The sequence below is a fragment of the Curcuma longa genome, chromosome 2 (assembly GCF_044706935.1).
Source record: "Curcuma longa cultivar G26 ecotype Majalengka, Jawa Barat chromosome 2, ITB_CL_G26_1.1, whole genome shotgun sequence".
NCBI lineage: Eukaryota > Viridiplantae > Streptophyta > Magnoliopsida > Zingiberales > Zingiberaceae > Curcuma > Curcuma longa.
The window spans coordinates 8,981,244-9,036,266 of NC_133862.1; the positions used below are offsets into that span (position 1 = coordinate 8,981,244).

Below are 55,023 nucleotides of genomic sequence, written 5' to 3' on the forward strand. Positions count from 1 at the left end.
GCCCCGGTTGATTTTGATGTGATCAACTAAGTTAGGTTAAGTCCTATTGTCTGATCCTTCTGTCTAAGAGTGCAGGAGCTTAGGAGCAGAGGAAATCGAGCGGAAGACACAGTGGTCAAGAAAGATAGCACGGTGGAGTGAACTGACGGGCTCAATGCATCCGAGGGACGCGGAAGCTGCGGAAGAGTAAACCGGTAGAGCGAGAAGGACGTGCGCAGTGTCCGAGGAACGAACACCCGGGAGGAAGGACGCTCGATGGGAGAAAGCCAGAGTCGGATTCAGGTGAGCCTGACTCTAGTTGGCTAGAAATCACTCAAACTATGTTTCTAAAAAAAGTCAACTTTGTTGACTTTGACCAAGTCAAAATTTGACTTGGTCTTGGATTTGGACGACTCAAGCTTTGATTTTAAATCAAAGCTTTAAAGATGATTTTAATCATCGGTCAAATTAAGGATAGAGATTATCCTTAATCAAGGATTATTCAAACATTGATAAAGATTTATTTTTTAAATGGATAATATTTATCTTTTTATCAAAGATCAAGATCAAATCCTATCTACAATCAATGGTCAAGATTAGTTTGTGTAGATTTAAATAGACTTAGAAGCTAAAGAAAAAGACAACATTTTAATTGTAATATTTTTCTTAGCTTTTGTCTTGTACTACTATAAGGAGTTTTTGATAGTAAGCTTCAACCGCCTTGACTTACAACCACCCCCTCTTACTAAGTACATCTGTTTGTATTCAGGGTAAGTATTTGCCTCTTACTAAGTTTATTTCATTTAATTTATGTCAGATTTATTTAATTATTGAAATTAATGTTTATCCTTGTAAAGTTGTACAAGAGATCTAATTTTATTTATAGGAGCAATTCATCCCCCTCTTGTTGGTCCATATCGATCCAACAAGTAGTATCAGAGCTAGAACGCTGCAGAAGGACTAACCATCAACTGCAGTAAATTTTAAGAAAATTGTTGGACCAGTAATCTATCCGTCGAAGTTTGAAGGGTAGGTAGTTCACAACATGAAAAAGGAAGATGAAAATATCTTTTTTTTACTTATTAGGAACTGTTAAAATAGTTTTTCAACTCCGAAAGATAACGAAGGCAATCTAACTAATTGATATTGTAGGTAGCAATGAATGTTCTGACATTCCAGACAAGAGTATCGCCCACCACTTTTTATTTTTTGCGGTGGGTTAATTGCTAGCTAAAACTCTCATTTAAAGCTAGCCTTTTCGATCATCATGACACAACGTGAGAAATAAATAAGGAGGCAACTGAATATAATTCAGATAATTATGATGGGAGGTAAAAATTAGGTGAAAACGGCTTGAATAATTCATGGTACGTAGGTTCAGGGGTTTAATTCGGAATTGAAGTTCCTATATACCTAGATCATATATAGACCATCTGTACTAATCCTAACTTATTTGTATAGGTTTCAAAGTTTTCAGTATATTTAATTTTAAAATAAAAGTATTGGTGGTCTTTTATGCTATGTATTTAATTAAGATTGAATCTCAGAAAAAGATGACAGCTAGTAGCTCAAGATGGAAATATTATATCCTATATGATCCGATTTGAGATTGAGGGATGGGTCTAACTCCTACAGGATTGCCTTTTGTTGATTTTGGTTGAGTCAGCTGCAACTAGATTTGGCTTCTTTAAACAGATCTTCTTCCACCAAGTCGGTTATTTGTCTTCTGTGGGATGATGTCAAATGGATGACCCTAAGGGTGCGTTTGGTTGGAGATCATCCATGATCACTTTGGTTATGTGATTACCAAGTAATCACATAACCAAGATTATAAGGAATAAAACATAACTTAATGTTGTTAGGTTTAATTCTAGGGACTGAGACAAAACCTTGTTTGTTTGAAGGTTTTAATACATTATTTACTTTAACATTTACTATATTACCCCTAGTTCAATTATAATCATTTTAAAAATTAAATTAAATTATTAATTATAATATTAATAATATAATATATATTATAAATTTTAAAATTTTAAATTAATCTTAAGAAAGACTCTAATAAATCGGGGTAAGTATTTGAGCAAAACCAAATCGACCGAATTGAATAAATCAAAAACTAATTAGAAATTAAAAATGTCAATTAGAAATTTACATTTCAAACTAGGAATACATAAAAATAAATATTGCAGAGAATAGCAGAGATGGATTATCATTTGAAGCTTTGTCACTAAACTGATTTCCGGTCCTTCGAATAGCAGAGAATTAACAGAGGTACACTCACGAATTACAAAGGGACAATCACAGAACCTAAGACTCTTGAATGACAAATCTGCTGAACTCTACCATCACAGAAGTATTCATACATAAACACTTGTACAACCATTCATTTCCTTTATTATCTAGTTTACTGCTTCAGAAGGAGGAATTGGGCTGCCTCTTCGAACAAACTTTCCATTCTTGTATGTGTAAAGCATAGGTATGCCAGTTGACAGTTCAAGGTCAATGACCTGAAGACAATAAAATAGTTTTAATTAGATGCTAAAATCAATTCAATGCACAAAGCTTCAAATGATAACCCATCTTCATATGAACCATTCTTTACATAGCTAACAAGAAAGAATGTTAATTAGGAATTCAAGTAAAAACTTCAAATTATTTGGGGGAAAATCATTTTTTCCAATTACCTAAATCAATTCTTTAAAACTGCAAGGAGAAAAAAAAAATGCCAAACAACATATTCATTTAAATTGTCCTTACTTGATCTCTAAAGATCCTCCATGTCTGATCAGGATTAGTGAAGCTTCCACTGTGAAACAATCAAAAGATGATTTTCCATTAGATGAAGGTACCCTGTCATAACGAGAAAGGAATCAGCAAACAAGAATTAGATTTATCATATATATTTTCAATCACTTATCATCTTTGTTAGGAGATATACATTTAGCAGAAAGATAAAACTTAAAGAAGGGTAAAAGGGCTTACAACATTATTTGATTTTTTTCAGAATTGCCCGAATTGCTGTTTGATGGTACTTCAATTGGGACGAATATTTGCAAGCCAAAGCTAATCCCCAGCAAAGGGACTTAAAACATTATTTTCCATTCTGAAATCGAATAATTGCAAGCCAAAGCTAATCCCCAGCAAAGGGGCATCTTTTCACGAAAGGAAGCCTCCATACATAAATAACTCTTTCTCAAATACCTTCTCCAAACACTACCCTACGCTATTTTCCTACAAAAGGAAAACAGAGAAACGAGGCGAAGGAACGAATTACTCGTCAACTCACCTGAAAATGGAATCGATGCCAAAAGACTCAGAGGATTAGAATAGAAGATTGAAATCCAAATAGAACAGAGTGGGAAGAAGCATCGAATCTGTTAACTCACCACGAGGAAGAGGATGAGGAGGAGGTCAGGGGCGGTGCAGCGGAGTAAGCTGTTAGAGGAGGAGCGGAAGGGGAAGGCTTCGAATCTTGGAAAGCGGAGAGGAGGGTTGCGATCGTTCGCAGTGGACGAAGGCTTTGAATCGCCGCCACCGCTAGGGGTTCGCTCACGGAGGGTTCGCAGAGGAGAAGGTTTTGCGATCATGCCTCGCGGGGTAATTTTGTAAAAAAATATCTCTTAACCCTGGAATCAAGAAAAACCTCAGTTTTCCTTGATTTTCTGATTTCAGGTTGGATGACCTCTTTTGCTGACATATATGCTGATGTGTCGGGCATGAAACATTATTTGGGAATCGCCGATTACCTAAATCAAATAAGGTTTTGATTAATAACTTGGGATGGATAACCAAGATAATCATGGATGACCTCCAACTACGGATGGCAACGGGTTCGGGGATTGGCGGGGAAGTCTTCTCCATCCCTGTCCCCGAAACCCAAACTCATATACCATCCCCGTCCCCATCCCCGTCGGGTATCATAATTTAAATATCATCTCCGTCCCCGTCGGGTTTCGGGTATCCAGCGGGTTTCGGAGATCCTCACAGATTTCGGAGGTGATTTTCCCCGCGGATATTTCCATGGGTATCCCCATATACCCATACTCATCCCCATCCCCGTCATGACATATTTAAAAAGTATTTTTTAAAATTTATTACTTTTTTATTAATTAAAAAAATATTATTTGTTTTAAAAATAATGAAACTATAGTATTCAAACAAGTAATTATCAATATGACTTATTTTTTCATTTGATATAAGGATATAATCAAATTAATGAATCTCAATGAATGAAATTATCAAAGTCGGGTTCGGGGATGGGGACGGGGAATTTTTGGAATACCATCCCCGACCCATCCCCGCTTTCCGAGATTCGGGGATTCCCCATCCGGATCCCCATCCCCGCTTTCTCGGATTCGGAGATTCCCCGGTCAAAATGGGATCGGGGAACGAATTCCCCATCGGGTCCGGGTCTAATTGCCATCCCTACATCCAACCAAACGCACCCTAAGGAGTCAGCTTCCTTCTAACAAAAAGATTAAAAAAAAAAGAAGGTCAAAGTATACCTTGGCTTGGCCTAATGGTGGAGCCAGGATTATAAAACTGTCCGGACTAAAATTTTTTAACAAAAAAAACATCTGAACTATAACAGAATTCATTGCATATTTTTCTACTTTTACAATTCTCTCCCTCCCTCACCTCCACACACCTTTGGATAGCCCCTGGGCTAAAGCTCGAGTAAAGATATATGTGGCTTAGCTTCGCCATTGACTTGGCTCCTCCGATGCTCAAGTTAGAATAGGAAAATAGAGCAGACAACAAGACGGAGAATAGTAGAAGTCGAGCAGTTTTTAAGTTGAATTGTGCATATCTTCTATTACCAGTGTTATTACCTTATAAAGAAAAAGAAGAAGAAAAGAGGATTCTTTCGGACGACTGAGATTTACTGGGAGGCTGCATAATCGGCCAACATCTGTAATTCTGCAAACTTCTTTCATTTGCAACCAACATTTACATTCTTGCATTTGAAATCGACACTCATTACTATTGACAAGATACTTGTTGGAATTCTTGACTTAATGTCTTTATACAATTGATGCGACTATAACTCATTCCAATTTAACTTTGATAATTTGTCATACGAATTTGACTCGGTAACGTTATTATAAGTACTGTCGAGTTCCTTATAAACATTATCGAGTTCCCTGTAATCCATACCGATCTCTTCCAAAGTCAACTCTATTGATCTCTTCATAATCTAGGTCGAGCTTCTTCTAAAGTCATCATGACCCAACACATCTTAATCAAACACAATTAAGACTCTAAACAATTCAAATGTATATTGACCATGTTAATGACATGCCACATGGAGTCTATATCGACCAAGTAAAGATTTTACTATAGGAAGTCTATATTGATCGGGTCAAGAAAGTGCCGCGTTAAGATCTCATTTTATCTTCTGCAACTCTACTGCATCGTATAACCAACTCAGCTATGCCCCAGGAGCTAAGACCTCCTTTTATCTCACCATCATTGTGTATGCTTGGTCAAGCTAGGGAATGTCAAATTGGTTGTAAATATTTGCAAATATGGAAGAGAATCCATATTGAGAATATTGCAAATCCAACTTAATATTAGAACACACACTTCAAATTAATTAATGTTTGCATGGATACATTATACATATCAGAAATTTAAATAACTGACTTAATATTAAACATGACAATTTCAAATCATAACTAAAAATAACATATATAGGTGATCTAATATGATCAAAGTCTTAGATATCATAGATGAGCTTTTGGAATTTCAACATGTGATCAGGCTGCAAGGAGATGGTCACCGACAGGCCACCATCCCCGGCGGCGCTTGGCAGAACGTACGACTGACCTTCGCCGGCGATGCGGGCTGGACCCGTGAAAATTGGTCGGCCCCACCCGAAGTCTGCAGCGTGGATTGGCAGACGCGCCCAGCTGTTGAGGCAGAGGGATGGGCACCTGAAAGTGTGAGGGCCTCTCACCAGAGCCTTCACATTTGGCTGCATTTCCAGGTAGTCCAATGCCGACTGCAAGTAGGCGGCGTCCATCCTCACCAAAGCCTTCTGGATCATCTTGGCCGCCGGGGAAGGACTGCCCTCCAGATCGTCACCTCCCCTGCTGCAGCGATGAGCGTGGTCGTGAAAACCGCGTTCCCGAAGTAGCCTTGCGGAAGTGGTGGCTGCACTCGGTGTCGGCCGTCAGTCGGAATGTAGATCTTGGTCATCTGGTCGGGCGGGAGGTCGCGCGCTATGCACGCGCAGCGCCACACGTGGGCAGCGAGGAGGACGTACGTGCTGTAGCTGCCACCCGGGGGAGCTTTGGCTTTGAGGAGGTTAAGCTGCTCCTGGGTGAACTTGAAGATGCCGACAGCAGCGGCAGGGCTTGGGACTTGGGCAGCAGAGGTAGGACTGTTCATGGAAGGAGGGGGATGGTACTCGATGTGAGTAAAAGTAGGGTTGGGTGGGTTGCGAGGGCGGAGGAGGGTCCGGTCGATGACTGGCTGGACGGAGATGCCAAGGCCGCGGGCAACCTCGGACCAGGAGTTTATCAAGTGAACGCCAGAGACGCCGTCGACGGCGTGGTGCTGCGTGGCGACGCCCAAGGCTGCACCACCGCACTTGAAGTGCGTTACCTGTGTGAATGCATGCATCCATTAGATCAAATTTAGCATTCATATTGTTTTAAAATTTTTTAATAAACAAATTAAGATTAAAAAACATTCATATTTTTAATCCACAGTTTACCAACGCACCTTCATTCATTCATAAAAATAATAAGATGAACATAATTAACACTACCTCAGACTATGTTTAATTTAGTCTTATTTAATTTCTTGCACTTAAGGTACGTTTGAGTTGTACTTATAAGAGCTCCGGAGCATAATTGAGTTGGTTATGATGAAGTAAAATTGTAGAAGAGAGCAAAGGTTTAAAGCCGAGAATATACTTTCTTTCATCGTGGCCAACTGTAGGTTTTTTATTTACCTTCTCATATATGATCGTGGGACTGTTGGGTTGGCAGATTCGACCTTTTTATAGAAGAATTGTACTTATAAGAGTCGATCTACCTTCTCACAGATAGGGATGGCAACGGGTTCGGGGATTGGTGGGGAAGCCTTCTCCATCCCCGTCCCCGAAACCCAAACTCATATACCATCCCCGTCCCCATCCCCGTTGGGTATCATAATTTAAATACCATCTCTGTCCCCGTCGGGTTTCGGGTATCCAGCGGGTTTCGGAGATCCCCACAGATTTCGGAGGTGGTTTTCCCTGCGGGTATTTCCATGGGTATCCCCATACCCATACCCATCCCCATCCCCGTCATGACATATTTAAAAAGTATTTTTTAAAATTTATTACTTTTTTATTAATTAAAAAAAGAAAATATTATTTATTTTAGAAATAATGAAACTATAGTATTCAAACAAATAATTATCAATATGGCTTATTTTTTCATTTGATATAAGGATATAATCAAATTAATGAATCTCAATGAATGAAATTATCAAAGTCGAGTTCGGGGATGGGGACGGAGAATTTTTGGAATACCATTCCTACCCATCCTGGCTTTCCGAGATTCGGGGATTCCCCATCCCCATCCCCGCTTTCTCGGATTCGGGGATTTCCCGGTCAAAATGGGATCGGGGAACGGATTCCCCATCGGGTCCGGGTCTAATTGCCATCCTTACTCACAGATGATCATAGAGTTGACCGTGTGAGATTGCTGAATGACGACAAATTCCATTTTTTGTTGAATAATTGTATTTATAAGAGTCAAATCAAATATTAAAAATCTATATATATGTGATTTCTTTTGTTGTCTAATACTAATTAATTAGTTGCTTGATCTAGAATAAAATTTGGATACTATTATAGATATAGAGCTAGTTATGGTCACTAATAAGAAGATAAGTATTTAAGTTAACATATTTTTTATTTTTATTGCATATTAGGAAATTTCATATCTTTACAATATACATTTAAATTTCACAAAAAATAAGATTTAGAATCATATCTATATATAAAAAAGGGGGGAAAAAATATTGACACACTATGTTTACATTTTTTCTACCATAAATTTATCCAAAAGTAAGATCTATTATTTTAGTTATTTTAATTTGGATACGTCTTTCTTAAACTTGCCTGAAACAATTCATCAAATGGGGTAAGTACGCATGCACCTGGAGGAGCAAGAGCGGGAAGTCGGAGATGCCGTCGGCGTAGTCTGCGTTTGGCTTGGGGACGAGGTGCTCCAGCTTCCCGGTGGGTGCGAAGTCGCCGAAGTCGTCCACCGTCGCCTCCGCATCAGCCTCCACAAACAGCGCCCCCTCGCCGTTGCAGTCGATCACGACCCGACCGTCCTCGTCGCGCGCCAGCCGCCCGGCCATGGGATAGAAGGGCACCAGCACCCGGGCCAGCGCGTCGCGCAGCACCGCCGCGTCAAAGAAGTTGGCCGACCCATCCGGCCGGTAGAAGAAGACGCTCATCGTGTGGTGATGCGGCATCACCAGATCCAGGCTGGAGAGCCACAGCCGTCGCTGCGGCGTCGCTTCCGCCGGCTGCACCATCATCGACTGACGCACGTTGATCACAACCATGGCTCCCTAAATGCAGACTAATCTCCCTTAATATATGTTCTAACAAGCCAAAATTCTCGATTCCAATCAAAGAATAAAGGCAACAATCTCCAAACTGAAGAATAAAAGGCGAATAATTAAAGAGCGGTACCCCTCCAAAGCCGGAACTGGTTATGCTACTAGAGCTCGGCGGCGAAGCGACCTGGGCTTCAGTGAGCGTTAAATAGCCAAAACATATACATGTTGGAGCTTTTAAGATGCGCTGTAAGTCGTAGGTGGAAGGGGCCCATGCACCTTCCATCGATCACCACCCAAGCAGGGTGAGGAATTCACCTACGGCCGATCGAGCACGAGCTAAAATAAAGATATATTTAAAAAAAGAAATAAAATGAGGTGTATTTTTATTTTATTTTTTTACTTTTTCCCGACAATAAATACGTCCAGTAATTGATATGGCAGGTAGTAATTAATCAATTAATGAATCAGCACGCCCTAGCTACTTACATGTCCTCTGCAGTCCCTGGGACAATGGTGCAACGATAGGACATCCGGATTGTAATTCAGGGACCCGTGGTTCGATTCCCAGCTACAGCGTATTTGCAGGAATTTTCCTCCAAATGGGGAACGCAATCAAAGGATGCTGGGCATCTGGATTAACCGCCGTATGCGCTTTTCGATTTACCCTGGTGGTCAGTGGGAAACTTCCGTGGGACCGAGCCGACCATCCTAGAGATGTGGCTACTGGGGTTATCATTTTTTTTTACATGTCCTCTGCGGCTCGATCTTCAATTATGATTTATTTATAGAAATTTACTTTCAAATGAAAAGCGTAATCAAAGAATGCTGGATGTTTGGATTAGTCGCTATATATACTTTCTGATTTATCCTAATGATCGATAGAAAATTTTCATTGAATCAAACCGATCATTCTAAAAAATAATCAAATAAAACTAATTGAGATTTATACTTACACCCATTGTTTCACAAATGATTTACCTTCCCTCGTACGTGGGACCCGCGCAGGAGCAGAGAACTAATGACACGTCCCTATCTTTTACCAGCAAAGTGTACCACCCGCAGGTCTGTTGCTATACCTCTCACTTAAAAACCTGGGACCCGCGCAGGAGCAGAGAACTAATGGCACGTCCCTATCTTGTACCAGCAAAGTGTACCACCCGCAGGTCTATTGCTATACCTCTCACTTAAAAACCTTCCTGGCCATCACGACGCAATAAATCAAAGGGAAAAAATAAAAGAAGTTTAGCTTCTCTCGAATTTTACCATGAAGGAAATTCTTTAAAATTCTCTTTGATTGTCAAATTAACCTGAATCAAGTCAAATTGTAGAACACAGATTTGATAGCAGGAAAACAAAGCTACTTTATAACCTGAAGTTGTTCTACCAAGATGAATCATTGATTGTTAGGACAACAAATATACAGAAATTTAAGAAGAACAATTAGAACTGAAAGGTTATTTAGCAATGTGCAAGTTGAAATGAACGTAACCCTCTACAGTAAATAATGAGACGGATGGGAAATGGGGATGAATATCACGAAACTAAGGGAATAACAAAGGCTGCTCCTAGAGCTGCATGGTTAGCCTTGCCACCTCCAACCAAAATGAACCCCCCTTACAGATTAATGACCAGCATGTGCCGTTTTCAACATGATTGATTATACATAAAACTACCTAACTCTAGCAGTTTGGAATGTGAATATCGAGTTGATCATAGGATCTAACATGATCTAATTAGCTGACTCAGAGAAAGTAATCGGGTGTTCTGCAAGTCATGTACATCTGACTCTCCTCTCCTGGGTGCCGGCTCTAACTGCAAAAGAAAAATCACATTAATTATGAGAGATGTTTATTATCCGTTTACAAAATCATACTTGACCACTAAAGCTGTCTGAAGAAAACTCTTGACCAAGGAAGTAGAACTCAAAAATTACAGACTGGAGAGGAGGAATGGTAAATGACCAAGAAAAAAGAGATGTACGAGTAGCCTAGAGATCACATGATTAAAATGGTTAGGTACAACTTTGAAGGAGCTACAAGAAGTCGGCCATCTTCCTCTTAATTTTTGCTTGGACTTAGAAAAAGTCTTCAACGAAATCCCTCTAGCTAGAAGACCTTGATGATGTAGAACAATCATAGTTTTCACTTATGTTCCTTGCCAATGTAACTCTTGTAATTTTTCAACGAAAGGTTATTTTTTGCCAATATAACTCATGTAGTTTTTGCTAATAGAACAAAGATTTTACTTGAGTTGTTATTTTGTGATCTAATTGTATTTCTAGTGAGAGAAATGAGGGATCTCAAGCGATCTCGCATTGTAAGATAACATATAAACTTAGATATGAAATGATACACCAGTTCCTTCTGATATTAAACACTCTGAAGGGAATCATACATAGAGCTAGGGGGGTCACAACTATGATTGGTGTGATAAAGTCGGGCAAAGCCGAGCGGAGCCAAGATCTTTAAATACAAGGGAGAGCGTATATTTTTGAAAGACTTAGTGTAGGTTTGAGTGTGAAGACCCAAGTGTTGTTAGCTCGAGTGTGAGGACTTTGAATATTGTTGTTCGAGTGTGAGGATTTTGAAAGTTGTTGTTTGAGTGTGAGGACTAGTTGTCCGAGTATGAGGATTCGAGGGTTGTTGTCCCAGTGTGAGGACTTGAGGGTTATTGTTCAAGGTGTAAGGAATTGAGAGTTGTTGTTCGAGGTGTGAGGACTCGAGAGTTGTTCGAGTGTACTGAGGACTCGAGGGTTGTTGTCCGAGTGTGAGGACTCGAGGGATATTGTCCGAATGTGAAGACTTTGAGGATTGTTATTCGAGTGTGAGGACTTGAGGATTGTTGTTCGAGTGTGAAGACTCGAGGTTTGTTGTTCAAGTGTGAGGACTCGAGAGTTGTTATGCGAGTGTAAGGACTCGGGTTGCTATAGTATCAAAAACTTCTCATAATAATTGCAAGAAACAATATCTAATTTGACATAAACTAAAAACGACCTTGAAATCAGAATGTTCCTCTGGCATAGTATCAAACCTTGAGATGAGTAGGTCGTGTCAATAAAAGAGTCGAGAAGGCTGTATCATCTGGAGTCGGGGTGGCCATGTCGATGAAAGAGTTGAGAAGGTTGTATCCTCTCAAGTTGGGGCAAGTGAGATGATGAAGGATTTGAGGAGGATGTGTCCTCTCACTACTAGAATTTTGTTAATAGACAACGCCCCAAAGACAACGGTTTTTAGCAAAAGCGTTGTGGTATTTCAATTTACAACGTTTTTAGTCAAAAGCGTTGTCTTTTGAAATCAAAAGACAACGTTTGTACAGAAAGCGTTGTCTATTAGCGTTTATTTTGGGTCAACCACAACACTTTACAAAAGCGTTGTCGAAAACGTTGTCTTTTAGCGGGTTTTTTGCCAAAGACAACGCTTTTAAAAGTATTGTCGTTTAGTGTTGTCGTTGATGGTTTATATCCAGGGTTTTTTATCGGGCGAGTCCGCGATTTCCTTCGTACGCCTCCCTCTTCTCTCCCGCACCATTTTCGTCCCTCTCCCGCTCTCGCACCTCTAGCTCGTCTTCTCCCCCGCGCCGCATTTTCGTGCCTTTTTATATTTTATTAAAGTGTAATTATGTTTTAAAATGATTTTAATAAGTTGATGTTTTCAATTATTATTAATATTTTCCCTTAGATTTCCATTAAAATTCATGCGAGGGGAGACCTAGGGCAGGCAGGGCGACTCAGAGACCTTTTGCTTCGATCGAGAAAAGGGAATCGACGAGAGACGCTCTCCGACTGCTTCTTCCCTTCCCCTGGGCTACGCCGACATCGCCGTACCCTTCTCGTCAGCTCCCGATCGCGCCTTCTTCTTGGATCTCTATCTTCTCCGTTCGTTGTAAGTGGTAGTTAATTTTTTGTTCTTGCACAAAAACTTGAGAAATTTTGCCCCTTTCTTTGCGGCCCCGCAGAACGGCGATAGAGGACGCAGCGGCCAGTAGGAGGGCTGGGCCGGACGAGGGGGCGTCGCCTTAACCGCTGAGCACTGGTTAGGGTTCGTGGTTTCACAATTCGTTTGTGTTTTTGTTCGTTTTCCTCTTTTTTTCCCCACATTGCCGTGTCTTCAATCGAAGAGCGCAGCACTCTTTGATTCCACTTTGCCTTTCCTGTTTTACATCCTGTAGGTATCCTGGTAGGTTGCGTTCTAGATAGCACGCCTTGTATACTCTTGCAATCTTGATTTTGATTAGTTTAGCTGAAGTTGAGGGCTTTTTCGCAGCCAGCATTGAACCTATGGTCCGTGCGCAATCTCAAAAGAAAAATGATGCTGGCAGCTCCAGGAGCAAGGGTGGCGCCAAGAAAATGAAAGATCTGCACGATTTGGGCATCTCTTGCTCAATGCAAAATGCAAACCCTAGTAGTAAAATTTCCAGTGGAAAAGGGAAGGACAGGAAAGAGATTATTGCTTCTAGCTCTGGACCCAAGGGCTCCTCTCCGTTGAGGAGGTCCACCAGGGAATCTCCCATGAAAAAAAGTAGTCGCATAAAATTCTAACTCGAGGAAATCAGAACGCCTGGAAAATCCAAGCGTGTCAACCCCTTTAAAGAAAGGGAGGATAGAAAGGCAAGTCAAGAAAGTGGATCAAAGTCCGCTAAGAAAGTCAGAGAGGATTGACAAATCATCTGGCACAAGTCCCTCAGGCTGTAAGAATTATAGCAAAAGCTCAGATTCCTCTGGTAAGAAGAAAGGTAATGCATTGAAGAATGAAGGCGAGAGCAAGTCTAAAAATCTCAATGTGAGAATTCCTCCGACGGATAAAAAGAGAAAGCAAATGACTGCTAGGAGCTATAGAGCTTTAATATCATCACCTGCTAAGAAAGTTAAAGAGTCAGGTATATATTTCTTTCATGTTAATCCTAAGATGCTGTCCCACATGTGTCTCCAATTTTTGGTGGTACTACAGATGATGCTCATGAAATTGACTTAGAAGCGAGAGAAAAAATATGCACTGCTCAGAGGAGCCTTCATCTCATATTGAAACCAGAGTCTCATATTGAAACCAGAGTTATCAAAACTCTGCAAGATATTGAAACTTCCAGTAAGTAGTTTGAAACTTTTGAAAAGATGAGATGATTTTCAGCAATTGTAGTAGCTTTTAGTTTGAAGACTTTGTATGTTTTCTAAAATATGCTTCATTGAAATTCTTCAGTTCAGCTAACTTGCAGGCTATTTATTTGTATTTTTCAAGCAACATTACAAGTGCTATTTAGTTGTATTTTCCATTTATCTACATCTTGCTGGCAATACTTTTTCAGGTATTCCAATATGTGTGGAAAAAGCAAGTAGAGATACTGTATACCAGTTCATAGGGATCTTACTAGACAATATTGGTAATTATGTATTTATGTACCTATTGCATGATCTACTTTATCATGCATGACCTAAGATCTGATGGCTGACTAACTGGTAAGGCCATCAGCATACTGTTTGTTTTCAATTGAACTGTAGTCCAAAGAATGTATCTGCAGGAATAGGTCAAGCTGCAAAGCAAATAATCTTGACTTAATATTACTAAGATCTCCCTAATATTATGGTCGAGCCATCTTACGATGCCCTAAATTACGGCGAGCCCTAACGGCCCTTTACTTTGACTTGTTAATTCCCTACTGCCTCCTCTATTCAGTAGCCTGAGGCGAGAGGAGAGAGGTCTGGGGATGGAGTGGATCGAGAGCAGAGTAGCAAAAGCAGTAGCGGAGGTTAGAAGCATGAACCTTTATCCGTGTGAGCGCTAAAGGAGAGTAGATGGAATGAGTTTTCCTATGGCACGAATGTTACAAGACCTCCATAAACAAGCTCTTTTCTCACATCAGCGAAGTCGAAGGAGAGCTTCCCGCAAAAGGAAGTAGCCGAGTGGAAGCGAAGTCGAAAGAACCACCCCGAAGATCGTGACGAAGACCTTCCTGAATCTTCTAGGCTCTTTCACTGATCATTTGATGATCCTCCCCATCTCGTCTCACTCTTTCGGACGGCCTGGTGCCAGCCATCATTCCCTTCCCTTGGGCCAAGATAGAGCAGCAAGAAAGAAGAGTCAAATACCAAGGTTAGGAGACCATGCATCGGAGATGGAGAGTCTCTCTACCGATGTGCGAAGAGCAAATGCGGTTCCCTACTTCTAAATATAAGCGAAGTCGGAGACAGCGGGGTACTCTTCTAAGAAGTCTGTCTCCCCATTAGTAATCAAGAAGTCAAGGTTCAAGCTCTGGTGATAGAGAAGACCTCCTAGTAGAAGGAAACGACTGGCTAAGCAGTGCCCGGGAGAAAGAGATAAGCCTCGATTGAAGCGAAGAAAGCTCACGTGGAGGATCCTCCCAAGAAGAAGCCATGCCGTAGCGGGGCACAAACCATTGCACCTTAGAGTAGTGAAGCGGGCTAGTAAGAGGGAAGAGTCCGTGGTAGCTGGCAGAGGAAGACCTCCCTTGAGTTCTAGATCTGGTCCGGCGTCGTCTGCACTTCTTCGCTCCTCATCACTATCAGTCCCTACCAATTATTCTTTCATTAAGAGTCAAGCATCTACTATGTCGGATCTGATTTGGATAGGATCGGATCATTCACGGAGCTCCGACTGTCCGCTCTGCCATCGAGTGTCTGTCTACGTGGTGCTTCCTGTTGCTACTCTGAGCTTGGACTGTGCAGCTGGGCCCATCGACTTCCCTCGAGCAGCGGGCATTCCGGTCCTTCGGGAGGGCTGAGGGCACTGGATTGGGAATAGGCCTCCGCCTTGCCTTCATACCTGTGCTTGTCATGAGTTCAACTATTCGGCTACTTTGTTTGGATAGGAGTCTCTGTCCCGCATGGCACTCATCATCTCATGAGCTCCCGTGACTCCGAAGAAAGGGCTTAGCGAAAAGAAGAAGGTATGAATTGACCAGCCTGGATAAATCCTTCCGAGTCTTACTAGGCTCCTTGCCCTTTGAACAGATCTAAATCAAGTCCCTATCCAAGTTCTTTATGTCAGCCGATCTGATCTCTAGAGTGAGTGGCTGAAGACTCAATGGTCAAAGACAAGGTTCTTTATTAAGACCCAGTGACGCGGAATGCCTAGCACGAACTCATCTACTAGTTGATAGCTCAGTCTTTCACCGATGATATTTGATAGCATTGTGTTCGATCTACCTGGGAAGCAGTCCAAAGAGAGTGAAGGCGAGAGAGGCCCCGCCCATACGCTTTTGGAGCCTATTGTTCCTTATTTGGATGGACATCTTCCCTACATTTGTTCGAATGAGATGTTCGATCCGATGTCGAGAGCGACTTCAAGGAGCGCTTGGCCGACTCTGTTCTGTCTTTCTTGCTTGATATTCTTATTGTCACCGAAAAAGAGTTCTTGATTGATGAATAGTGACGCAGCCCGGCCGAGCCGAAGATAATCTTTCGATCGATTGCTTCATTGGTGAATGAGTAGGACACGTGTGCGACCGAGACCGAATTGAGCATCTTATTGTGCCATTGTTGTCAAAGGTCTCCGGGAAGACTGGGGGCTAGGAGTGAAAGGCTCTTGGGATGCATTCCTCTCGTCGACTGAGCTTTCCCTCCCTACCCATACCTGCCTGAGCGGCGTCACGGGATCTCCAATATTCTAAGGTCGGCTCGCTGGTAGAACCTAATTCAGGGAGTGGATGATATGAATAACAGAAGAGAGCCATAGGATTGCTGTTGATTTCTTTGGATTGCTTCGATAGGTACTGCATTCAATTGCTTCAATTGCGGACTGCTCGTGAGGATTGCAAAGATTTAACTCGCTGTCGATCTCGCTGCGCACCTCGCATCCACATTATATAATAGGCTCAAAGGTGGGCTCTAACATTCCATAGTCGGCGAACCTCTATAGCGACTGATCCTCACCACCGGCTCGTCTTTCCTCGACTGTCTTCTGTCTTTTTAATTAATATAAGTCCCGTCCCGAATGAATGCACCGACCTCCGCCGCACCTCCAATGATTGGCATAGCTTCACTCATGGCTATCATCTCCTTCTCACTGACTGCTTATTTACTGCTACTGCGCGCTCAACTTTGCCCATCCTATTAGAATTAGAATCAGACTCTCCTCAGATTTATTGTAGTATGGCGGCCCTTACTATATATTGGGCCTGAGATCCAATTAGTCGCCGCTCTTCCGGTCGGGTAGAGGCAGCCCACGGAGCGGTAGAGTAGATCAGGCAGGTGAGGAGAGGCAGAGAGGACGACCTATCCCATCCCACTACGCGGTGCTTTGATTTGATATGGTGCTCGGGCAGAGTCAAGCGACAGCGCGATCTCTGCAATCCAGCGAACCTACAAGTCTTCAGGTCAAGGGCAGGGCCCGGGGAGCATAGCTTCGAGAGGACGGTTCCGAAGCCCGAGCTCTCTTCCATTCGCATTGGAAACTTACGCCTTCGTCACCGACTGCGGCTGCCCAAAGCTGATAAGATTAGTGACAACAGCAACATGATTTGAACAAAAGATTTTCACGAAGAGACAAATGAGAACTTATGAAGCGAGTGCATCCAATATAGGCTGGCTGGTCGGCCAAAAAGATAGTCAATCCTTTCTTCTCTCTTATAATATAAGTCAGTTCTGACCGGCTGAGCTACGCGAAATCAAAGCAACTGAACTCTTGCTTCTGGGACTGTCTTCGCTAGGTCTGATCACCCGATGCCCATGCTTTGGATTCGGTTGCCATTGACTCAGATTCCCCGCCTCCGTCACCGACTGCGGCTGCCCTTCCTCGCGTTCCACTTGCTACGTGGGTGAGCTCCACTTCTTTCATCTTCTCCCTTACTATAATTTCTTTATATTTATTTTAGGCAACTGGAATTCAAGCCTTCCCTGGGAGCTAGCTTTTTTCTCTTCTCTTAGTTGATGCTCGCTTTCGTCTGCCCTCTGTCCATTTCCACTAACCCCTCTGCCTCCTAGTCCTCTGCAGATTCGTCTGCTTGCCCATGAAATAATAGAAATGGCCCGATCCCCTAAAATAAATATAAATTCCGAACAAATTTAATTCAAAAGTAATATAATCAAACCAACAAAGATCATTTTAACGGAGCCTTGTCTCTTCTATATATGAGTTTAGTGTTGACCTTCCCCGACTCGTCTTGGAAGGTAGGGATGCGATCAGGTAAGCAAGAAGTGAAAGAAGAGTGGGTACGCGGGCAAATTAACTTAGAAGGGCACTTGAGTTGTTGTCTCTTATATTATACCTCTTTATCAAAAAACTTCTAGTAAAGGTAAGGAAGAACAAAAGTTGTTAAAACAACCTTCCCTTTTACCTGCAGCTTTGGGGTCTTAGGTCTATTGCTTGACGGGAGTAGTAGAGATTAGGGGAAAGCTCTTTCTTTTCTGATCGAAAGATCTTTTTTTGACTCGCTATCGGTTACAACCGGCGGCATTCAAAAGGAAGGTTAAACCATAAGTAATTAGAGCGATGCCCCTTGCTTTGCGTTATATAAGTCACAGTCTTGTAATAGGGCTTTTGAATATCCTAAAATCAAGTAAATTCCGCCCCTAATATAATAATAAGTCGAACGCCTTACTATAATATAACGCGACGTTGAGACGGGGGAATATACGCCCAATGAGAAAGAGTGTAAGATGCCTTCTCTCCGAGCAAGTTCGTTTGCATCCTTTAGGCGAGTAGAGTAGGCCCGTCTTAGAAACAGGGATTTTTAAGAAAGCGGTTGCTTTCGAGGAAAAGCAAGTCTTCTCCGGGTTTACCAGAGAGGAAGATCTAGAGTGCGTTTCTACATTTAAAAATAGACAAGAACTCTTGAATAAGCGCTCCTGTAATAGTGTCAGTCTTTCTACCTTCCCTTACATAGTGCTGCTCCCATGGAAACCTGTAGCAGTGTCTGGAGTGCCTCGGTTCCCAGCTCGCAAAGAGTGCCTGAGATTGCAACCATGTCACCATTTCAGAATCGATGGATTTGGAGCAGCATCTAGAAATAACTGCAGTAACTCACAAGAGTCTCATCACTGGATTTGGAGTCCAGACTGCTCTGTATCCCTTGTAAATTTCATCCTTGGATGACTCGTCTTCCCTGACCGGAGATTTCTGGTCATGGCTCTCAAAGAATTCATGCACACAAGCTGAGAAGCTACAGGTTAGCAGAGTTTCACTAATCATTGTCAGTAATTAGCTAGGAATGTTGCTACCTTCGATAGATCTTGCTAAGACTTCAAGCTTGTGGACTGTGGAATTGTGCAGGTCTTCGCCTGACCAGTTTGGTAAATGAAGAGGCTCATGAAGAGGCAAACGCCGCAGCCGATGGCGATCGTCAACAGACGGTCCCTCGTCAAGTCCAGCACATTCTCCACCCGGAAACTCGATATCGTTATTAGATTGAACGTCAGTAGGAAAATCACTACGCCATACTCGTAGTTCTTCTTTATGTATGGAACAAATCTCAAGTATGTAGCCAGGAATCCTGGTGAGAAAGACTAAGGTGAAGCAGATGTTAGATCATATACAGAAATGTAAAAAGTAATCATTTCTGCTCGAGTGGAGATTTTTTTTTTTTTTTTGTTTACCTACTAGAAATAGACAATCTTAATTAATATAGCATGAAACTCTTTGCCCACTTCTGTGCCACAACTTCGATGAAAGAAAGCGAGGGATGCAGCACACAGTGTGCCAAATCCTCTGTTTAGCCCTTTGCACAAAGTTGCACCTGAAAAATGCAAAAAGAAAGAGAAGAATTAAAGAGAATATATAAATACAGTTCTTGGCCTGATGAAGTCAGTCACCTGCAGTGAACTCGAGCACAACGACCACAGTGATGACAGCCCACATTGCATCTTGTCCGATTCCTTCAAACAATGGCTTCAGGAGGTACAAGCAGGAGACGAATGTCAGTGCTACCCCAACTTTTACAGCATGAATGACTCGTCTCGGATCTTCTCTTCCAACTCGCAAAGCAGTTAGCCATAGTTTAACAGGAAGCCTTGTCGTCTTCCCCAATAGATCCTCTGCGAGTGCCCTGCACCTGTACTTCTTGCCTTTATCTTCCATGGCCATGTTCAGGGAAGAACCACAGAGAAGCTACAGTGCAGAGAAGGCTTATGGAATGCCTTCGGCTTGGCCCAGTGGGTCACTTTAATCATAGAGATCACAGAGGGAGAAAAAAAACTTTGCCTTCCATTCACATGCATCTTGCTTAGGACACAGCTGTACATGAATGAGAGGTATTGTAATCAAAGCATAATCATTAACAGCTAGCAATTAACAACAAGAATTTGGCTAAAATTAGATTTAGAGATTAATGAAAGTTTTAAGAATCGTCTCGTAAGGACATTTTAAGAATACACAGAAGTTTGATTGAGTTTGATGGGTTCATGAGCCCTCTGCGTGTGCAGCTCTCCAACAGCAGATTTTGACTGAAGATGTTGACCTTTGATTATAGTATTATTATAGCTTCACAAGTGCAAAGCGGAGTTGACTCTGGGCTCGATCAGTACCGCGACGAACTTCTCGTGTTGATGTAGTTTCTTTAATTTATTATGCGATTCTGGAGTTTGCAGTTGCTGCTTGGCAGTTTAAGGTCTACAGGTAGAGTGCCACTGATATTAAGGTCAAATACTTACATTCAACCAGCTGTATATGTATTGAAAGAGCACTTCTATCCTTACAAATGGTCGTGGATCGATCGTACGGAGCCACTAAGGTGGTAGATTCCATCTTTTTTAGAAGAAAGAGCACTTCTAGGCTCCTGAGACATAGCTGAATTGGTTACGATGCATCAGATTTACAGAAGAGAGCAAGAGTTCGAATCCGGCGAAGCCAGGCAATACCCTCCTGCGTCGTGTCCAACTGCAGTTTCTCAATTTACCTCCTCACAGATGGTCGTGGGGCCGACCGTGTGGAGCCTGTGAAGGTGGCGGATTCCACCTTAATGCAGAAAAAGAAAGAGCAGTTCTAGGGCATACTAAGTTGGTTATGATAGAGCAGAGTTATAGGATAAAGATTTGAATCTCGATAAAGTTGAGATAATAATCTTCTCCGTCGTAGTCAACTGCAACTTCTCGATTTACCTTCTTACAGATGATCGTGAAACCGATGGGGTGGCGGATTCTACTTTTTACAACAGAAAGGGCACTTCTAAGCTGTGGGGCCAATGGGATGACAGATTCCACTTTTTGCAAAAGAAATGATACACTTCTAAGCCCTGGTGCATTAGTAGACAATTCATCAAGTCGTAAACTTTGATGAATTAACGGATAAATTAATAGACAGTTGACCTATGAACACTAGATTAATAAATCACCCGTTCTCTATGGAACCGGATCAGTCACTCTATAGGTCCCGGAAAAGAATTTAGTACACAATCTTATCTTGTATTATAAAAATTATTTTTATGATTGGAACCCTTGATCTTTAGGTTATACAACAATAATTTTACCATTGTGCTAAGGTTCCCTTTTAGCTTTATGATGGATTGAAGTAAAAAAATCAAAATGAGAAGAAAAAAAACAGTAGATGATTTATTTGCTAGAGTCTAGATTAAATGATTGAATTAGAAAATAATTTTACAAACTTAGTTTGTTCTCCTGGTTTGGAAAAAAATTGTTGGACAATTCAATTGGTTTAGTTTTTAATGTCCTCAATTTGAATCCTTCTATTCCAAAAAGTTGTGATCCAAATATTTTCCGATGGTGTCAAAATATTTCATAAAATAGTATGATAAATGATATCATAGATTAAAATTATGGCAAATTAATTTAGATAAATACTCATACATTTGGAGGGTGTTTGGGGAAATTTTGACATTGTTAAAACTGTTTTATGAAATAATTATAGGAAGAAGAAAATTTAGCAATTTCATTATGATTGATCATCATATAATGTTTGCTGTCTTAATATTATAAAATATTAATTTAGACATAATTAAGAGCTCTAATCTGGATACTTTCCCATGAAAAAAAGAAGACAATCCTTTATCTCCAGATACTTAATTTCTTAAAAAAATAGTTTATAAATCCTATTCGAGATACTCTATAAACTTAAATATCATCAAAAAAAAATTTTGAGAGATCATAAATCAAACTTAACTAAAGAATGTTAACTACTGGAGCATGAACTCTGCAGTCCTAGGTCCAGTTGCATGAACTGTCCTAACTTTAAATTACATTATCAGCTTCTAGATGAAGATTCTGGCAGAAATGACCGTAATGAAACAGAACAATCTAAAAAAATCGTAGAACATATTTTGAATAAATGAATAGAATAAATGAATAAAACAATTTTTTTTTGTTTCCTTTTGGTTAAGTGTTGAAGAGGCAAGTCCAACAGATCAACACCCCAGTAACCTCTTATATCGCCATGAGTTTCCAGGTTTGGACTTCATCTTTTTCTGATGTATTCCGGTGTGAATTTTCTCATCCTTTTCTTGCTGATCACTTGTTGATTCATCCTCCTCTTCTACAATTTCACACTGAAAGGGGAAGAAAAACAGCATCCTTGTCATCGAGCTGAATTTATTTTAATTATTATAAAGATACACTGAATTCTAATCAAAACCATATTACTATTAATATATAAATCAATTAAATTATTTTTATTACATTAATTAATATTCTCTTTAACTTTCTTTATCCCTTATGCACTCCACAGTAACATATTACACTTTTATAGTTATCTAATCTAGTAATGGTCATTAATCTGGTTCATAATTGTTCTTAAATATTAATGTTTTTCTATCTGAATCTTTTTTATACATGTACATGTCATCTCTATTTATTCTTGAATATTAAAATTTTTATCAGAAAAAATATCTATATATTCTCTCTATTATGAGCTTAAGCATACATATATATAGGAGTTAGCAACAAACTTGTTTCAACTTCTAAAATTTAGCTCTAGTATGATATTTATCAAATTAAGAGAAACCAGAAAAAAATGAGCTACTATTCTATTAAAAAGAAAAGAACCAATTAAGCTACCATAAATACAATAAGAACACGAGAGTGGTATCTTTTATAAGATTGCATGTTGACACAGATATCTGATAAGCTTACCTTGGAATTATTCTTATTTCTGAAGGGTTTCCCAAGTACTATTTGCTGGTTGTCCTTTTGTTGTGCAGGAACTATTTCTTGTTTATTGTTAGTGGAAAAAGGTTCTTTACTGCTGGAAATGGAATTGAGCCTTCTGGATGGGTTCCCAACAGAGCTTGCAGTAGATGAGCTTGAGTTGCTACTTGCTTCAATTGCTAATTTTAACTGAGGAAATCAATTGGAAGATGTTGAAGAAGGTAATTACTGAGAAAATCATACAGAAACTAACATCACACCTACCTGAGAACTGAAATATAGTGCAACTCATAATTCGGCAATCATATTTCATAATACACATTTGTAAATGAAAAGGAGAAAATTTTGGTCATTTATTTTAAATTTATTTGAATGAATTATAAGATCAAAGAGGAAATGAAAACATAAGAAATAATTAAAGAAAAGCCTGAATATAGAGATTCACATTTGAGTGTATTTCATTATGCATGTGCTTCTGTGACGGCTCACTACTAGTGGATTTATAATATAGTTGCATTTGCGTGACTGTTACTTGACTGACATATTATCAAAGAAACAGTGATATTTATTTGGCCATTCATAAACATATGAATCTAGAATAAAGAAATTAAATACCACAGAACCAAACATCCACTCAGTATTGTTGTCTAAGGATAACGAAACAATTGAAAAAAGGACAAAACAATACCACAACTTACTCAAGTGACAAGTTCATATGAATGCAGAATAATAAATATATAAGCAGTTTACTTTTTAAATTCACATTCAATAACACTAATCGGATATTATTTTTTGGGGGGTTAAATGGTTGGAAGTAATTAATTCTAAGAAAGTACTGTTTAAACAAGCCAAGGCCCATTCACTCAAGATCAAGTAAAGGAAGCATTCACCACATGCGGCTTGTCCATAGGACTCCTAAAGCCACAAAGCACAGTATCATGTTTGCAATTTTTTATGATTCTATTAAATGAGTGCACCTAAGTCTACTTAACTCGTATACTAACATCTACTAAACAAATACATCTTGGAATATATATACTATATACCATCAACTAAAGTAATGCATTTTGGAATATAGAACCAATGCACCCTCAATCTAAGTAAATGTCGTTTAATATATAAGTCTGCAAAGTTAATATACACAATGTTTCAAAAACATGTGTAATTAAGCCGTATGTGATTGACTGACTGCATAGCACATTTATAATCTAAGAAGTTACTACTATTATTAAAATAGTTAAAAATATATTTAGATTGATATCTAAAAATATTTGTCATATTTAAAATAAGTATTTAAGTTAACATTTACAAGTTATAAGCTACTAACTAAAGTAACTTTAGTTGAGTTTAAATTGGTTTGAATGAACAAATAAAGCTTTTAATTGCATAGGCAAATTTACCATATGTAACCATCTGCGTTCACTATACGACTCACTTTAAAATTTACCTAGCAGGGCCACATATGATGCTTAAGCTGGGGTCTTTTAAACACACAGGTGCAAATACATCTACTAAATCATTACACCTACATCTACTTAAGTTTGTGTAGTTTAAAATATAGATGGTAAGATACCTGTCTAGAATCATACTTGCAGAATGTATATGAGCATACTAAATTAGTATACCTACATTTATAAACTAGTGCACTTTATAATAATGTATCTACAGTCAAGTAAAATACTCATTTTTAGACCATTTTTGCTTTAGTATTCTCTCTGGATAAAATGTCAAGTGCTGAAAGATACTTTTCACCAGACTGTGAGTCAAAGGAGTTTTCATCGAAGTTTGGCGTCATTCTTGTTGTGTTTAAGAGAACTCAACATCATAAATAGGAATAACAATTGTATCACCCTAGAATAATTACTGAGATCTGCAAAAGGAATCTTATTATGCTGATCGAAAGCAGGATATAATAAATCCGGAGCATTTGATCAAAGTTAAAAGATATAAATGATTTTACGAATTAATGCAAAATCCTACCTGTGCCAGTCGTTGCTCGAGCTGAGAGACACGATCCAAAACCTCTCCTTTCTCACGGGTTGCTTCGACGGGCAGATCGGGCAGAAAACATTGCCTCTCCGTGCCGCCGCTCGACGTCGTCTTCGACAGCTTTTGCCGCCCCTCCATTAGTTTCACCTGACGTGTTTACATCGCCGAGGCCGATTTCAATGACTAGGCAGAGATTAAGAGGCGGGGAGATGATGAAGACGAGATGCAAGTTCGATCGATTAAGCAAGAGTACCAAGGATTCATCCAGCCTCTCCAATCTGGAACGCAGGTCCGTGAAGGATTGCCGCCGCCCGTCGCCGTGCGAATATTCTCCCATCGTCGTCGGACCAGCAGCGAGCGATCGGGATTCGGGCGGGTGTTGGGGTTTTGGAGCCGTTTGTTTGGTGCCGATGGATGAGATGACGTGGTTGTGTTGTCGTGAGCTCCGTCGATGGCGGCAGCTGATTCGCTCCTTGATCGTGGGCTGAAACCGACCGGGCTCACGGCCCATCAGTGGCCTCTGGGCCCACCCTCGTCTTGTCATTGTGATTTGGGTTCTATCATTAAGTAAATAGATAAACTGAATTATATACATATATATATGATTATTTTTTAAAAAATTAAAATGATATTTAAAATAATTAAATTATGAGAAGATAAATAATTGATAATATTTCATGTTCATAAGTGTGTTTCATATGAAAAGAGCAGTCCGATTGATAACAGGGCGTATGGGCTGCTTTATGTAGTATAGACTTCCTTTAACTGCACCTCTAAGTAGTTCTGTTTTCATAGCTCGATCCTTAACAACACAGAACATCAGGTGAAATTCAAAATAAACATCATTATCAGTTGTAAAATGAGCAACACTGTCATATTTGAGAATTATTATTATTATTTTTTATTGATGTGAACTAAATTAAATTAATTTGGTTTGGATTATGACACTACAAGAAAAATAATTTTAGAAGGCACTATGAGGCATTTTAGTTAAAATGCATCAATACTTAATTTTTGAGGCACTTAAAATTTGAGTGGCATTTTTATAATAAAATCAAGAGAATTATAATTTTTTTATTTTTCTTTTCTTTTACCTTTTCCCCCTCTTCTACTTCACAGAACCCTTTATTCGACCTTACCGTAATCAACCCAGAACGGCTCTTCGTTCGAAATCGAAGTCTTTTCCTCCTGCTGCGTCACGATCCATCGCCGAAATCGCGGAAGCCCTAAACTCAGAGGTCGCCCTTCCGATCGAACTCGCGGAAGAATGAACTTTTGCTGGATCACAGTCGGGACGGACCCAGCAAACCCTTGCATCGTCGGTGACCAGATCGGGGACGGCGCTTCACTCCGGTAACTTCACCACGGTCCGTCTGATCCCGGCCGCCGGGAAGGGAAGGTACTTCGTTGTCAGAAATTTGCATTCCCGAAAGGGTACCAGGATACCTGCCTCGATCGACCATGTCGTCAGCTCTGCCCTCTGCACCACGCTATGCCGCGATGGAGTGAGAGTGCGCACTGTTGAGCATCTCCTGTCTGCGCTGGAGGCCTGCGGGGTCGATAACTGTTGGATTGAGATCGATGGCGGTGAGGAGGTATTGAGTTCCACCATTTCGCATAGTCTGCTATCTATGATAATCCTAGGAGATCATCACTACTTGCTAAGTCAAAGGGCTAGTTAGCGGATTCATTAACTAAGTCTTGGTAGGCTTCTATACAATTCCAATACGTTTTACTATGACATCCCCTCACACCTTCAATATGTTTTAAAATGACAATAAATTATGAATATCACTAATAGATTTTATAGTTACCCTAGATGACTTGATTAATGTTGAAGGCGTGAGGGATAGAGGGATACTAGAGTAAATTTTAGGTAACATAATTGAAAGTAGTTTAAGATATCTGAATATTATTAAAGATATAGTATTGCAAAGGGTTCAATGGAAGGATAATCCATAAAGTCTATCCCAAATAGGTGGGACATGACTTCATTATGAGGATGGCATATCATATGAGGACTACGTTTTACTATGATCAATCAATCATAGGAATTTAAATAAAAACAAATGTGTATGATCTATCAGACTATCTTATGTATGCTATCTGGTTAAATATATCAAGAAAATGTTTATTAAATGGTTACTTTTTGTTTCTTGACATTGCATTCCTACATTGTACCATGGGATTGTTTGTAAAGAAACAATTGCACTTTGCTGTTTATTCTTGAGATGTATTTTTGCTGCTCCCTTTATCTTTTTCCTATTTATGTAGTCTAATGCCAAGATAGTTTCGGGAGGCATAGTTGAACTTATTTCAACTAACTCAAAATTTCTTAAGGAGATTGTCATTGACTGGTTTACTAATAAGCAGGTTCCTTTGTTAGATGGATCAGCTAAGCAATGGGTGGAGGCAATAAAAGAAGCTGGGTTGTATGTTGCCAATGATCACAATGGCTGCAGTTTGGAAAAACTGGTACCAAAACTCCACGAACCACTTTATCTTTGGCACAGGAATTCTTTCTTGATTGCCTTTCCTTCTCCAAAAATCTACATCACATATGGAATAGATTTTTCCAAGGTATTGTTTGCATTTACCTCTCTGGTTTATTTTCATCTTCATCTTTCTCGAGGTTCTCTTGCATCACTACATTATTGTGATCTTTATCGCTAGATTTGAAAACCCCCCACCCATCTGAAGTTCATTTCGCACATTTAGTGCTTATATGATATAAGCTAGCTGAGATACAAACCTAGTTGAATGGTTCAGGCAAGATAAAGTTTTTGCCAGCTGTTCAAGAATTTGCGGATCGACAAAATGGGGCATGGGAAATATGATTATGTTCTATGAACTGACTCATGTTTGCATGATTAACAGATACCAGCAATTGCCACCCAATGGTTTTCTTCTTTCGTTGATGAATCTATATACTGTGAAGAAATAGCTTCTGCAAGGACATTTTGCGTCTATGAAGAGGTTTGCCTAATTCTCAATTTGCCAATATTCATTTTCTTTTGCACTTGTTTTCTATGAACAAAATAAACATAGTTTAAATATCCATGATTTTTTTTACTAGAATTTTTTTTTCACACTGTTCAACAATGGATAGGTAATACTTTTGTCATCTAACTAAGACTGAATTCAGGAAAGTTTTAAATGTCAGCGACTAAAACTAGATGCACCTCATCAGGAGTCGGTTGATGTTCCTTCCAGGAAAGTTCTGAAAACCAAAATATAAGAAATATAATAAGAAGTTAATAAAACAATAATTGAAAAGATTCTGAACAACTACTTACAGAGAAATATAATTGAAAAGTTCTGAACAACTACTTACAGAGAAGGCGGTGGCATGGTAAGAGTATGAGATTGTGTTTGGTGAGTCCAATGTCACTGGAGCATATGGAGTCAATGGTCTTGTCACTATATAATTTCCTTCCTCTGCCTTCCTTTAATTGAAAAGATTTGCCATCACTAAATAACTTTAATCACTCATGCTTTTATTTTGTGTAGTCATAGCCACTAATATATTAGTATTAGTTACTAATTTCTTCATTTTGATATGTGCACATTTCTTCAAAATCAATAATAATGAAAGATGGGCTGCAGGTTGAGGGAATGCACCGAGCTGGGCTAATTAAGGGTGGATCAGTTGATAATGCTATTGTTTGCAGGTGAAGTCTCCCCTTATGTTCTGGCGTATCTTCAAAAGCTTAAACTGAAGAATGTATGATATTTCCTTTTAGATCATTAATCATTTTCGAGAGATAATTATTTTAGTTGATAATGCTATTGTTTGCATGTGATGCTTAACTCTGATTTTCCTTATTTTAGTTACTATTAAATGATTGCATTAGTTGCAACTTGCAATGGGAAAAAAAAATTGAAAGAATGATGTAATCTTCGTTTTTCCCCAAACAGCTGCAATGAATTGCTTGAGGAGGAAAAATTCTTACAAAAGTAGAACAATGCAGCTTGAGGTTTTCCAATCGCTCATTCACAATCAGGTAGAGAAATGCTTAGTCTTCCGATTTCCAAGTTCTAGCTATGAAAATTCAAGAATTTTAATCATAATTTATGTTCTATCTTGTTCTTGTAGGAGCAAAGCTCAAGAACAAGAGACAACAAACACTCATCTGAAGAGCAGCTGTTCATGGAAACTGAGACTGACTTGCTGATTCTACTTGTTCATAGATATCATAACTACACCAATTGGTCGATATTTGAGCAAATGCTCTCCAACTTGTTCTAAACTAAATACCCTGTAAAGTATGTTAATGTGTGTATAACTTTTGAAATTACATAATTCTTAATCGAGTTGATATAGTTACGTTTGTCATGTCTCAACATCTGACACTTTTTCATGCCTCAAAATGAAATTTAAAAGACATAATAAAACGCCTCAACATATAGCAGATGAGACACTTTTTCATGCCTCAAAAGAAAATTTAAAAGGCATAATAAAACGCCTCAACATATGATAGACGAGGCACTGTTTTGTGCCTCAAAAGAAAATTTAAGAGGCATAATAAAACGCCTCAACATATGATAGATGAGACACTGTTTTGTGCCTCAAAATGTAATTTAAGAGGCATAATAAAACGCCTCAACATATGATATATGAGACACTATTTGTGCCTCAACATGTAATTTAAGAGGCACAATAAATTGCCTCAATATATGACAGGTGAGGCACTATTTTTGTGCCTCAAAATGAAATTTATGAGACAAAATAAAACGTCTCAACATATAGCAGATGAGGCACTTTTGGATGCCTTAAAATGAACTTTAAAAGGCACAATAAAATGCCTCAACATATAGCAGATGAGGCGCTAGTATTTGTTGTGACACCCGCTTGTACGACATTTTATCCTAATGCCTCATCAAAGTGTCACAATATAAATCTATTGAGGCACTTTTTGAGCGCCCCAACATACAATTTTTGTTGTAGTGTGATGGAAGCGAGTTGTGATAAATTGGAATAGATTAGAAATTTCGTCTCGAGAAGACGAAACAAACAAAACTAGTTTGCCACCGTTGCTCTGCCCCGCCTCTGTCCGAAGCCGCTGCCGTCGCGTGGAGACACTGCGCAACGCCCGACCGCCCAATCACCGGCGATTGCTGTCGGCCAGATCGCCGCCGGCAAGATCCGACGTCGCCCCGCTTCTCGTGTGAAGAAGGCGCCTCATCGCCGGCCAGACGCCGAACCTCTGCTGCCAACAAATATCACGTAAATATGGTTTATTAATTAGTTAATTAGATTATAGTTAGTTAGTTAATTAATTAAGGTTGATATGATTAAACAAATAGTATTCGATTTAATTAAAAGAATTAATCTAGTTTAATTAGAGTATTAATCTGTTTAATTACATATTAATCAGTTTAATAATTAGTTAATTAGTTAATAGTTAGTAATTAGTTATGCTTTAATGGATAACATGATTAAAAGTGATCGATTAAGGTTAGTTAATTTATGCGGTGATAAGTATAGATAGATTTATTAATTAAGGTTATTAATTGATTTAATTAGTGGAGTTAAGTAATTAATTTACGGAGTTAATTATTAGTTAATTTGATATTGATTAAGAGGTAATTAAAGAGGGATTCATTTCATAGGTTAATTTGGTTAGCGGTTTGACTAATAAATGAGGAGTTGATTTGGAATAGGATTAACTTAGATTAACGGGAGTGTAATTGAGTTAGATTAACCTTAGAAGCAATTAGGATTTTCTTTAATATTTAGTAGTGCTGTATTTGTAAATTTCAGGACATTGATTGGTACGGGAGATTCTTAGTGCAACGCTTCGTCAATCAAGAGGGTATCTTCTATCTTTGGACTCTTAATTTTCCTGTGCATGAATAAATAAATATTAAATTGATATATGTATATTTGTATGTGTATAATCGTTTTAAAAGGGGATTAAAATGACCTTTAAAATATTGAAATAGGGTTAATATAATTAAATTATTAAAGGGTAAATAATTGATTTATTTCCTGTTCGCACATGGGTTCATCTGGGGGATTTAAAATGGGAAAGGGTGTTTTTCAAAATTCAAATAGATATTCTCATTTACTCTGCTATTGATACTTGTCTTTTTATACTGCTTGACCTTTTATTTCTTATTTTGTTGATATTACATCTGGTTGATACTTGTCCTTACCTGCAAATCTGATTGTGATACCTAAATGAATGAATATGTTTGATTTGATTTGAGTTGGTCATTTAGACCAAGTAGAGAAGATATCTATTGAGAATGTAACCCTTATGGTAATAAATGATGAAAAAGGGTATAACGCAAAAGAAAATAATAAATATTAAAAGGTGTTAACTATGAGCCTAGTTTTTATACCAGAGTTTACCAGAGTACTGGACCATACATCAAAGAGTGGTGCGAGACGTAGTCCTCGGTCCAGAGCACTTGACCGGCCACATATCGTTGTGGTAGAGCGGAGGCCACGGTCAGTGTTTATTTGTCTTCCACCGGTGAGGGCTAGAGAGAAAGCCCGTACGTTAGATAACGTATGCGACAATATATCCTGAAGAGGCGCCGTTAGCCTAGATTATGAGATTTTATTATTTTTCTACTCTGATGATATTGGCTCCTGTTATATTGTTATACACCTGTTGACACTGATGATAGAAATTATTCACGATGAGATTATATTAATGATAATGGGATATGATATGATTAAACAATCAAGATTGATAATACAACATATTATATAAATGGAGAATTTAAAAAGAATTTAAGAATGACATTGAAGAACTATGATCTACTCTCTTTTCCTGGGCTTCTTAAACAAGATTAAATTCATGCACATCTTTCCTGATTACCCACTTAGCCTTTGGCTAACTGTCTACATTCTTTGACTTCTAGTTGCAGGTACAGGTTAGTAGATAAGGACATCGAAGCTTGGAGTTCTGCCGGACTGCCCCCATTTCACTGCAAGGCGAAATCGGTTTTCTTTCGTATGTTTTGATTTGGATTTTTTTGGTTGTGTGGTTTAAGGAATTGTCAAGGATACTGGGAGGTGTTGCCGAAATTTTTCGGACTGCCTCTCGGGTCGTGACAAACACTTTGCAAATTTTTGGTAATAGCAAAAACATATAGAATATTACGTAATTGCAACACTTTGTCATTGCTGAGGATTGCAGACTTCCCAATGTTAGATATCGAAATAGTCTTGTCACAAGATTAGCAATAAGATGATCTGTAGCACCTGAATCTGGATATATACCAAGTATGGTCAGAAACTATTTCTGTTTCAGCTATTAGTGTAATCGGTGATGCTGATAGATAATAGTTTTGGTCAAAACGCCTGAGTACAGGAGTGACCTGTGATCATTAGAGGATGAAATTCCTCAAGTCTAATTTGATCAGAATCAGTTGTGAGAAGTTGGGCAGAGTGGCAATGATTGTTTGTTCAGCCATTTGGCTTGAAGCTCTGATACCAAGATAGAAGAGAAAAAGAAGAGCAAGGAACTAGAACAGATTGAAGTGTTTTGTATTCCTTAATTTTGATTTGTGTACACTGTCAATATTTATAAGGGAAAAAATTGAATATAAATGATACCGATTCTTGAGTTAAGTCAGCGTCATGAGTTAATGTTAGAAAGATCCATTTGAAGGACTGAAGGCAATCCAACTAATTGATTAATATTGTAGGTAGCTAGCAATGAATTAGTTAATGCAGTAGTCTTGTGTTCTGACATTCCAGACAAAACTCTCATTTAAAGCTAGCCTTTTCGATCATCATGACACAACGTGAGAAATAAATAAGGAGGCAGAATAATTCAGATAATTATGACGAGGGAATTGATGGGAGGTCTAAATTAGGTGAAAACGGCTTGAATACTTCATGGTAGGTCCTATATATGTCTTTCGATCATATATATACCTGTACTAATCCTAACTTATTTGTATAGGTTTCAAAGTTTTCATTATATTTAATTTTAAAATAAAAGTATTGGTGGTCTTTTATGCTATATATGTATTTAAGATTGAAATCTCAGAAAAAGATGACAGCTTATCCTATATATGTGATCCCGTTTGAGATTGAGGAACGGGTCTAACTCCTACGGGATCACCTTTTGTTGATTTTGGTTGAGTTAGCTGCAACTAGATCAGGATTCTTTAAATGGATCGTCTTCCACCGAGTCCGGTCTTAGCGAATTTGTCTTTCGTGGGCTGTTTTTTAACAAAAAAAACATTTGAACTATAACAGAATTCACCGCATATTTTTCTATTTTTATACTTCCCTCCCTCCCTCGCCCCCACGCACCTTTGGATGACCCCTAGGCTAAAGCTTGGGTAAAGATATATGTGGCTTCGCCATTAGCTTGGCTCCTCCGATGTCCAAGTTAGAATAGGAGAATAGAGTGGAGAACAAGACGGAGAATAGTAGAAGTCGAGTAGTTTTTAAGTCGAATTGTGCATATCTTCTTTCTATTACCAGAGTTATTACCTTATATAGAAAAAGAAGAAGAAAAGATGTTTCTTCCGGACGATTGTAGATTTTTGAGAGGCTGCATAGCATAACCAGCATGTGTAATTCTGCAAACTTTCATCATTTGCAATCAACATTTACTTTCTTGCATTTGTAATTGATACTCATTACTATTGACAGCTGGAATTCTTGACTTAATGTCCATCCGCAATGGATGCGACTATAACTCATTCCAATTTAACCTTGATAATTTGTTATACAAATTTGACTGGGACAAAGTTATTCTAAGTATTGTTGAACTCATCATAAGCATTAACAAGTTCCTCATAATCCATAACAAAGTCAACTTTGTTGATTTCCCCATAATCCACGTCGAGCTCTTCCAAAGTTATCACGACCCAACCCGTCTCTTAATCCAAACACAATTAAATCTCTAAATGACTCAAATCTATAATGATCAAGTTAATGACATGTCATGCGGAGTCCATATTGACTAAGTCAAATAATGTATTACATGGAGTCTATGTTGACTTTGACTGCGTCAAGAACCTCCATTCAACTCCCCATCACTATATATACTTGGTCTAGCTAGGGAATGTCAAATTGATTATAAATATTTACAAATATGGAAGAGAATTGAATATTGCAAATCCAACTTAATATTAGAACACATACTCCAAATTAATTAATGTTTGCATGGATACATTATACATATCAGAAATTTAAATAACTGACTTAATATTAAACATGACAATTTCAAATCATAACTAAAAATAACATACATAGATGATCTAATATGATCAAATTAAGTCTTAAATATCATAGATGAGCTTTTGGAATTTCAACATGTGATCAGGCTGCAAGGAGATGGCCAGCGAGAGGCCACCATCTCCGGCGGCGCTTGGCAGGACGAACGACTGACCTTCGTAGGCGATGCGGGCTGGACCCATGAAAATTGGCCGGCCCCACCCGAAGTCTGCAGCGTGGATTGGCATACGCGCCCAGCTGTTGAAGTTGAGGGATGGGCATCTGAAAGTGTGAGGGCCCCTCACTAGAGCCTTCACATTTGGCTGCATTTCCAGGTAGTCCAATGCCGACTGCAAGTAGGTGGCGTCCATCCTCACCAAAGCCTTCTGGATCATCTTGGCCGCCGGGGAAGGACCGCCCTCCGGAGAGGTCACCTCCCCTGCTGCTAGGATGACCGCGTTCATGAAGACCCCGTTCCCAAAGTAGCCTTGCGGAAGTGGTGGCTGCACTCGGTGTCTCCCGTCGGTTGGAATATACATCTTGGTCATCTGGTCGGGCGGGAGGTCGCGCGCTATGCACGCGCAGCGCCACACGTGGGCCGCGAGGAGGACGAACGTGCTGTAGCTGCCACCCGGGGGAGCTTTGGCCTTGAGGAGGTTAAGCTGCTCCTGGGTGAACTTGAAGATGCCGACAGCAGCGGCAGGGCTTGGGACTTGGGCAGCAGAGGTAGTACTGTTCATGGAAGGAGGGGGATGGTGCTCGATGTGAGTAAAAGTAGGGTTGGGTGGGTCGCGAGGGCGGAGGAGGGTCCGGTCGATGACTGGCTGGACGGAGATGCCAAGGCCGCGGGCAACGTCGGACCAGGAGTTTATCAAGTGAATGCCAGAGACGCCGTCGACGGCGTGGTGCTGCGTGCCGACGCCCAAGGCTGCACCACCGCACTTGAAGTGCGTTACCTGTGTGAATGCATGCATCGATTAGATCTTTTTTGAAAATTAACATTCATATTTTTAAAAAAAAATTAATAAACAAATTAAAATTAAAAAACATTCATATTTTTAATCCACAGTTTACCAACCCACCTTCATTCATTCATAAAAATAAGATGACACTACCTCAAGTATGATTAATTTAGTCTTGTTTAATTTCTTACACTTTAGGTAAGTTTGAGTTGTACTCATAAGAGTCCCAAAGTATATTACGATGGAGCAGAATTACTGAAGTGGGCAAGAATCAAATCATGGCGAAGCTGAGACAATGTTCTCCACTGTCTTGGCCAATTATAGCTTTTTGATTTACTTTCTCACAAATGATCGTGGAATCGACCCTGTGAGATCACTGGGTGGCAGATTTCATCTTGAATAAGAGTCAAATCAAATATTAAAAATCCATATATGTGATTTTTTTTTTGTCATGTAACACTACTTAATTAGTTGCTTGATCTAAACAAAATTTAGATACTATTATAGATATAAGAAACATTAGAAGATCAAGCTAGCTATGGCCACTAATAAAATAAGTATTTTATTTATCATATTTTTAAATTTTTATTGCATATTAGGAAATTTCATATCTTTACAATATACATTTAAATTTCACAAAAAATAAGATTTAGAATCGTATCTATATATATAAAAAAGGGAAAAATATTGACACACTATGTTTACATTTTTCTACCATAAATTTATCCAAATGTAAGATCTATTTTTTTTAGTTATTTTCATTTGGATACGTAGGTCTTTCTTAAACTTGACTGAAACAATTAAGTCATCAAATGGGGTTATAAATACGCATGCACCTGGAGGAGCAAGAGCGGGATGGTGGAGATGCCATCGGCGTAGTCTGCATTTGGCTTCGGGACGAGCTGCTCCACCTCCCCGGTGGGTGCGAAGTCGCCGAAGTCGTCCACCGTCGCCTCCGCATCAGCCTCCACAAACAGCACCCCCTCGCCGTTGCAGTCGATCACGACCCGACCGTCCTCGCCGCGCGCCAGACGCCCGGCCATGGGATAGAAGGGCACCAGCACCCGGGCCAGCGCGTCCCGCAGCACCGCCGCGTCAAAGAAGTTGGCCGACCCATCCGGCCGGTAGAAGTAGACGCTCATCGTGTGGTGATGCGGCACCACCAGATCCAGGCTGGAGAGCCACAGCCGTCGCTGCGGCGTCGCTTCCGCCGGCTGCACCATCATCGACCGACGCACGTTGATCACAACCATGGCTTCCTACTGCAAATCAAATTAATTAATGTCAGCGTACGTGTGGTTCAGTCGTCACCACCAAAAATGCAGACTAATCTCCCTTAATATATGTTTCTAACAAGCCAAAATTCTCGATTCCAGTCAAAGAATAAATCGGAGTAATCATGAAAATTCCAAATTATGTAATCTGAGTTGAAATCTATTAGAAAACAAGGAAAACAGTATATGATCAATTTCCCATATATATAAACCAAGCAGCAATCTCCAAACTGAAGGATAAAAGGCGAATACAGTAAAGAATTGTGCCCCTCCAAAGCTTCAGGAACTGGAATTACAAGAACAAGAATTGGGCGAAGCAACCTGTGCCACAGTGAGCGTCATATAGCCAAAACATATAATTGGAGCTTTAAAGTTCGCTGCGGGTGGTTGGTGGAAGGACTCCATGACCCGCTGGCTGGATACAGAAGGCAAGCGATCGAAAAGAAAAAAAGAAAAAGATGAAAAAAAAAATCAGTGATGGAAAAGAAAAAGAGAGAAATACAGACAGGAAAGGACGAGATAAAATAAAGATGCAATGAATACTCCGGTCCCACATGATGTGTTTTACGATTAGTTATGAAGAGGTAAATTGAGAAATTTACTCAGTTTTGTCGAAATTATAATTCTTGTCCTCTTCTACAAGTCTGTTCTGGTAATTGATCATATTGCAATATTTTAGGTAGTAATTAATGAATTAGGATTTTCTATATATCTTATATCAATTGTGGGATAGCTTTATTGAAGTAGAAAACGATCGAATTTTGATGAAGTCGAAATAATGTTTTACTTTGTAATGATCAATTATTTTGATGAAGTCGAATTTTTTTCATGAGATCGATTAGCTAAGAAATTGTAAATTTCACTTTTTTACTTAAAGCCTATTGTTTCACAAGTGGTTTTTCTTCTAAGTACCTCCCACATGCATGCACATGCAAGAGTAGAGAACGACAGATGCTATGCCCTATCTTTAAGGGTGAGTATTCGATTAAAATTGAATTGAACTGAATCGAATTTATCGAAAACTGAATAAATCAATTTTTTTCGAACCGACCGAACTGACCGAATTTTTCAATAAAAACTAAACAAACTGAACCAATATTTTATTGATTAATTCGGTTTTCGACCGAATTAACCAAATTTTTTTTAAATATTATAAAAATTTTACTAATGAATTAGGGATTTATATAAATTTATTTACTTAAAATTTATAAATTATTTTTCTAATTTAATTAATTCGGTTAATTTGATTTAACTGAATAAGAAATTTTAAAATCGAAATCGAACCAAATTAATCGAATTAATTGATTTTTTTTAAAAAATAACCGAACTTCTGAAATAATCGAATCAAATTTTTAATTTAATTTGATTTGATCAATTTATTTAATTTAATCAAATTTATACTCATCCCTACCTATCTTTCTACCAGCGGTGTATCACCCGCGCTTACTCTTACTCAGAAACCTTCTTCCCATCACCGCACAAAAAATTAAATCAAAGTGAACAAATAAAAGTAATTGATATGGCACGTAGTAATTAATGAATTACCGAATCAGCACGCCCTAGCTACTTACACCCATGTTTTACAGGTGGTTTATCTTCCCGCATACATGGGACCCGCGCAGGAGCAGAGAAATAATGGCACGTCCCATCTTTTACCAGCAAAGTGTACCGCCTGCAGGACTATTGTCATACCTCTCACTTAAAAACCATCGTAATTCCCATCACAACGCAATTAATTAATTTCAAATGGATCATTCTTTATTATTAATTTCAAGCTTTTAAAGGTTTTTCAGTATTATATTAATTTTTTATATAAGCATTATAATTGAAATTTTTTTCTCTTTGATATTATTAAGAAAGTTAAAAATAATAAAAGAGGACACATTTAAGTGACTTATATTTCAAAAACTCATAAGACTTAAAATAAGTGCAATTGAAGCTCTGTTGGTCTATCAGTAAATTTTGACTGAAATATATATGAAAGAATAAAGTTGGAAAAAGTATATTTGATGTCAAATCTTGATTCTGATTTTAATAGTTAAATCATATATAAAGAAATTAGTTGTATAAATCGATAAATGAAAGAGGAAGGGGAGAGATTTGCTTTCTATGATTGGAGAGAAAGGGAAGGAGAGAGATTGAAATTGCATGTATCCAAACTACAAAAATAATTTTTATATTTAACGAAGAGAGATTTGATTTTCACGAGTGAAAAAAAAGAGAGAGATATTGAGATTGCATACATGATATCCAAATCGCAGAAATAATTTTTATATTTATTCTTTTAAATATGATATATTTTGAAAATTGACATGTGAGAAGTTAATATTGACTAAAAAGGTAGAATGGGAAGGTTACCATAAATTAGTGTATCATTTTTAAAGTATGATACCTAATTTAAGAATTCTTAAATATACATGCACCCTTTAATAAATCACCGAATTATTATTATTATTATTTCATTTTTAAAAAAATTATTTTTAAAGCCGTGATCCTAAGTTCATATGAAAAAGAATGAGAAAAATTATTAATTTTTTAAAATTAATATTAAAGATTTATTTATTTATTTTTCATCTACACATCAAACTTAATTGAGACAGCTCTCGGAGGACAACTACTGATCACTTCTCATGTACCCTCTCATTCATCTCTCATTTTATATTTCTATATCTCTTATATTAAAAATTTAATAAGACCCGAGAGGAGAGGGGTGACCATCGTCCTCCTTAGCTCCGTCCCTGATTGATTATTCATATCCAATAACTAACCAATTTAACATAACAAACTCGAAGACAATTTTGTGTTGTAGAACAAAATAATTGATCACTTGTTGTTCCCATTGTGGAACAATATCCATCATGATTGTTTTTATTAAGGGTTGAATTTCAATGAAGCTGAGACAATATCATCTCCGTGACCAACTATAATTTTCCGATGTACCTCCTCATATATAGTCATGTGGTCGACCATATGGGGCCGTTGGATGGTAGATTCTACCTTTTGCTAAAATATATTCGATTATTTTTCATTTGTGTATGGATTTACATATTAATTGACAACATACAGATATAACTTGATGTAGTGATTTTGATAGTGGGTTTTTAAGTTATTGGGTGTGAATTATATATATGAAGTTTATTAAACCGATATGTTAATAATGATGCACAAAAAAATGATTTGATTAGTGACGAAAATAATTCATTACACATATGTAATAAACTTAGCGACGAATAATTATTTCGTTGTCAAGAGACGATGATATTTCTGACAAAAATATTTTAATAGCAGAATTAACAACAAATAAATTTCATCGTCAAATTCGTCATTAAAACTATTTTTGTCTTCAAATTCATCGCAAATTGATTTCAAACTATTACATTATTTCTAACAATATATTTTTAGACCAAGAAAACGATCGAGGAAAGAGACATTATTTATAAAGACTTTTACCCACACATTTTAAAAGAAAGATAAGACCTGAAGTGATGATAGAGTTAAAGCAATTAAGATTTAGATTAATCTTGGTTCTTAATTTCTAACTTAGATTCTAATAGTTATGTACCTATTCTCTCTTTATATTTAATGTGTTTACATTAGATATAATCAATATTATATGTGTTTCTAAATTATTATTATTATAAATTTATTTTAATTTTTCTCATGACAATATAGGAAAAATATGATTAGCTACAGCTAGCACAGAGAAGTTTAGATGATAGTGATGATAATAATGTATTTGAGCGCTCTGTTAGGAATAATCTGATTGGCTTGAGGTGAGTGAGGGATCCAAAGGGAGAATGATATTGGGAATGAGTTCTTTTAGCAAAATCTATAAATTTCTAGTACATCTTCTTCCATTCCACCAGTAATAAAGGCACAAATGGAAAACTTGACTGAAGAGGTTAGTAATTTGAAAAGGATAATCTTACAAAGGGATCAAGAAATGAGAGAATTGCACCAACAAGACTTCATAATATAATATCTTCAATTAGGCTTCACTCCAAATTAAGTTCCTTCTAGTTTTGGCGATAATGGTGACGATGATGATGATAGTGGTGATGATTCTTCATGATCCTAGTTGTGTATAAATATTATTTTTCTCAGAATCAATACTTTTGAATATTTTTTATTTGATTGAGTTTAGAAACCCTTCAATTTTGTATTATTGATTATTAGTGTTAATTTGTTTCAAAAAGTATTGGTGAGATGGAAGAGGATGAAATTTGAAAATCTTTCCGAAGTAAGTCTTTACACATTAAATTTTGTGTGAATTTATATGACCTTTTTTTTCTTGTACCAAATGATACTTTTTGTTTATTTGTTTTCTGATGCAGGAAAAAAAGAAAATATCTACAGAGGAAGATAATGATATTTGTTTGTATGTTGTCATCATTTTGAAATTGTTTGTTATGAGATATTTTTATTTGAGTATGTAAGCTTACTTCATAGATTGAATTTTAGATATAATGATTTATTTCATAATATTTAAGTTTGACTTGTTAGATTATAATATATTAGTATTGTATGAAATAAGATTTGTAGCTTCCGGGGCATAGCTGAGTTTGTTATGATGCAATAGAATTGCAGAAAAGGTCAAGGGTTCGAATCCTGGCGATGTCAGACAATACCCTCTTGCATCGTGACCAATTGTAGTTTCTGGAATTACCTCCTTATAGATGGTCATGGGGCATATTTGTAAACATGACCAAATAAAAAAATGAGGAGGTTCTGAAGAAAAATATTAATTTTTATGACAAATTCTAGGACAAAAATAATTTCATTGTAAATTTATTGAAAAAAATATTCTATATCGCAACTCTGCGATGAAAAAAGATATTCGTAGCTAAATCGACGACGAAAATCTCTTTTCATCGCTGAGTTGGTAATAAAAATCTACTTTTGTCGTCGTTGAGTTGACGATGAAAATAGGTATTCGTCGCCAAATTAGCAACGAAAATAGATTTTTATCGCCAATTTAGCTACAAATATATATTTTCGTCGCCAATCGCAAATCTGCGATGATTAAAATTTTCACCGTCGATTTGACAACAAAAATATTTTCTTCGTAGATCAACGACGAACTTAATTTGGTCACCAATTGACGACGAAAATATTTTTCGTCAGAAAATCAACGATAAACATCATTTTCGTCACAAATCTATGGCGAAAATCGTCTTTTGTTGCAGATTTGCTTATAAGTAAATTGCGACGATATATATGTTTTTTCACCATAAATTTACGACTTTGACGATGAAATATTAATTTGTCATAAAATTGACGATGAATTTCTATTATTTCATCGTAGAATATGGAACGACCTATTATCCACGAAAAAATTTTGTCACAAAATTCATCACAAAAATAACCTATTACCGATCGCGATGAAAAATATTTCATCGTAAAATGTTTTTACAATGAGTTATTTTTTACAATTCGTCGTCAAATTCATAGTAAAAAGTTTTTTTTTTGTAGTGATAGATTGTTAATGGATTTCGGATCTAAAATTTATAAAACGTGAGATCCCGGCTGATTAAAAATATGAAGTGAAATCTCATCTCATCCCATCTGAGACAGACTTAGGAAACCACTACAGTAACTCTAATAGACGATCTGCTCGTTCATTGCATAAATTAGAATGATTCCTATCAATATATATAATTGCACATTGATTCAGCCTCACCTCATTAGTTGTTGCTAGAGTCACCTTGTTTAATGATGTCATTAGATAATGATCAAATTTAAGGTAAGAATTAGTAATTACTTATTTATTAATATTGAAATAATCGATTAATTTAAATGAATTACAATATAAATTTTATTTTATTAAATTTTTATTTAGATTGGTTAGATAAATTTATTATTCAATAGTAATAATATGTCATATAGAATCAAGATAGCAGGATCCTTTCTTCTAAATGGGGAACACAATCAAAGGATGCTGGACATGCCACCGTATGTGCTTCCTGATTTACCCTGGTGGCCGGTGGGAAACTTCCGTGGGACCGGACCGACCACCCCCAGGGATTGAGTCCATGAGACTGATTGGGATTTATCAAGATAGCAGGATCCTCTTTAATCATTGTAAGAATTAAATATTTAAATTGCTTTAAAAAAATAACATGATTCATCTTGTATTTATTATTTTAAATTTTGAATATTTTTATATTATATTTATAGATATAAATTCGAGTAGAACTTAATCTATCACTAGAACTTGTTGTTATTTATAGTCAAACTGATCACCAACCTTTCCATGAAATCTTTCAAACTATCTATATATATTTTCCATAAGTATCGCCTTCAAATTTAAGGCCAACCACACCCATCCAGGCAATCTAATATCATATCAAATTAGGTTGGCCGTTGCGTGCGTTTTCCGATTTACGTTGGTGGCCGATGGGAAACTTTCGTGGGACTGGATCGGTCACCCTCAGGAATTGAGTCAATGCGACTAACTAGGATTATCATTTTTTAATATCATATCAAACTACATAGGTCTCGCAACCCTCCACCAATACTAACACCCATCCAGCAAAGGCATGAGATCCAAAGCTCTAAACTCTCTTAATTGGATTATATTGCATTTGACATTAACATTGTTTCTACTTTCACTGCAGGAATTTCCTCTGTGCTTCGATTCGATTGCAGGAAAACAAATTAAAGCTAATCTATAACCAGATGTTGTTCTACCAAGATGAATCATTGTTAGGACGACAAATATACAGAAATTCAAGAAGAACAAGAACTGAAAGGTTAACTGAACCTATGAATTTGCTAAAGCAGTGTGGAAGTTGAAATGAACCCCTCTACAGAAATTAGAAACTGAAAAATAAATAACGACAATGAAGGGAAATGGGGATGAATATCATGAAACTCAGGGAATAACAAAGGCTGCTCCGCGTGGTTAGCCTCGCCATCTCCAACCACAATGAAACCCCCTTACAAATTATCGACCAGCGCGTGCCGCTTTCAATATGATTATACATAAAACTACCAAACTCTAGCAGTTTGGAATGTGAATGTCGAGTTGATCATAGGATCTAGAATGTCAGCAACCACAAGGCAAATTAGCAAGCAGTAATTGCTCCAAGATATCAAGAATGTAACTCCTAATTAGCTGACTCAGAGAAAGTAATTAATCGGGTGTTCTGCGAGTCACATCTGGCTCTCCTCTCCTGGGTGTCGGCTCAAACTGCAAAAGAAAAATCACATTGATTATGAAAGTTGTTTATTATCCGTTTACAAAACCATACTTGACCACTAAAGTTGTTTGAAGAAAACTCTTGACCAAGGAAGTAGAACTCAAGAATTACAAGACTAGAGAGGAGGAACGGTAAATGACCAAGAAAAAAGAGATGTACGAGTAGCTTGGCGATCACATGATTAAAATGGTTAGGTACAACTTTGAAGGAGCTACAAGAAGTCGGTCATCTTCCTCCTAATTTTCACTTGGACTTAGAGAAAGTCTTCAACGAAATCCCTCCAGAAGAACTTGATGATGTAGAACAATCATAGTTTTCACTTCTGCTCCTTGCCAATGTAACTCTTGTAATTTTTCAACGAAAGGTTATTTTTTGCCAATATAACTCATGTACTTTTTGCTAATAGAACAAAGATTTTGCTTGTTATTTTGTGATCTAATTGTATGTCTAGTTGAGAGAAATGAGTGATCTCAAGCGATATTGCGCTATAAGATAACATATAAACCTACAAATGAAATGATACACCAGTCCCTTATGATATTAAGCACTCTGAAGGGAATCATACATAGAGCTAGGGGGTCACGACTATGATTGATTTGATAAAGTTGGGCAAAGCCGAGCTGGGCCAAGATCTTTAAATACAAGGGAGAGCATATATTTTTGAAAGACTTGGTGTAGGTTTGAGTGTGAAGACCCAAGTGTTGTTAGCTCGAGTATGAGGACTTCAAATGTTGTTGTTCAAGTGTAAGGATTTTGAAAGTTGTTGTTCGAGTGTGAGGACTAGAGGGTTGTTGTCCGAGTGTGAGGACTCGAGGGTTATTGTCCCAGTGTGAGGACTCGAGGGTTGTTGTTCGAGGTGTGAGGACTCGAGAGTTGTTATTCGAGTGTGAGGACTCGAGGGTTTTGACTGTGTGGAGTACTAGAGGGTTGTTGTCCGAGTGTGAGGACTTTGAGGATTGTTATTTGAGTGTGAGGACTTGAGGATTGTTATTCGAGTGTGAAGACTCGAGGGTTGTTGTTCAAGTGTGAGGACTTAAGAGTTGTTATCTGAGTGTGAGGACTCGGGTTGCTATAGTGTCAAAAACTTCTCATAATAATTGTAAGAAACAATATATAAGTAGACATAAACTGAAAACAACCTTGAAATCAGAATGTTCCTTTGGCATAGTGTCAAAAACCTTGAGACGGTAGGTTGTGTTGATAAAAGAGTTGAGGAGGTTGTATCATCTGGAGTCGGGGTGGTCGTGTCGATGAAAGAGTTGAAAAGGTTGTGTCCTCTCGAGTCAGGGTGAGCGAGACGATGAAGGATTCAAGGCGGTTGTGTCCTCTTGAGTCAGGGTGGCTGAGTTGAGAAGGTTGTGTCAGCTAGAGTCAGGATAACCAAGTTGATGAGGGAGTTGAGGAGGTAGTATCATCTGGAGTCGAGTAGGCCGATTCAATGGAGGGTCGAGAAGGTTGTGTCCAATGGAGTCAGGGTGGCCGAGTCAATAAAGGGGTAAGGGGTCAAGGAGGCTATGTCTTCTAGAATTTGGGGGGGGGGGGGGGGGGGGTGAGTAGATGAACGAATCAAGGAGGTTGTGCCCTTTGGAGTCGGAGCGGCCGCGTCGATGAGGGAGTCGAAGAAGTTGTGTCCTTTGGAGTCAGGATGACAAAATCGATGAGGGAGTTAAGGAGGTTGTGTCCTCTAGAGTCGAGATGACCGAGTCGATGAAGGAGTGACTAAAATATCTCTAACCGAACTGATGAGGTCGAAATTGACTATTGGACTTTCACCAAATCAATGAAGGAGTGATCAAAATATCTCTAATATAGGTGATCTTATTTAAATTCAAACACAACAACAATCTGAAAAACTTAGACATCATAGATGAGCTCCTGGAACTTCACCATGTGATCAGGCTGCATGGAGATGGCCACGGAGAGGCTAGCATCCTCGACTGCGCTTGGCAGGACGAACGACTGAGCCTCTTAGTCGATGCGGCCTAGACTTGTGAAAATTAGTCAGCCTCAACCGAAGTCTAATGGTCGAGTCCCTCATAATCCATACCGAACTCTTCCAAGGTCAACTTTGTTGAGCTTTTCCATGTCGAGCTCTTTCAAAATCATCACGACTCAGCTCATCTTAATCCAAACACAATTAAGATTCTAAACGACTCAAATCTATGATGACAAATCAAAGGCATATCATGTGTATTCCATATTGACCAAGTCAAAAATGTATTACATGGAGCCCATGTTAATAGGTCAAGAACCTCCCAAGTAATTAAGACCTCCATTCAAGTCCCCATCACTACATATACTTGGTCTAGCTAGGGAATGTCAAATTGATTATGAATATTTGCAAATATGGAAGAGAATCCATTGAGAATATTGCAAATCCAACTTAATATTAGAACACATACTCCAAATTAATTAATGTTTGCATGGATACATTATACATATCAGAAATTTAAATAACTGATTTAATATTAAACATGACAATTTCAAATCGTAACTAAAAATAACATATATAGATGATCTAATATGATCAAAGTCTTAAATATCATAGATGAGCTTTTGGAATTTCAACATGTGATCAGGCTGCAAGGAGATGGCCACCGAGAGCCCACCATCTCCGGCGGCGCTTGGCAGGACGAACGACTGACCCTCGTAGGCGATGCGGGCTGGGCCCATGAAAATAGGTCGGCCCCACCCGAAGTCTGCAGCGTGGATTGGCAGACGCGCCCAGCTGTTGAAGCTGAGGGATGGGCATCTGAAAGTGTGAGCGCCAGCCGCCAGAGCCTTCACATTTGGCTGCATCTCCAGGTAGTCCAATGCCGACTTCAAGTAGGTGGCGTCCATCCTCACCAAAGCCTTCTGGATCATCTTGGCCGCCGGGGAAGGACCGCCCTCCGGAGAGGTCACCTCCCCTGCTGCTGCGATGAGCGTGGTCATGATGACCGCGTTCCCGAAGTAGCCTTGCGGAAGTGGTGGCTGCACTCTCTGCCGGACGTCGGTTGGAATGTACATCTTGGTCATCTGGTCGGGCGGCAGGTCGCGCGCTATGCACGCGCAGCGCCACACGTGGGCCGCGAGGAGGACGTACGTGCTGTAGCTGCCACCCGGGGGAGCTTTGGCTTTGAGGAGGTTAAGCTGCTCCTGGGTGAACTTGAAGATGCCGACAGCAGCGGCAGGGCTTGGGACTTGGGCAGCAGACGCACTGTTCATGGAAGCAGGAGGGAGATGGTACTCGATGTGAGTAAAAGTAGGGTTGGGTGGGTCGCGAGGGCGGAGGAGGGTCCGGTCGATGACTGGCTGGACGGCGATGCCAAGGCCGCGGGCAACGTCGGACCAGGAGTTTATCAAGTGAAGGCCTGAGAGGCCGTCGACGGCATGATGCTGCGCGCCGACGCCCAAGGCTGCACCACCGCACTTGAAGTGCGTGACCTGTGCGAATGCATCAATTAAATCAAATTAAACATTCATATTTTTTTAAAAAAAATAATAAATAAATTAAAATTAAAAAACATTCATATTTTTAATCCACAGTTTACCAACGCACCTTCATTCATTCATTCATAAAAATAAGATGAACATAATTAACAGTACTACCTCAGACTATGTTTAATTTAGTCTTGTTTAATTCTTACACTTATAAGGTACATTTGAGTTGTACTAATCGAGTTTATAAGAGTCAAATCAAATATTAACAATCTATATATGTGATTATTCATATATATTTGATCCTTAAGGCAGTTGCACATCTCTAAGTTCTTTGTCTAACACTAATTAGTTGCTTGATCTAGAACAAAATTTGGATCCTATTATAGATATAAGAAACATTAGAACATCAAGAGCTAGCTATGGCCACTAATAAATAAGATAAGTATTTTATTTAACATATTTTTAATTTTTATTGCACATTAGGAAATTTCATATTTTTACAATATACATTTAAATTTCACAAAAAAATAGGATTTAGAATCATACCTATAAAAAAAAGAAAAGAAAAGAAATATTGACACAGTATAAATTTATCCAAAGTAAAATCTATTTCTTTTAGTTATTTTCATTTGGATACGTAGGTCTTTCTTAAACTTGACTGAAACAATTCATCAAATGGAGTAAGTACGCGAACCTGGAGGAGCAAGAGCGGGACGGTGGAGATGCCGTCGTCGGCGTAGTCTGCATTTGGCTTCGGGACGAGCTGCTCCAGCTCCCCGGTGGGTGCGAAGTCGCCGAAGTCGTCCACAGTCGCCTCCGCATCAGCCTCCACAAACAGCGCCCCCTCGCCGTTGCAGTCGATCACGACCCGACCGTCCTCGCCGCTCGCCAGCCGGCCGGCCATGGGATAGAAGGGCACCAGCACCCGGGCCAGCGCGTCGCGCAGCACCGCCGCACCAAAGAAGTTGGCCGACCCATCCGGCCGGTAGAAGTAGACGCTCAGCGTGTGGTAATGCGGCGTCACCAGATCCAGGCTGGAGACTGGAGAGCCACAGCCGTCGCTGCGGCGTCGCTTCCGCCGGCTGCACCATCGTCGACCGCCGCACGTTGATCACAACCATGGCTTCCTACTGCAAATTAAATTAATTAATGACAGCGTGTGGTTCAGTCGTCACCGCCAAACGCTATGCTACTCAAAGAATAAATCATAAAGGCAACAATCTCCAAACTGAAGGAGAAAAGGCGATCTAATAATTAAAGAGCGGAACCCCTCTAAAGCAGGAACTGGTTATATTACCAGAGCTCGGCGGCGAAGCGACTTGGGCTTCAGTGAGCGTTAAATAGCCAAAACATATATATGTTGGAGCTTTTAAAGTGCGCTGTGTCAGTGGTTCGTGGAAGGGGGCCATGCACCTTCAATCGCCACCCAAGCAGGGAGAGGAATTCACCAACGGCTGATCGAGCACAAGCTAAATTAACTCTTAACAAGTTCTAGGGTTTTTTGGCCAAGCAACTCCTGGTTTTCCATGCTTGACCATCATTTTCAATTCTTTGATTTCCCAAGGTTTGCTAGATTTTTGAAAGATTATAGATTAATATTTGTTGAACTTATCAATGATAATAGCTTTTGTCATGATGTCTACTGGCTAAACATCTGTCTTAATAAACTCCAAACTTATTTCTCAAGGTTTGACCATGCATTTTCAATTCTTTAATTTTCCAAGGCTTAACCATGTAATTCTAGATTTTCAAAGATTACATATTAATATTATTCAATATCCCCTCTTAATTTGTAATCTTAAGTTGCTTCTTGAATTTGTTGAACTTATCAATGGTAATAACTTTTGTCATAGTTTTTGTCATGATGTCTACTGATTGATCATCTGTTGGATAAACTCCATACTTATTTCCCAAGGCTTGACCATGCATTTTCAATCCTTTGATTTCCCAAGGCTTAATATTATTATTCAATATCCCCTCTTAATTTGTAATCTTATGTTGCTTCTTGAATTTGTTGAACTTATCAATGATAATAGCTTTTGTTATCATCTTAAGTTTTTAGTCTATTTTTTTAACTTAGATTAATTTGATATCTTCATTTTATTTCTTATTAATTTAAGGTAATTTACGGATATTAATTTGTGATATTTAATTTTGTAAAAAATTAGGATGAAGATAAAAATTTTGAGATAATTATAATTGTAAATAATTCAAATCGGGCGAAGAAAATCAATTTAAGAAGCCCACGAACAGATCCAATTTGAAGAAAATCAATTCTGGTTCAATATGAGTCAGATTTGGGTTGAGTCTGGGTTAGATTGGGTTCAGGCCGGTTCAAGCCGGTTCAAATAAGTCGGTTCTGCGCGGGCTTATAAACATCGGTGGGTTCAACGCAGAGATGGGGGCTCATCTAGATTAGGTTTCGCAAAAATCGCATCCTGTAGCTTCTCATTTCTTCTTCATCGTGATTCCCACCGAGCTCCATCCATTGCCTTCTTCCGCCGATCATCTTCCTTCTTCTCGATTAGCGACAAAGCAACGATCGACGTCCACAAAGGTCGACGAGTGCCGGCACAACCGTAGGAGATCTCGCCGTGAGCGATTTGCTCCGGGAACGACTTCTTCACCCTCATCGATTGCGATTTTGTTGCCGTGAGTGGATCAACTCCGGCGATTGACGGTCGACGACACTTCTACATAGTAGGCAAGCGCCGTCGTGAGTGGTTTGCTCCGACGGAGCTCCTTGTTCATCCACATCCACCAGAGTTCGGCAAGGGACACCCTGTTGTTCTCCGACCATCTAAGCCACCGAGGACACGAGGTAAGATTTTCGTTCAATTTCTAATCCTTGTTTGTAGTTTGTAGCAGGAATTCGGCTAAGCAGCTATCGATTTTTGTCTTCTCCGACGAAACCCCGCTAGGATTTGAGTTCCACCATCCCTTGTTTCAACCGAGAGGGTGACATGTCTTCGTTTTGTGCTGATCCGGGAAGAACATAACCCTAACCCTAATTTTTTGTTTACTTTGGTTTATTTTGTTCTGTAAATTGAAAACCCCTTTTTCTTGTTTGTAATTCAGAATTGTTATTAAAGGATTGTTGAATTTGAATGGATAATTGAATTTGTTGAATGTTAGAGTTGTTGAATTTAAATCTTGATGTTTGGTTAGGTTGTGATAGTATGAAGTTGTTTGTTCAGTTGTGATGGTTGAAATGGGATAAATTGAGCATGCTTGTTATCTGATTTGGGGATGATTGAACATCTTGTTGTTTGGTTGTGGTTTTAATTTAGAAGATGTGTATTGAATTATGGTTGTTTAAATCATGTTGTTGATGTTATAGTTAAGGGAAATATTGTTGGTTGTTGTTATGAGAATTGAACAAGTTGTTCCTATTTAGAATGTGGTAACCTAATAAGGTGTGGTTCTTGTTTAGAAGGTTGATGATGAAGTGAGTTTTGTTGTTTAGAAAGTGAATATAATATCTTGTATTGTATGGTGAACAATTGTTGTGTTTATGAACTGGTTCATGTTAACTTATGTTTAGTTGTAATTGATTTGTTGAATAAATAGTAATTTGTGGAAGTTGTACTTTATTGTAATTATGTGAATTAAATAGGATTGATATTGTAAAATGGATTATTATCTGAAAAATTATAATTAGGGTGTATGATTAGTCATAATTTGTAAATTATGTGTACTTAATATTCATTTGTAAATTTTAGGATTTAATTGTTAATAAAAAGATTTTTTGGATAATTAGAAGGGAATACGATCAACAAATAAAACTCAGCACCATGTTGTCTAGGATAACTCTCTATCATTGATTGCATGAGAGACGACCTGAACTTCTACTATGTTACTTGAGCGATAAATAAAGATTTTGATTAATTATAAATTTTAATTTTAAAAAGTATGAGTGATAAATAAAAATATTAAAATAATTTAATTAAACACACCCCATCATCATGGAAGATTGGATTCTTTGTCATTGCAATTGCAGACATATTATCACAATGAATTATTATTTGTTCATCTTGCTTGAATTTTAAATCTTTCTAAATTCTTCTGATCCAAACTGCCTCACAAGTTGCATTTGTTATAGCTATATATTCTGCTTCTGTCGAAGATAATGCTATAGATTTTTGCTTCTTTGAGCTCCAAGATATCACATTAGATCCTAGGCAAAAGATATATCCAGAGGTGTTTTTTCGATCATCTATCGATATAGCTAAATCACTATTTGTGTACCCAATAAGCTTATAGTTGTTTTTTTTCTCAACTAATGTGGTGATTCTTTGTACCTTTAAGATATCTTAAAATCCTTTTTGTCACTATCAAATGAATTTTGCTTGGTTCATTTAAGGATCTAGAAATCAAACTTACTGAATTTGTGATATTCGGCCTTGTGTTGAGATAGATCAAGGAACCAATTAATTTTCTGTAGAGAGTGATATTAACCATTTCACTATTATCATTCATTTGAAAATTTTCATTTAACACCATAAGATAGAGAACACATACTCTAAAGTAATTAATGTTTGCATGGAACATCAGAAATTTAAATAACTAAACATGACAAAAGTAATTAATGTTTGCAGGGATACATATCAGAAATTGAAGTCATAATTCAAAATAACATGTATAGATGATCTAATATGATCAAAGTCTTAGATATCATAGATGAGCTTTGAGAATTTCAATATGTGATCAGGCTGCAAAGCGATGGCCACCGAGAGGCCACCATCCCCGGCGGGACTTGGCAGGACTAACGACAGACCATCGGAGCCACGGCCGGCTGGACCCATGAAAATTGGTCGGCCCCACCCGAAGTCTGCATCGTGGATGGGCAGACGCCGCCCAGCTGCTGCAGCAGAGGGATGGGCATCTGAAAGTGTGAGCGCCCCTCACCAGAGCCTCCAGATTTGGCTGCGTCTCCAGGTAGTCCAATGCCGACTGCAAGTAGGTGGCGTCCATCCTCACCAAAGCCTCCTGGATCATCTTGGCCGCCGGGGAAGGACCGCCCTCCGGAGAGGTCACCTCCCCTGCTGCTGCGATGAGCGTGGCCGTGAAGACCACGTTCCCGAAGTAGCCCTGCGGAAGTGGTGGCTGCACTCGGTGTCGGCCGTCGGTTGGAATATACATCTTGGTCATCTGGTCGGGCGGGAGGTCGCGCGCTATGCACGCGCAGCGCCACACGTGGGCCGCGAGGAGGACGTACGTGCTGTAGCTGCCACCTGGGGGAGCTTTGGCTTTGAGGAGTTTAAGCTGCTCCTGGGTGAACTTGAAGATGCCGGCAGCAGCGGCAGGGCTTGGCCCGTGGGCAGCAGAGGTAGGACTGTTCATGGAAGGAGGGGGATGGTACTCGATGTGAGTAAAAGAAGGGTTGGGTGGGTCGCGAGGGCGGAGGAGGGTCCGGTCGATGACTGGCTGGACGGAGATGCCAAGGCCGCGGGCAACTTCGGACCAGGAGTTTATCAAGTGAATGTCTGAGAAGCCGTCGACGGCTTGATGCTGCGCGCCGACGCCCAAGGCTGCACCACCGCACTTGAAATGCGTGATCTGTGTGCATGCATCGATTAAATTGAATTACAATTAAAATGATACCAAACTTGGGAAAAGAGATCATCAAATCTGTTTAACCTTTCTAAAATGTGTATAGATTTATTTTTTTTTAAATAGTAAACAAATTAAATTAAAAAAACCTTCATACAATGGCAGAATCAAAATTTATAATCAGCCCGAGCTAAATTTTTTCCAACGACAAACAATATAGATTAACCTCAGGTGATACTGTAATAATTTTATTTATTCATCAAAATCAAGATAATCTTTCATTAAAATTATAATAAAATTTGAAATGGACCCTGGACGGAAGCCCAAGTACGTTTGTACCGGGCTCCGCCCTTGCCTTCATATTTCTTTTATAAAAATAAGATGAACATAATTGACACTACCTTAGACTATATTTAATTTAGTCTGCTTTTACACTTGTACAGTTGTACCTTCGAGTTGTATTACATAGCTCTCGAGACATGCATGATTGAATTGGTTATAACAAAGCAAACTTATTTAAATGAGCAAGAGTTGAATCTCTACAAAGCTGATGTAATGCCCTCTCTATAATAATTAATTGTAATTTTTCAATTTACTTCATAATTATATGATTATGAAATTGACTATATATATATATATATATATATATAGGACCATGGGAATAGTAAATTCTACCTTTGTTGAAGAGTTGTACTAATGGAGTTTGTAAGAGTGAGTCAAGTCAAATATTAAATATCTATATACGAGATTATTCGTATATATCTGATCTTCGAGTCATTGGTACATACCATGTTATAACATTAAAAAATTTAAAAAAAAATGTATGTGGTGGGCCAGTCACAGGCTGGCCCACCTTACTGCACATTAACGCGTTCAATACAATGAACGTGTTAATGTGCCACGTCATTGTTTTCTCTTTCTCTAAGTGTTATTAACGCCGATTAACACAGGGATGCGGATGCCTCTAAGTTCTTCTTTAGACCATTAATTCTTTTGTCGTCTAACACTAATTAGTTACTTGATCTAATTAAAACAAAATTTGAATACTATTATAAATATAAGAAACAGTAGAACATAAAGACCTATGCCCACTAATAAGATAAAACAAGTATTTTATTTAAAATATTTATTTTTTATTGCACATTAGGATATTTCATATTTTTACAATACACATTTAAATTTCACAAAAAATGGGATTTAGAGCCATACTATAAAAAAAAAGGAAAAAAATATTGACATAGTATTTTTAATTGTTTTCTACCATAAATTTAACACGTACCTGGAGGAGCAAGAGCGGGAAGGCGGAGATGCCGTCGGCGTAGTCTGCGTTTGGCTTGGGGACGAGGTGGTCCAACTCTCCGGTGGGTGCGAAGTCGCCGAAGTCGTCCACCGTCGCCTCCGCATCAGCCTCCACAAACAGCGCCCCCTCGCCGTTGCAGTCGATCACGATCCGACCGTCCTCGCCGCGCGCCAGCCGCCCGGCCATGGGATAGAAGGGCACCAGCACCCGGGCCAGCGCGTGGCGCAGCACCCCCGCGTCAAAGAAGTTGGCCGACCCATCCGGCCGGTAGAAGTAGACGGTCATCGTGTGGTGACGCGGCATCACCAGATCCAGGCAGGAGAGCCACAGCCGTCGCTGCGGCGTCGCTTCCGCCGGCTGCACCATCATCGACCGACGCACGTTGATCACAACCATGGCTCCCTACAGCTAGCAAATTAAATTAATTCATGACAGCGTACGTGTGGTTCAGTCGTCACCACCAAAAATTCTCGATTCCAGTCAAAGAATAAATCGGAGTAATATAATCATGAAAATTCCAAATTACGTAATTAATCTGAGTTGAAATCTATTAGAAAACAAGGAAAACAGTATATGATCAATTTCCCATATACAAATCAAGCAGCAATCTCCAAACTGAAGGATAAAAGGCGAATACAGTAAAGAGCTGTGCCCCTCCAAAGCTGCAGGAACTGGAATTACAAAGAGTTGGGCGAAGCAACCTGTGCCGCAGTGAGCGTTAAATAGCCAAAACATATGATTGGAGCTTTAAAGTGCGCTGCGGGTGGTTGGTGGAAGGGCTCCATGACCCGCTGGCTGGATACAGAAGGCAAGAGAAAAGAACCAGCGATGGAAAAGAAAAAGAGAGAAATAGATCAGAAAGGAAAGGACGAGCTAAAATAAAGATATATTTTAAATTTCCAGTAATTAATTAATCGGGACGTCCCATATATCTTACGCCCATTGTTTAACAGATGGTTTTTCTAACGTCCCACACAGGAAGATATGCCCTATCTTTTACCAGCAAAGAGTACCAACCGCAATGAAACCTTAGCCTTCTCTCGAATTCTACCGTGAAGCAAATTCTTTGGAATTCTCTTTGATTGCCAAATTAACCTGAATCAACCCAAACGGCCTTCAGATTTTGGACGACTATTTTGAGAGCGACTGTGTAATTGCTCCTCATTCACTCTCTTATTCGTCTTTCATTTTTATATCCTTCCATCTCTTGCATTAACAAATACTCCCTCTTGCTCCATCTTCCCTGATTATTCATATCCATTATAGTTAACCTATTTAGCACCAACAACTCTAAAACAATTCTATGTTGCAGAACAAAATAATTGATTGCTTGTTGTACCTATTGCGGAACAGTAACCGCCAATCCGCCATGATATGCATGTTGGATTATTTTTCTTGGACTTGCATTCAGCCTCTCACCGACATTAGTGGTTGCTAGCTAGAGTGGATCACTGCCATCCCCTGAGAAAGGACAGCAGCTCCGCCGTTGGTCGTCGGCGTCACCTTGTTCAATGATGTCTAGATAATGATCAAATT

The 55,023-nt window shown here is 38.8% G+C and overlaps 3 protein-coding genes, 2 long non-coding RNA genes and 4 pseudogenes across 5 annotated transcripts; 2 read left to right on the forward strand and 7 right to left on the reverse strand.

Annotated features, from left to right (window-relative positions):
• Positions 1-2,188: 2,188 nt before the first annotated feature.
• LOC141815651 (uncharacterized) lies at positions 2,189-3,534 on the reverse strand. Its single transcript, XR_012600570.1, has 4 exons — positions 3,366-3,534; positions 2,962-3,265; positions 2,737-2,829; positions 2,189-2,486 (listed from the first exon to the last, which is right to left on the reverse strand). It is a non-coding gene; the product is annotated as an uncharacterized LOC141815651 (long non-coding RNA).
• Positions 3,535-5,698: 2,164 nt separating this feature from the next.
• LOC141822275 (hydroxycinnamoyltransferase-like) lies at positions 5,699-8,553 on the reverse strand (annotated as a pseudogene).
• A 3,352-nt stretch (positions 8,554-11,905) lies between these two features.
• Positions 11,906-13,889, forward strand: LOC141815389 (uncharacterized). The gene is made up of 3 exons (XR_012600544.1): positions 11,906-12,581; positions 12,813-13,425; positions 13,497-13,889. It is a non-coding gene; the product is annotated as an uncharacterized LOC141815389 (long non-coding RNA).
• Positions 13,890-14,705: 816 nt separating this feature from the next.
• Positions 14,706-20,280, reverse strand: LOC141821543 (aluminum-activated malate transporter 12-like; annotated as a pseudogene).
• A 1,563-nt stretch (positions 20,281-21,843) lies between these two features.
• LOC141817019 (uncharacterized) lies at positions 21,844-24,917 on the reverse strand. Its single transcript, XM_074704724.1, has 4 exons — positions 24,834-24,917; positions 24,572-24,727; positions 22,577-22,780; positions 21,844-21,993 (listed from the first exon to the last, which is right to left on the reverse strand). The coding sequence occupies exons 1-4, from the start codon at positions 24,915-24,917 to the stop codon at positions 21,853-21,855; spliced, it is 585 nt and encodes a 194-aa protein (XP_074560825.1). The 3' UTR covers positions 21,844-21,852.
• A 114-nt stretch (positions 24,918-25,031) lies between these two features.
• Positions 25,032-28,847, forward strand: LOC141821545 (putative UDP-3-O-acyl-N-acetylglucosamine deacetylase 1, mitochondrial). The gene is made up of 7 exons (XM_074708940.1): positions 25,032-25,085; positions 25,870-26,175; positions 26,954-27,160; positions 27,458-27,556; positions 28,187-28,251; positions 28,499-28,584; positions 28,677-28,847. Exons 1-6 carry the CDS (start codon positions 25,032-25,034, stop codon positions 28,539-28,541), a joined length of 774 nt encoding a protein of 257 aa, XP_074565041.1. The 3' UTR covers positions 28,542-28,584; positions 28,677-28,847.
• A 4,991-nt stretch (positions 28,848-33,838) lies between these two features.
• On the reverse strand, positions 33,839-35,988 carry LOC141822293 (hydroxycinnamoyltransferase-like). Its single transcript, XM_074709734.1, has 2 exons — positions 35,572-35,988; positions 33,839-34,729 (listed from the first exon to the last, which is right to left on the reverse strand). Exons 1-2 carry the CDS (start codon positions 35,986-35,988, stop codon positions 33,839-33,841), a joined length of 1,308 nt encoding a protein of 435 aa, XP_074565835.1.
• A 9,758-nt stretch (positions 35,989-45,746) lies between these two features.
• On the reverse strand, positions 45,747-47,755 carry LOC141822259 (hydroxycinnamoyltransferase-like; annotated as a pseudogene).
• A 3,546-nt stretch (positions 47,756-51,301) lies between these two features.
• On the reverse strand, positions 51,302-53,996 carry LOC141822028 (hydroxycinnamoyltransferase-like; annotated as a pseudogene).
• Positions 53,997-55,023: the final 1,027 nt, after the last annotated feature.

Bases quoted from the DNA above. Each gene is read 5' to 3' on its own strand.
- LOC141817019 (XM_074704724.1), bottom strand. From the start codon at position 24,917: ATGGGAGAATATTCGCACGGCGACGGGCGGCGGCAATCCTTCACGGAC. The intron at 22,781-24,571 runs GTAGGATTTTGC...TGATTTCCTCAG, and splicing joins TCGAGCAACGACTGGCACAG to TTAAAATTAGCAATTGAAGC. The intron at 21,994-22,576 runs GTAAGCTTATCA...TTCCCCTTTCAG, and splicing joins GAAATAAGAATAATTCCAAG to TGTGAAATTGTAGAAGAGGA.
- LOC141821545 (XM_074708940.1), top strand. From the start codon at position 25,032: ATGGCGGCAGCTGATTCGCTCCTTGATCGTGGGCTGAAACCGACCGGG. The intron at 27,557-28,186 runs GTTTGCCTAATT...GATGGGCTGCAG, and splicing joins CATTTTGCGTCTATGAAGAG to GTTGAGGGAATGCACCGAGC. The intron at 28,252-28,498 runs GTGAAGTCTCCC...TTCCCCAAACAG, and splicing joins GATAATGCTATTGTTTGCAG to CTGCAATGAATTGCTTGAGG.
- LOC141822293 (XM_074709734.1), bottom strand. From the start codon at position 35,988: ATGGTTGTGATCAACGTGCGTCGGTCGATGATGGTGCAGCCGGCGGAA. The intron at 34,730-35,571 runs GTGCATGCGTAT...GCATTCACACAG, and splicing joins TCCCGCTCTTGCTCCTCCAG to GTAACGCACTTCAAGTGCGG.